This window comes from Ursus maritimus, unplaced genomic scaffold (assembly GCF_017311325.1).
Source record: "Ursus maritimus isolate PB19 unplaced genomic scaffold, ASM1731132v1 scaffold_7, whole genome shotgun sequence".
Classification (NCBI taxonomy): domain Eukaryota; kingdom Metazoa; phylum Chordata; class Mammalia; order Carnivora; family Ursidae; genus Ursus; species Ursus maritimus.
The window spans coordinates 61,401,219-61,473,307 of NW_024426885.1; the positions used below are offsets into that span (position 1 = coordinate 61,401,219).

The following is a 72,089-nucleotide window of genomic DNA, read 5'->3' on the forward strand; positions in this document are numbered from 1 at the left end:
CAACTCGGGCTCTATCTCATGACCCTGAGATCATGACCTGTGCTGAAACCAAGAGTTGGAAGCTTAACTGACTGATCTCCCCAGGCACCACTCCTCAACGTTTTTTAGTTCTATTTTGCCTTATCACTAGACTTCTGATTTTCAGGTAGCTGATAGGTCATCAATCCTCAAAAAAATCTCTAAAGTCTAAAATGGACTCTCTATTGAAGAAGATGGGGAGCAGATTTGCAGATAATAAAATCACAGCAGAATACATGTAGTTCTGGGGCTTAATGACAAAAGAAGACATTTAATTCTCTATTTCATTCCTTGTAAGATTTACCTCAAACTCTTTCTACTCTTCAAAACCCATCCTATTCATCCCAAATCACAGTGGGATCCTTCAGCATTTACTATCTAGACCTTCAGTTTACTGCTATCTAGCTACTATCTGGATCCTTCAACATTTACTATTTAGATCACTCAATGGGGGTTTCGTGATGAATGCCTTGTGTACCCACGTTATTGACTTGTATTATTACTATTATTTTTATTGTTATTATTGTCCTGAATTGCCTCTCAACTAGAGGCTAAGCTGATAGAAAGCAGGAGCCATATCTTAAACTCTTCCCAATTCCTTAGATTGAAGGTTGCCTATCAAAATATTTATAAAAATGGAACCAGACAAAATATGTTGTTATAGCTATGATAATTGGGTCATATAGCTGATTTTGTTGGGTAGTCATGTGGTCCAGAAAGGCCAGGGAGATATAAGTAGGTTCATTCTGGAAAAGCTTTTTTGTTTCCTTTTAAAATGGTCAGGGAGAAGAGAACTTGCTGGCTCACCCCTTCTCTTTTCTCTTGAACTGAATGTGGACATACAGTCTGGGTCCTGGAACAGCCATCATGTGACTATGAGGCACTAAGCATTAGATTGAAAAGACACCAGCCCAAAATGGCAGGGATGAAAAATCGAGAGAAAAATTCTGTGTCTTTGATGACGTCAACGAGCAGCCACACCAATACCAGCAATCACCTCCCTCTAGTCTTCTTATTAATGAGACACCACATGTTTGCATTGGTTAAGCCATTTCTAACTCCGACTACATATATTCAAAGTTTCCTACTGAAGTTGAACCACACATCTGTCTTTGAGCTTCCTAATAGACAACAACAACAAAAAAGAGATACTTGATCAATTATTATTTGTCATTGTCCTTAAGGAGAAAAATATCAGTTACTCAAGGTAACTTTTCATGGAACTTAGTTCTTCGAGAAATGTCTCAGGAACGGCACCAAAGAAAAGACGCTGAATTATGTAGAGGATGTATTCAGATTGTATCCCCACATTAAATGCAAAGTTATATTTCATGTGGTTATTTCTTGGGGCACTTTTTAATGTATATCAAGGACATAATACCAAACCCTCATTCAGTGAAAACAATTATATAAGAGATACAGGATTTTGCCATTTGTGACACTGTGGATGGACCTAGAGGGTATTATGGTAGACAGAGAGGCTGGGGGGGGGCGGTGAGAGGATGGGCAAAATGGGTGAAGGGGAGTGGGAGAGACAGGCTTCTAGTTATGGAATCAATAAATCATGGGAATAAAAAGCACAGCATAGGGAATATAGTCAGTGGTATTATAATAGTGATGTATGGTGACCACCCTTATAATGAGCAGAGTATAATGTAAAAACTTGTTGAATCATTATGTTTTACCCCCGAAACTAATGTAACATTATATGTAAACTATACTGAAAAAACAAACAAAAACAAACCTAAATAATAAGGAAAAAAAGAGACAGAGACATATAAGGCCAGATGGCCTTTCATAGTGTTTTGTTGGGCTTTGAAGTCATATAAATAATAAATAATATTTTTTATTTCTTCATCTAAGGAATTTTGATCCATGTAGGTTGCCATACGATTGACAGAAGACAAAACATTGTTCCCTATTATATAATTCAAAGTTTCATAAGACAAATTACTCTACCATGGAAACTTCCCAAAATATTGCTATGGAGGAAAGACGTTTTAGGATCTGATCGGCTTCCTTAGTCTTCTGTGACTTCATTAATTAAATCATTGCTTAACTGTCTTTTTCCTGGTTAGATGAAGTCTGAAGAAGGTCATTTAATTGGGTCTTAATCTATCAGACAAACCCAGCTGGCCCATTGCTGAATTAGGGAGAGAGGAAATACTGACTCAACCCATTTGAGCAGAGAGCAGCGTGGGCAGGGAGGGTCAACCTTACACATCTTTTATTGCAAAAGAGTTCCAAATCTCTTGAGACTGGATGAGTGGGAGAGAATGGATTATGCTTCTGAAGTAGAAACTATCTAGGAGGACAGGATAACAACCTTTGGGTATAAAAAAAGAATGAGAGCCTGCCTTCAACATAGGCCACCATTTGACCATTTTGGTATCTGTGCAACAATTGGAAGTTTCTAAGCCTTAAGAATCTGCAATCATTAATACAAAACTGGAACTAATCTTAGCCTTGGTATTTCGTCTTAAGAACAGAATTGGCCCCGTGATCCATAAGTGACTCACGGAGGAAATACTTGGGCATGCCGCACAATATGAGGGCAATATTTTAACAACAGACAAACATGTATTACATGGGGAAAAGTCATAAATGAAAGGAAAATAAATTAAGGAGTCAAGAACCAGAGGGAAGCTCACAGCAAGAGGCAGATACCATTACCCTGGAAGTGAAACGCCAGCACTTTGGAAACAAAACATATGTGCTGGAATCATCAATGAACTTGAAATGAGACTTAAGAAATAGCCACACCAGTTTGCCTTCCCTTCCTTTTGTGCTTGCTGCATGCCAAATAGTTGAATATAAAGTGTCCTAATGGATGTAAAAGCATTTTACAAATTAAGTGCTCTGAAAATATAAGCCATTATCATCATTATTGAGAAAGAGGAGACCACCATGTTACTCAGATGATGATGTCTAATAGCCAAATAGTTTCCCCAGAAGGAAGCTATGAAATTCTAAACAAAATTAAAACACACACACACACACACACACACAATTTTTCAGTGTTTGGTCTTGACCTGGGTCATAACTTCCTACCAATAAGAATCCCTTTTCAACATCCAGGGTGTTCAAATTGTGGTAATCAGGAGGGAGAATGTACTTTTCTGCACTGTCAGAAGAGCAGAAAGGAGCTGAGCCCTGGCCTGGAGTTCCTAGGCCAGCGCTGGCGAATAAGCAGAGTACTGCCCTTGTCCTCCCACACTGGTGGCACAGTGATACTCCATCAGGCACTCTGTTCATCTCATCAGCAGCCTTAGAATTCTTGTCCACGCAGTCTTACAGGAAGCTCCTCTCAACTAGTCAGTACACTGAGCTGAACACTGAATTGTCGTCTTGGCGCTAGGTGCACTGGAGTGCGATGGTAGCTCTCCACCCAGCCTGACTGGCGTGGTGGCCCCCACTCCGGATAGAGATACCCACTTAAGGAATAATAATTATGAGAGCAACAATAATGATAATAACAATACCTGCTATTTAGTTAGCCCATACCATGTTCCAGGGACAGGATGAAGGGCTTTCCATACTTTAATGACCTCCATTTTACAGATGAGAAAACTGAGCCTAAGTTAATTACTTGTCCAGACTCACAGATTTAAACCCAGTTCTCTGACTCCAGAGCCCACACTATTAACCACACAATGGATAGAACTTGAGGTAAAACCAGAGGCTTTATAACGTAGTTAATTATCTGCATCCATATCAGAGCCTCTACTAATTGGAGAAGGAATTCTGCCCTTCCTTTTTGGGGGAAAGCTGGTAGGTCTGTCTACCTCCTGAGAAGTGACACTTACTGAAGTCGGAGGTTACTCTAGGCAGCACAGAGAGAAACCCAGTCATCTCACACTTCAAAGTATTTATTTAAACTCAGCAAAGTTCTCACAGTTTACACAAAAAGATTTTTGTAGGAATCGAAGATGTCATCTCTCTACTTCCCATGTACAGTCATCCTCCCCCCACTGCCCCCTGCCCCGACCCCAACCCCAGGGCTTGGCCAATCATCGCAAAGACGGAGCATGTACTGATTTCAGGTCAAAACGTCTTCAAACACAGTGGGAAAACCAATCAGACTTTCTGGGCTTTCAAGAGCTATTTTTGTAAGTATTCTCTTAGAAAATGAGAATTTTATTCAGATCCTAGATAATAGTCCAGTCTTGATCACATCCGGGACAGGACTTGAGTCTTGTCTTTCCGGAAGTATCATTTATGGACACGGGAACACAGCCAGGGGAAAAAACACACAAAGGTTTACAGCTTTCCAAGTCTTGCTTGTGGTGAATAAAGGCAAAATTAAGGCAACCAACTTCAAAGTGATGATGCATCCCCTTTATCACTAAAACCCGACATCTTCAGATTTCCTGCTAGTCCGCAAAGATTGCCGAACGGGTGATAACCAGATAAAACACAGAGAATAATCAATTCTTGAATCGTTCTCTTATTTATGAGTCTTAGAAGGAGTAGGTCCCTTTCTTCTGATGGAGTGGGCGAAATTGTTTCTATTAACTTCTGTTTTTATTTGTGCTCTCCTTTCCCCCATCTCCATCCTGCAAACTTCAACTCCCCCATGTGTTCTTTCTACTCCTAATCCTTTTTGCTATCTCTGCTTTAAAGTTCCCATCAGAAGTTGTCTTTCTCAGGGCTCCTGGGTGGCACCGTTGGTTAAGCATCTGACTCTTAGTTTTGGCTCAGGTTGTGATCTCAGGGTCTTGAGATGCAGTCCCACGTGGGGCTCCATGCTCAGTGGGGAGTCTGCTGGAGAGTCTCTCTCCCTCTCCCTCTGCCCCTCTGGCTCGTGCTCTCTCTCTCAAATAAATAAATAAATCTTTTTTTTGTTTGTTTGTTTTAATTGTCTTCCCTGAGTCCCTTACCCTTTGGTCTTGCCCTTTGCTAAAAGATCAATAGATTAAGTTTGGCCAAAACATTAGTCCAGATTTAATAATCTTGCTATTTCTAGCAGCATGTCTGGGCTCATGGGAATATGAATTGAAATAGAAGGAAAGGGCTTTCTGACGCTCGCTTAAAAATCAAACTATTTAGGCACACAGCCCTCTGGTTATGAGTAGGGGCAGGACGCATGACAAGTTGAGATGGATTACGGTTTTCCAAGCTATCCCTTTCTGACACTGAATTTCATTAATGCGAGTGAGCAAAAGGGACAGCCCCCAACTTATATCCCTCACGTCCGACTGGAAATGATGCAGACAGCGAATAGGCTAGAAGCAAAGGTCCTACCAAACCCCTGCCAACCCCAAGGGAGAGGGCAGCTGCCGTGGGCCTGTGCTAGAGTGTGGAAAACAACAGTCCCTGTCATGCAGGGAACATCTGTCTGTGACTGTAGTGGCAGTTGAGCCATTGAGAGGAACAATTACAAGGCCCTGCTGACGTCAGTTCTTGGAAAAGAGCTTGGCCTGTTGTAAAAAGCTGCTGCACGTTGACTGTGTTAAGCCGCATTACTTGAAGTAATCAAGGTGATCTGTATGTGTCATAATAGCCACGGTGCTTGTCATTTCTGTCCTGCTTCACCAGGACACGAACGCAGTGAGCTAACCAGAGGTGCTCTACTCGGAAAAGTTACTGCTTTTTCTCTGCTCTTCTCCCTCCCTTCTTGTCGTTCCTGATCTTGACTCCTCGTTCTTGTCTTTGAGACCGAGTGTGCATATACTGACCTGCCTTCAAATTCCACTGTCGTCTCTTATTAAATGTGTGACTTCTTGTCAAGTTCCTTAATCATGCTCTTCCAAGAAATTTTTTTACACGCATGTGATACTGTTTCAGTTCTGCCTGCTTTTTGTTTCACAATTGATTATTCTTTTTATGAGTACTATTTCTTCATTTATATCAAACACTAAGCATATGTTCGTGCTCTGTTTTCTCTACTATCTAAATTAACATCCAATAAAATGGACTTTTTTGATGTAGGATTTTATGTATTTAGATACACACACAGAGTCATGTAACCTTCACTGGTACTCCATAAAGAACATCCAAGTAGAAATGTAAAATAATCTTGGACATCTACTCAGGAAGTGATCATTAGGCAACCGCAATGAGAAAGCAGTGGGGGGTGGGGTGAAGAGTAGAAGGAAGACTGTGTGTTGTTGTTTTTTTTTAATCAAACAGACCTAAATTCAATTTTCTTCCTCCATGTCTATAACCAAATATGAACCCTAAGGACTTGTGTTCTTCGTGGAAATCCTAACACACCAGCTACGGAGCGTGTGTGCAGAGTACGGTTTTAAACCCCTGACAGGGCAGGTGCTATTTTAGTTACCAGTGGAGAAACTAGGTCTCCAAGTGGTTCAGGATTGTTGTTTCTTCAGCTCTTACCACGTGCCAGGTCATATACTAAGCATTTTCTATAGACGTGATAAAACTTGATCAAGCAGGTCCTGCTATTAATCTCATTTTCCGGATGAGGTAACATCCCACACTGGAAGGCAGGGTGGAGCCAGGATTCACCAGCAGCATTTGGAGTTCTTGTCCAATGTTCTTAACCATGGACCATAGACACTTCATCGTGTGGTGCTCTGACCGCCCTTCCGAGTCCAGGTCAGCTGGCCTGCCTTCGAATCCCATGGTCGCTTATTAAATTGTGAATTTGTCAAGTTACTTACTCATTCTCTTCCAAAAAACTTTTTCACACCCATGTGATACCATTTCAGTTCTGCCTGCTGTTATGTTTCACAGTCTTATTCTTCTTTTTATGAGTATGATTTCTTCATCTATATCCAAAATGCGAAGTATAAAGTTTTGTTCTGTTTTTTTAATTAACATCCAATAAAACTGACTTCTTTGATGTACAGTTCTATGCATTTTAACACAAATATAGATTCATGTTAAACTTCTCCACAAACAGGTTACGGAAAAGCCCAATGTTGTCAGAATTCCCAGTGCTGCCCCCACTTTTAGCCACACCCTCCGCCTACCCCATTCCCCTGGCAACCATTGATCTTTTCTCCATCATCTTAGTTTTTGTCTTTTCTAGAGTGTCATTAATTGAAATCATACAAGATGCAGCCTCTTAAGACTCTCTTGACTCGGCGGAAATCTTTGATATTCACCCATGTTGTTGGATATATCATTAACTAGTTCTTTAAAAAAAAATTATTTGAAAGAGAGAGAGAGCATGGCAGGAAAGGGCAGAGGAAGAGGAAGACAGAGAATCCTAAGCAGACTCCCTGCTGAGCACGGAGCCCGACGACGACTTGGGGCTCATCTCATGACCCTGAGATCATGACCTGAGCTGAAACCAAGAGTCCAGCGCTCAACCGACTGAATCGCCCAAGCTCCCCTAACTTGCCCCTTTTTATTCCTGAGTGGTATTTCATCGTTTGGGGCAATTAAATTCATTCCCACCAGCAACATACAACAGTTCCAGGGGCTCTGAGTCCTCCTCGGCTCTCGGCATCGTCAATATACATATTTTTCTGATTATAACATTTCTTGATGATGGAATTATCCTGAGAAACAATCACAATAAAGAGTAATCTTTCAAATAGAATAATTCACTAAGTGAAACATTTCTTTGAAACATGGCATGCGAAAGAATGTCAAATATGTCAGTATGGAAGCCCTTGGATTTATATATAGACATCTCAGCAGTAATTCGCACAAGTTCTATTCCACATCACATTGTTATTGATGTGTGTGTGTGTGAGTATTTTTTATTTTAGTTATTCTAACAGGTGTGGTGGTATCTCATCATGCTTTTCATCCCCATTTCTCTAACTGTTCACGTGTTGAGCATCCACGTGTCCTTATGTGCCATCTGTATATCATCTTTGGTGAAGTATCCTTCAAGTCCTTTGCCCATTTTTTACTTGGGTAGTTTATTTTCTTACTGTTGAGTTTTGAGAATTCTTTCTATATTCTGGATATAAGTCCTTTGTCATATATATGACTTGTAAATATTTCTCCAAGTATATAGCTTGGCTTTCATTCTCTTAACAGTATCTTTCACAGAGCAAAAGTTTTTCATTTTGATGTAATCCAGTTATCCTTATTTTTTTCTTTTTATGGATCGTGCTTTTTCGTTAAATTTAAAAATGCTTTCCCTAACTCCAAGCCACAAAGACTTTTTTTTCTATGCTTGCTTTAAAAAGTTTTATAGTTGTACAATTTACACGTAAATGTGTCATCAATTTTGAACATTGGTATGGGCCGTGAGGTTATGTCAAGATTCATTATTTTGCTTAGGGATATCCCATTGTTTCATCACCATTTGTTGAAAAGACCGTATTTTCTTTACTGAATTGCATTTCCATCTTGGCCAAATGCCCGTTGGCCATATTTGTGTGCGTCTTTTTCTGAACTCTTGTTTTGTTCACTGACCTAATGTGTCTATCCCTTTGCCAGTGCTACACATTTTGATTACTGTAGTTTTATAGTAAGTCTTTAAAAAAGGAAGTTTCAGTCCTCCAACTTTGTTCTTCTTTTTTCAAAATTGTTTTGGCTAATCTAGTTCCTTTCCCTTTCTATATAAATGTTAGAATCAGTGTTTCTGTATTTACAAAAAAAATCAGCTGTGATTGCATTAAAATTATAGATCAGTTTGTGGAGAATTGACATCTTAACCCTTCTGGAGTCTTCCGATCCACTGAGAATAATCCAAGAGATTTAAAAGAACACAGTATGTCTCTCTCTTTTATTTGTGCCTTCTTTGATTTCTTTCATCAGCATTTTGTAGATCTAAGTCTATACATGATTTTTAGATTTATACCTAAATAGTTCATTTGGGGGGGGATCTACGGAAATTGATATTATTTTGTTTATTTCTGTTTCAGTTTCTGCATTGTTAGCATATATAAATATGATTGATTTTTGTATGTTGACTTTCTAGCCTGCAATCTTGCGAAACTCAGCTGTAGAAACTTTTATGTAGATTCCATGTCATTTTCTATATAGATAATTTTCTATATAGGCAATGTCATCTGTGAATAGGGAGGCTTTACTTCTTCCTTTCCGATCTTTATGTCTTTTACTTATTTTTCTTTCCTGTTTTGTGTTGCTTGGAACCTCCAGTATAATAACAAAGAGGACTGGCGAGAGTAGAATCCTTCCTTTGTTCCCAGTATGGAGAGCTAGGATTCAGTCTTTCACCAGTTAGGTATGATGTTAGCTTTAGGATCCTTGTACATGTCCTCTGTTTGGTTTAAAAAGTTTCCTTCTAGTCCTAGCTTGCTGATGGTTTTGATTATGAATGGATGTTGAGTTTCGTGAAGTGTTTAAGTGGGTTTTTCTGCATCAACTTAAATGATTACGTGGCTTTTTTCTTTTTTGGTTTATTAATATGGTGGCTTACATACAGTAATTGCTTTTATTTTATTCTATTAAAATTTTTTTAAATTGTGATAAAATACCTATAACACAAAATTTACTATCTGAGCCATTTTTAAGCATATAGCTCAGTGTCATTAAGTACCTGGTTGTGCAATCAATATCACCATTGATCTCAAGAATTTTTTTCATGTTCACGATGCATTTATTTTTATACTCCCACTTTACCAAACGTTCCCTCTCCCTCAGACCTCTGATATCATTTCCCTTCCATTGGATAATTTTCTTTAGCATTTCCTTTACAGCAGGTCTGCTTATGACACATTCTTTCAGTTTTTCTACATTGAGAAATGTTACTTCACTTTCATTCTTGACAGAACAGTCACTGGATAGGATATTTTCACTGGTTATTAATTTGGAGTTGACTGTTTTTTCTTTCAGCCCTTTAAAATGTATCACTTTTGTCTGGTGAAAAATCTGCCACCATTCATATCCTTGAGATACACTGGTTTCCTCTGACTGATTTCAGGATTACTCTTTGTCTTTTGCTTTCAATCATTTGATTATGCCGTGTTTGGAGATGGACTTATTTGAGTTTATTCTGTTTGGAATTTACTGAGCTTCTTGAATTTAAAAAAAAATGTGTCTTTTGTCAGATTTAGAATGTTTTCAGCCATTATTCCATCAAATAATTTTTCTACTCCATGCTCTTTCTTCTCATTTTCTGAGAGTCTGATGATACAACACTGATGTTAGAGCTTTTGGTATTTCCCACGGTTCCCTGAAGCTCTGTTCATTTTTAAAATCTTCTGTGCTATTAATATTGCATGATTTCCATTGATCTATTTTTCCTCTATCATTTCTGTTCTACTATTGAGCCCATCCAGTGAATTTTTCAGTTTGGACATTTTATTTTTCACTTTTATTGTATTTTTAAATTTTTTTTTATTATGATATATTAGTCATCATTAGTTTTTGATGTAGTGTTCCATGATTCATTGTTTGCATATAACACCCAGTGCTCCATGCAATACTTGCCCTCCTTAATACCCTTCACTATTTTTCACTTTTCAAAGTATCTATTTGGTTCTCCTTAGTATTCTATTTCCTCACCAAGATAGTCTACTTTCTGTTTGTTTCAAAAGCATTTACTCTTCTTTCTTACAGATAATCTGTCTCATCCCAGAGTTGACACTGTTCATTGTGTTTTCTTGAGAGTTAAGATTTCCCTGTGTTTTCTCTCTCTCTCTCTCTCTCTGCCCCTCTCTCCTAAATAACTCTGGATTGAGTCTTACACATTTAGAATGTTATGTTATGAGATTCCAAATCTTGTTTAAATCCTTAGGGAAATGACTTTTTTGTTTTAGTAGGCAATTGTCCAAGTTCCGTTCAAGCCACATGTTCTAACTTGCCTTCTATGGGTGATGTTTCCAGTATCAGTTCAATTTCAAAGTGTTTTCAATGTTATTCTGTCCCACATGTGTGTTTGGCAGCTGGGGTGTGGTCTAACCTGTCACCAGGTCTTCTAATCCTGTGGTATGCTCAGATCCATATATGTGCATATCAAATGTAGGCCCAGTATTCATATATAATGTTAGGGAATTACTCTTGATTTCCCTTCTCTCTGCAATCTCACCAAATTGTTTTAGCTCACTGGGACTTCCAGCCAGAAAACTGAATCTTAACTTTTTCTACTCTGTAGGGTACTTCCTATGACTAGCGCCAAGCAGGAGGACAGAGAAAAAAAGCAAAAACAAAAACAAAAATACTGCTACTCCTTTATTGCTTGGGGTTTGGAATAGGAGAAAATAGGGGCAAAACCTGGAGTGTTCTCCACTCTCTCTGTTCCATAGAATCTCCTTTTCCCTGCCGTTTGAAACAGAAATCTAGAGCTTCTCTTAAATCTCTTCCTGACAACAGCCAGGGGGCCTTTCAGATTTTGGGCTGCATTTGAGTCCAGGCTCTGTGATACTGGAGGGAAAAACTCGTAAATTCACCAGTTTGGGTTAAATTTCAAATTCAGGTCTTATTCCTCAATCTGCATCCTGCCATTTATTTATTTATTTTAAAGATTGATTTATTTATTTATCAGAGAGAGAGAGCACAAGCAGGGGGAGCGGCAGGCAGAGCGAGAAACAGGCTCCCATCTGAGTTCTATCCCAGGACCTTGAGATCATAAGATGATTAACCAGCTGAGCCACCTAGGCATCCCTGCCATTTATCTTTTAAAGGTTTCACATAGCTGTCTCATGCAGTTGAGGACTTTTAGTTGCATTCAGGAGAAGAGATGGGGTGCAGTGTGTTTAGTCCATCTTTCTTAGACCAGAACCCTAAGTCTTTTAAAGTTATCTTCAAATGTGCATTATTTTCATTTCATCTAGTGTGCTTTTATGCCCTAATTATTGATTTCATTGGCTGTCCTTCATTTTCTAATAGGCTGTAAATGAAAACAGTCTTGGTGTCAATTTTTCCACTTACTGTTGCATGACCTTAAGTAAATTACTTATTTAAACTCTGCATCAGTAGACTTATCTATAAGATAGGGACACAGGCCAGAAGAGGAGGAGGAGGAGGGGAAGGGGGAGGGGGAAGAAGGGGGAGGGGTGGGGGTTGGGGCAGGGGGAAGAGGAAGGAGTAATTAGTTAGAAGACTATTGCAGTAGTCTTGGAAAAAAAATAACAGTGGTTTGAGCCAGGGTATTGGTGGTGGTAACATGGAGAGCCTCTTTGGCTTTCCTCCATCCCGTATTCATAGTCTATTCATCCTAATGTTCAAGATGAATAAGAGGATGTGGTCCAAAAAAAAGGGGGGGAAAAAACCTAGTGTTTCAGTTCTTTTTTTCTGCTGCCTCAAAAACAACCTTGATTTATGTTAAATTTTAGTATGAGGAACTGGGCTTGTTTGCTCTAGAGAAAGCTCAAGGGTGGGGCAGAAGGGACTGGAAATATGCTAGTTGTCTTCAAAAGGCTAAGGAAACACTGTCTATGAGGAGAACCACTAGATGTGCAATAAGCAAGCTGGCAGGTGCAAACAGAACTACAGGAAAGCCATTATTAAGAGGCAGTTTAGCTTAATACCAGGATGAACTTTATAATTATTAAAGCTGTCTAAAACTGGAATAAGCAGTTGGGGGCACAGGAGTATATTGGTTGTAGGATGATAATGGTTTTGACAATATACAAATTTTGGCAGTTTTCCCACTTACACTAGCTTTGTCCTCTTCATTTTGTTCAAACAGAGGTGTGGAAACAGCTTGAGTCAGTGACAGCCATTTTGCATGAGAATTGATTCTACTCTGTCTTTCCATTCTCCTTTCTTTTTTTTTTTTTATTGATTTTTTAAATGTTTTTTTATTACATTATGTTAGTCACCATACAGTACATCCCCGGTTTCTGATACAAGGCTTGACGATTCATTAGTTGTGTATAACACCCAGTGCACCATGCAATACGTGCCCTCCTTACTACCCATCACCGGCCTATCCCATTCCCCCACTCCCCTCCCCTCTGAAGCCCTCAGTTTGTTTCTCAGAGTCCATAGTCTCCCATGCTTCACTCCCCTTTCTGATTACCCCCCTTTCTTTATCTCTTTCTTCCCCTACCGATCTTCCTAGTTCTTATGTTCCATAGATGAGAGAAATCATATGATAATTGTCTTTCTCGTTTCTTAAAGCATAATTTCTTAAGTGCTTACGAAAGTACCAGGCTCTGTGCTAAGTACTCTAGATGCATTATCTCATTATATTTTCACAATATTTTGAGAAACCTGTTATCATTACCATCATTCTGCACATGAAAAAAACAAGGCTTGGAGAGGTAATAATTCACTTGAGTTCACGTGACCATGTAGGCAGAATAATCGTCCCCCAAAGATATCCACGTCCCAACTCCTGGAAACGGTGACTGTGTTACCTTACACAACAAAGGGACTTTGCAGATGTACTGAAGTTAAAGATCTTGAGATGGGAAGATCACCCTGGATTATCCAGATGGGCCCAGTATAATCACATGAGCCCTTAAAATAGGAAGGTCAGGGTCAGAGAAAATGTAACTACAGAAGCAGAATCAGAGAGAGATTTAAAGAGACTACTTTCGGGTAGTAAGGAGGGCACATATTGCATGGTGCACTGGGTGTTATACGCAACTAATGAATCATCGAACTTTACATCGGAAACCGGGGATGTACTGTATGGTGACTAACATAATATAATAAAAAATCATTAAAAAAAATAAATAAATAAAAAATAAAGAGACTACTTTCCTGGCTTTGAAGATGGAGGAAGAGGCCATGACCCAAAGAATATAGGTGGTCTCCAGAAGTTGCAAAAGGCAAGAAAACAGATACTTCCTTAAAGTGTCCAGAAGGAACCAGACCTGCTAACAACTTTCTTTCACCCCAGTTAGACCCGTTTTGGAGCCGCGGTTTGAACTAAATGGAAGATATAAGCTCTCGAGCACGGGCATCATGGTGTTTGCTTTAATGCTGACCTCGATTTCAGGGTCCTGTACACACAGAGAGATCTAAACCTCACAGATTGCCCGCATATTACAGATGGTGTTCTTTCTGGAAATTTCATAATCCTGGAGGCCATGAGCAGGAGGAGGAATGCACTATTAACATTATATGCCATTCATGACTTAGATTCAGAATTAGAATTTAATGGGACCCTCACAGTGCTTTCGTCTCATCTCTGCTTCTGAGGCATGACCTCTCTCCGCAGCGTCCTTGTCATGTGGGTGTCCAGCGCGGCTTGCACACACCTCCAGTGACTGGAACTGCATGTCTCCTGCCGAAAGCCATGCCATCTTAAAGCAACTCTGTTAGAAATTTCCATTTCAGATTGACCAAAAACTCTTCCTTGCAACTGCCATCCATGGGTTCCAGTCCTATAACTTAATGGCACATGGAATTCATGTTTACTGGCTCTGTATTGGGAGGAATGTTAAAGTGCATGGCCTCTAAGCAGCCTTTTAGCTCTTAAGATTCAAGCCTGATCCTTATCCAGGACACGAATACCAGTCTTGTAGGGTTGCTGTGAGAATTAGAGCTAATGTTCATAAAATATAGAGCATGCCAAGGATCCTCATAAAAGGTGATGATGGTGATGATGACACAGTTTCACAAGAAGGCAGCTTTCTCATCTTTTGTAATTTTTTAAGCACCAGACTAAACTCTCCTCCCCAGATCCCAGTGCCTTCTAGTGCCCATGTATGTGAAATTCTGTCAAGTACTCCACTCTCCTGTCCTTTAAATATGCTCCAGTGTGACAGTATCCCTCAAAGTATGAGTCTAGACCTCATCGTGAAATATCTTCATTGTCTTGTGTGCTTTCTTAATACCTAGTTAGAGTAAGACCAGCCACAGTGGAGTGAGCAGACCGGAGGATATTGAATAGTCGAATAGGCCTGCATGGACTGTGGTCGGGGGACTCGTGGGGATCAGGGCTGCCTACAGCAAGGGGAAGGCAGTTGTGATTTGCATCAGGAGGGGACAGTAAATAAGAAGATCCAAATAGTGCAAAAGGTCCAGAATGAGTAAGTGGTGGGGATTCAAAGACAAGTTTCACTTGCTTCATAGTCTTGTCCTTGACATATAACTTAGGCGTATATGGACATTTCAACTGGAGGTATCAGAGCAACAAAGCTGTTACAAAATTTACTGGCAACAAAGAGGAGAGCTGAACCTTGCAAGGGGAACATCGACTTTCATAGGCTTCCCTCGTCTAAAACCGATTTAAAAGAACTTGGCTCACAACTTGAACTACCTATTACATATTGTTCTCATTGGTCTGGCCGCCCCTTCTTTTGATAACCAAGAAATCTTCCTTTTTCCCATTAGAACTCAATATGCACTTGAACAGTCATTGACTCCAATCACACTCCAATCATACTTCAGACAGTACATGACCGTCTCGAATATTCTTTAGCTAATCTTCCTATTAGGCATTATTAATCATGAAATACCATCTTTTACCACACTTAGTATGACCACTTGACAATGTTCAGTGAATCAAATCTTTTAGGTAAAGTCACAAATTGGATTTACTTTTGATTATGAACACTCTGCAATCATATTCATTGGAAGCACGCAAATTGTGACTGATGAGCTTGCATCAAGAAGTTAATAGTCATAAAATGGACTTGTACCCTAGACTCAATATCCTTGGTCAGACTTTCCTTTCCTTTGAATCAAGTGAAGAGAGAAAACTACCTAACCAGCTTTTTGTTCAGCTTGGTTCCTCACCCATTATACAGACTACAGAAATAATTTGTGATTAGCAAAATCAACAGCTACGGTGAAGATTATTTTAAAAACCCATTATGCTTATAACAATTCACAGATCTAGAAATATCGTTAAGTACCTCTACAAGAACATTCACAGCGAAATGAACTGAACAGACTAAACTGGACTGAAATGGGGTCAATAAGGTTTACTTGTGGTGGGAAAAAGGCATCTGAGGCCTCAGAGTGAAACGTTTTCAAGTCATTGGCCAAAAAAATTAAAAATTATTACAATGAGCCTGACAATTTGCCACATGTGATGCTCTTGATAGCTAAACAAGATATTCTAATCACCAATTATTCACCGGGAGAATAAAAGAATAAAATTAAACACTGGAGAAAGAGTTCTAAGAGTAATCAGGTTCTGTAATTTGAACAAGTAATGTTTTGATGTTATCAAAAACATTTCTGTGCAAAATAGATCCCATTGCAACTAAAATCCTAAATCTAAGACTTAGGCAATTTCTCAGCAGCTTTCACATTCTGCCCCAATTGTAAAGGGCAGGTAGAGCTTTCAAAAAAGAATGACTAAGTCTTCAATTTGTGCTAGGGCTTGTGCTAAATGCCATAGAGAATCCAAGAAATGCATATTTCAAGGAGGTTAGGACATCTAGTTGGCTGGATCAGTGATGAACCTTAATGTATCATTTGTGCTATATGAGTACAGGGATGAAACAAAACATTGGCCAAGGACAGGTCAAGGGCCACCAGATAGGTCAATCCAAGTCAAGGTGCGTCTAGGAAGTAATTCAGGGTAAACCGAGGGTATGAGTCAGGATAATGTCCATTAGTCCATTACTTTATATACCAAACGCTAATTGCTGGACTGAATTGTGTCCCCTCACCCCCAAATTCCTATGTGGAAGCCCTAACCCCTAATGTGATCATATTTAGAGATGGGGTCTTTGAGAGGTTATTAGGTTTAGATGAGGTCATGAGGGTGGGCCCACATGGTGGAATATAAGAAAAGATTACAGAGATTGCTCTTCCTTTTCCCCCAAGAGCACGTAAGGAGGAGTCACTTGAGCGCATAGAGGGAAGGCAGCTGCCTGCAAGCCCAGAGAAGAGGCTTCAGAATGAAACCTACCTTGCTGGCACATTGGTCTTGGACTTCCCAGCTCGCAGAACAGTGAGAAATAAGTGCGTTGTTTAAGTCACTCAATCTATGGTATTTTGCTATGGAAGCCCAAGCTGACTAAGACACTCATTAAATACCAACCATCTCCCAACTCTCCCAACACGTGCCCAACAGGGAAACAAAGATGAGTAGAACACGGTCTCTGTTCCCCAAGGGTGGGGAGGCTTAGAACAAGTAATGAGGGCCATGTGCTAACTGCCATAGCAGAGAGAACTCGAGAGGGGAGCTCATAACTGTCAAAGGAGGCCAGGGAAGCCTTCCCGAAAAGGGGGACATGGAAGTAGGATCCTGAAGGATGAGCGGGAAGTTCTTCTGATGCCCCAGGGGTTCTAATGAAGTACGAACATGAAGGGCAGAGGGAGTAACCTGTGTGAGAGTGCAGTGGGCAGAAAGGAAACAGCAGACTCTATTTCACAGCCGCTAGGCCACACAATTTTTCCTATTTCAGTATCTCAGAGTTGGCATATAGCTTACAATTGATGATAAGTTATAGTTACTTGGTGGTGTTTCCCCCTCCCCTTTCTTAGTGCAACATGAAATAGTGGTATGTGTTACAATCAATGGTGCATTAGATTTGGTGAAATAAGGCTGTTCATTTTAGCCCGAGAACAAAGACACGGCACAAAGGAGGAGATCAGAAGAGCAGCAGGGCTCATAACTAGAAGGGCTTTGCCCTTTGTCCCCTAAGAACTGGGGTTCCTTTGAGAGGTTGTAAGCAGATTTGGGTACCAGACCATGTCTGAGGCAGAGGGACAATTTAGAAGTTTAATGACATAAACTGGAAGAAGTAAGTGGCCTGATCTAAGGGAGAAGCGATGGCCTCAGAGAAGAGCTGTTTGAAGGCTAACTCAATAAGGACCCGTGGCTGACGCACCGCACTGGAGGGCATGTGCGGAAGGGATTTAGGCTCCCCCCAGGTTTCCGATCTGGAGAGCCTGGAGGACAGAGACGCTCATCAGGATGGGCGATCTGAAGAGAAGGACGTGGCCACGGGGAGGAAGAGGAAGCAGGTTGGCGTGGTGATGCCGTGAGAAATACAAAGGGGGGGTACAAAGTTGGTGTTAGAAACGGGGGTCAGATGTCAGAAGAGAATCAGTGCAACAGGTAGAGCCTGGGGGCCACTCATACGCTGTAGGAGCAGAAGCAGCCGTGGGCCTGGTGGGGCCTGTCCAGGAAGAGAACACCAGATGCAGTGGGCGAACAAGGAAGGGCTGCTGCTGAAATGTGGAGAAATCCAACATGAAAGAAGCAGATAAAGGAAAAGGTAGTTTACCCAAAACCCTCCATAGGCTCTATTTTGCATAAACAGAAAAATCTACAGACAAAACCAGTTCTGGGAAATTGCCTCAGAGGTCCCCCCGTTTACTTTACATCAGCTTGATTTTGCCTGCAGCCTCCCCATTTATGAACTACGGGTTCGGGGCCACAGCTCTAGAGGAGCGGACAGGTAAAAACCAGAGGGAGACAAAAGAAGGAAAGGTGCCCTTCAAGGCAATAGCAAAGAGTCAAGCAGGCAACAAAATTCGAAGGGCAAGAGCAGTTAAGAGGAAGACGCCAGCACAGGTAAGAAAGGAGGCAAGCTTCGTGAAGTCGGGGTGTCTGAAGAGAAGTCCTTTTAATCGGATTCCTCAACAGGACACCCCGAAGGTTGACAAGGATCCCCATTCACTTGTCTTTCCTCCAGCAGCCACACAGTTGAAAGAGTAAATAACTCGGCATTTTCGGTGTCCTTGTCACCGTGATCATGCTCATTCTTTTCAGTCTCCCAGGGCGTAGAATCTCCCGGAAACAATAAGGACTTTAGAGCCAGCAAGATGTGGGTTCAGATTTAGGCTGTGCTGCACATTCGCTGTGTGGTGGTGGAAAAATATGTAATCACTTCAAGTTTCCATGTTCCCACCAGTGAAACGGGGAGACCTACCTCCCTGGTTATTGTACCAAGTGAGTTACCTCATATTGAGAGAGTATTACCATCAATATTTGAACTCAACTCAAATCATCTTCAGAGCCACTGTTCCAGTCCCAGGAGCCTAGCTGCTCACCACCACTTCTCCACGTATCAACCCCATCCTGCGCCAATGGTGCTTTTAGGAAACTGCTGTTTTCTTCAGAGACTATTCTAAACCGTGGGAAATGAAACAACCATAAACCCCCAAACCTCCCCTCCGGGGATTTATAATCAATTAAAAGATAAAATACAGAACATTAAAAAAATAATTAACAAAACAATATTTACCTATGTATTCACAAGCACGTGAATGTTTAGAAAAATGGATGGAAAGACACATGTCAAACTGGTAACTGATTATTTCCGAGTAAACCGTGGATTGGGAGAGTTTATTGTACGGTCTGAATTTTACAGGATGACAATGGATTTAAGAGTTAAATAAAATGAGAGGGCCAGGAAAAAAAGATCATTAGTTATAAATGTAGCAGCATAAAGAAAAGAGAGGTTCCTTTGGCCAATGCCAAGGGCACCACTGGCTGGGACAGCAGCAGGACAGACGGCAGAGAGGTGGGACAGCGCAGATGAGTTTCGTAGACAAGCAAGACCGCAGTGTACCCTAAACAGACCATCTGAGTGGGTGCAGGGTGGGAGATAGGCTTGGGGTACTATGCCAGGTAATGAAGAGAGTTGAGTGTGAGGCTAAAATATTTGGACTTTTTAATGCCCAAACAAAGCACACTCCAGTACCGTCATAAAGCCTTCAGTCTCTCTCCCACTGTGTAATTAATCCTGAATTCCAGTCAGATCTTAGACAATTTCAGCTAAGCCATCAGGGGTCCTTGTAAGCAAGAAAAGCCCAGCCTCTGCATGGTGCCATTGTGAATCCATTGGCACTGGGGAGCCATTGAAAGTTCTTGAGCAGTGGAAAAAAATGTATTAAGAATATTTGCCTACAGAAACAAAGTGCTCTCATGGGGGCATTGTTATATGATAAATACAGCTTTGTTTAAAGTTTATCTTTCCCTCACACTTGCCACACCCTGAAGGAGGGTCTGTTTGTGGTGTTTTCTGGACTGACTCATCACCTGCTGTTCGTTCTGCCATGAGTATAGCAGAGTATAAGAATTGAGGTCAAAGCACATTCTAGAGTGAGCTCCAGATTCTGTGTGACCTGTACCAGCTAAGCCTGAGCCGCTTAATTTGCATTCAAGAGATGAGACAAGATTCTGTTTTTTGAAAGATGACAATAGGTAACCAAGTATCCTAGACTCAGTGTGAATAATCTATAAAAATGCACTTCCAACTCTTTGTGTCTGAAGTGCTTTGTGTATAAAATGCTTGTATGGAATATTCCTGTTATTACTTCTATAAATAAAACTATATTCCTACTGACTCAAATACTTTATATTACTCATAGTTCAAGTCTCTGAGTTTTCAGTTTGAAAACTCAATTCTCTTAGGAGTCCAGCACATTTTTTTCTGGGCCTGAATGCAAGCATCAGACAGCATCTGACAGGATCTCAGCTGGGGTTCACCACCAAATGGGACCAGAAACATTTAGTCACCGCAAGGGCACAGATGCTGTGGTTTGGTTTCCTATATTAGACGAAGGGTTAAATAGTGAGGGGAACGAACAAACAGCAAAACAAAAACACACAACGTGGACCGGCTCCAAGAAGGAAACTTAGATGAGACATATTCTGTTAGAGACTGACTCAGTTAAGTGCTAGATACTTCCCTCACACTCCCAGGACTTCTCTTCATTTTATGTTAATTGATTTGGTACTTACTATACGCCAGATGCTGTTCTAAGCATTTGATACCTACCTATCCATCCATCCATCTACAGATATATAAATACCTATATAATCTTACAGGGTAGGTACTATTCTTTTCCACATTTTGAAAATGGGGAAACTGAGACACAGAGGCTTGAGTAACATGTCCGAGGTCACACAGATGAGTTAGGGTCAAAGTTGTCATTGGAACCCTGGCAGTCTGACTCCAGGGTCCACGGCCTCGGCCACAATGTCACGGTACTGCTTAGATTTTACACAACGAGAAGGTGTATGTATTTGGGGGTTCCCTCCTCTCCACGCATAGCTATTTCTTTCAAGGTGAGAGTCTCCTCATTTGTTCTTAATCTGGTTCTGTCCAGCTCCTTCAGTTACCGCCTCACCTGCTTCCTCAGTCCCTCTTCACAGAAGCTCCTTCCCTGCACAGACGTTCAGTGGACCTCCCTTCTTCAAGAGCAAAACCATGTAGGTGAACGTGCTCGCTCACCCTCGCTCTTCCCTCGCTGCACCACCAGTCCTGGCGAGGCCATCACAATCACCCGTCGTGGGCGCCTGAGCAGTCGGGTTTCTGTTTCAGGGCTCTGTTGCGCCCACCTTCTCAGAAGCCACCTCCGGCCTTGCAGTCACCACCGTCTGGTGGCTTTCCCGCAGCTCCTTTCTGCCAGCGGCTGTGCTGCCCTTGACTCCGCGGACCACGCCGTCCTTCACAGTCCCAGCTCCCTCCAGGGCTGCGACGTGGCACTTCGCGCTCGTGCTCCCCTGCCTCCTGCTGCTCCTCACCTCCTCCTGTGCTAACCCGGAACTCCTGCACCCCTTGCCCTCTCCTCCTGTTCCTGCGCCCGCTTCCCTGGGCTGCATCCACCCCCACACCACGACTTCAACGATGACCTCCCTCTGCATCCCTGTTTCCAGTCCGGGCCCCCTGATGCCTCTCTCTGCATCTCCAACTCTGTTGGGGGCTCAAGTGGCAGAGTCAAGCCAGGCATCCGCCCAAAACGCTCATGTCACATGGTAGGGTTTCTCTAATTGTCCACTAAACACCTCCAGGATCAATGCAGGTGTCATCCTGCCTGCAAGAGCCATCAGTTAAAATAGTGACTCACTGCTCATAGCCCAGTGAATGTAAAAAAAAAAAAAAAAAAAAAGAATAGGGAATATAAAGTGCAAACGTGAATCAGATGGAGAAGGAAAGAACAGTTCATATTTTATGTCGACTGTATAATGACTAACCAGGACATCCTTTCATGTATTGCTGATGTCTTCATTCCTTTCCCTCTTGATGGTTTCGAAAAGAGCCACTGTCTTTTACCCTATTCTGTAATTTCCACCGTCTCCTCAGATGGTCCCTCAAGGTTCCACCAGGATTTCTGCAGATGAAAATTTCAGGGCTCTTTCCTTCCTTTTTTTTTTTTTTTTTTTTTTAAGATTTTATTTATTTATTTGACAGAGAGAGAGCCAGCGAGATAGGGAACACAAGCAGGGGGAGTGGGAGAGGAAGAAGCAGCCTCCCAGCGGAGGAGCCTGATGTGGGGCTCGATCCCAGAACGTCGGGATCATGCCCTGAGCCGAAGGCAGACGCTTAACGACTGAGCCACGCAGGCGCCCCGCTCCTTCCTTTCAAACAATATGTTTGAGACCGTTTTATCTTCTTTGATGACGATCATGTATGATGGGTCCGAACTTGTCCTCCTGCAACAAAATTAGAGTTTAGCAGCAAACCTAAAGACTGGGATCCATTAGGAATTGTCTGTTAGCACAAGCAAAAGCCACAGAGCAGAACTGAAGAGAGATCTGTAGGCAAAAGGAACTCATCCAAACCTAGAGTAGATCCTTCTTGTAAAGATCTCCAAGAATGGACTTTACACACCCTTCCTTGGTAACTCATTCCGTCAGTTAAACAACAACTGCAGACTCTCAGAACGCAAAGCAACAGGCTTAAATGGCCTGCAGAGATATTCCAGAGTGTTTTGGCCGCATGTCCGAGGGATCTATTTCAGAACTATGGAGCCAAGCTGGCGCTCTGGGTCCCCCCCTGGTTAAACAAAGAACGAATACGTTCTCGTGGGCGTGTTCTAAGGCCCTCTGACACCGAGGGCCAGGGAGGAAACCATGCTGAGGGCAGTGTGAATCCGAAGTCCTGGCATCTATGAGTCCGTGAAATAGGTGAGCGCACGAGCAAGTACACACGAGAGGAGCAGAGGAAGGGCAAAGGAGGAATTCAGATTATCCTGTGCTCTACTGAGGGCCGCGGGCACGACAGGGACACTGACGGGGTTCACAAGCGACTGGATGGGCCCTTGGAGGGTAAATGGAGACTCCCTTAAGTGGGCTGGCTCTAATTAACTGTTGGATATTTCCCCTCGTAGTGTCATTCTTTGTGGCACAAACCCTCAGAAACCTGTCCGCAGGCCTTCCTCCTCAGGGGAGAGAACCAGGCCAAGCAGAGCCCTTGCACGCATTTCCGCTTCCCAAATTTGCATGTGGCTTTTCTGACCATACTGCTCTTGCCATAGGGTGGAGCCTTTGCAGGGAAACCAGGAGAGGAGTCTGCACAGCACCTTGACCCAGACCTTTGGCCCATTTGGTCATCGATTGACTCAGTTCCTGACCACCCTCGCTTTTGTGTTTAAAAGTGCAAATCATTCCACTTCCCCTCCCCCTCTTTATATGTATTTAACTGTGTTTGTCCCACTTAACTGTAACTTCTTCCCCTGCCTCATAGATGGCCCCCTGCAAGCGCCTTGCCCATAGTGGGCATTTCACTGACACTTTTTGAATGAATAAGCGAATGTCCTAATAATACCCTCAGTTATGTCAACACCGCCTTCTACTTTCTGAGCCAGGGTCAAATCCATCCCTCCTCTCTTACAGGGAGGGCTTGTGTTCTAAATCTCTGTAGACATAATAGCGATTTTCCACCTCTTTCCTTCCCTCCCTTTTCTTTTCTCTTTCCAACTCGATATTCAGAAAACTCACTCTGGAAGATGATAGGCCCTTTCCTCAACTCTGTTCCCCTCCAGGGGTCATCACCTCCAGGGAACGGAGCCTCGCCCAGCCTCCGGAGGCCCAGAGTGTGTCTCTCTCTCCAAGAGGAGGTCAGGTCAGTTTGGTGTCTCAGTTCTTACTCTCCAGAGACCTGGCTTTTCCTCCTCATTGACACGTTCCTGTCTTCCTCAGCACATCACAGCCTAGAGCGTGGGGGAAGGTCACAAGAAGCTGGCAATTCGCGATGGAGTTTCCCGTGACCAACGGCCAGAAGTTGAAGGGCAGAGGATGGCAGAGATCAGTGGCCCTGAGGTCTGACCGCCGCCAAGGCTCCCACCAGACCTCAGCAGATGACCTAAACTCTGACCCTTCGTCTAACACCAACCAGCGGTGTGACCTTGGATAAAGAATTTAACCTCTCTGAGTCTATTTCTTCTTCTCTGAAATGGGCATAAATGTATTTTCCTACAGTGACACAGATGTTTATGTTTCCTCATCTACGTTTTCTGGGAAATCTAAAATGACACAGAATCAGAGCCTGGTGTGAATAAAGCCCCAGAAGTCTATAGAAGGAAAATGGTTTGCTCAGGTCTACACAACATTTTCCAGAGCCTTGTCCAACCTAAAGACCAGGCTTTTCAACTATTAAACTCGGAAGGCCCCCGACTCCCAGCAGTTCCCACTGCTCCAGACTACAGGTAAAAACACTTAGTAACTGGTAAGACACTAGGTCTGATGCGTTGTTATTATTATATTTATAATCAATATAAGGATTCTTGTGAGTTCTTGTCCTCTAACATTACAGCTGGTTTATATGCTCTTACCTTAGTTCTTTAAAAATAGAAATGACAAAATTTTATTGCTTAAAAAATCCCATATTTTTATGTTTCCTCTGGTTTACTTTTTTTTTTTTAAAGATTTTATTTATTTATTTGACAGAGATAGAGACAGCCAGCGAGAGAAGGAACACAGCAGGGGAGTGGGAGAGGAAGAAGCAGGCTCCCAGCAGAGGAGCCCGATGTGGGACTCGATCCCAGAACGCCGGGATCACGCCCTGAGCCGAAGGCAGACACTTAACGACTGCGCCACCCAGGCGCCCTCCTCTGGTTTACTTTTAATAGACAAAATGACCACAGAAACTTTTAGGTTGTGAAGCATGTTCCCATCCTACATAGCCCCACCTACGTGCAGATACTAGGCTTCCAAGAAGACTCATATCCACTTAAAGATAGAAATACTGCCGACCATCTTCCCCTACTCCCCAAATCCTTCACGGACTTTGGCCCAAGTCCACAGAAAGATGGGCAAAGAGCAAAGGTAGAATTTTTGGTGAGAGCTGTGCAGGGTGGTCCAAAGGGAGAAAAAATCTGCCAGCAGTCCTCCTGGGGCTTGCACAATTACTAAAATGAGAAAAAATAAGGTGGGGGGGGCACAAAACATCTGGGGATGATAAGGAGGAAATAAGCAAATTCGAGAATTAAAAAAACAACAAAAAAAATTTGTTGTCCAGAAAGGAGCACAGCACTTCAAAACAGATGGTTTGGCTTGAAATTTTCCGGAATGGAACAAATGAGAAGGGAGAAACAGCCCGAGAATCGGAGCACGGTGAGTGAGAACATCCTACAAGAGCCACTGGCCCTCAAAGAGTTAATGTGCATTTGGAACACCATCAGGCCCTCATCTTTCACTTTGAAACCCAATAAATAAGCAAAACGTGCTTATTTGTCTTACAACAGCTCCAAGTGCAAGGATTGGCGTGCATAGTAGCCAACTCCCCCCAAAAACACACCTATGGAAAACACTAGGCCAAGGGCAAAGCTCCTTGGACAGGAGAATGATTCTAGGTGGGGAGGAGGGAAGAGCAGAGTGGAACAGCCGTGCTCCCTGGAACACAACTGATGGTCCAAGTTAGAGATCCAATGGCAGGAAAAGTGATTGTTTCTTCCTGCTCCCTTCTGTTGTCTAACCTGGGAGTTAAGCATCTGAATTAGAGTGAACTTGATGAAAGTCACAGACCAAAGCGTCACTGAAGAGAAGCCAAAGAACGTGCCGGGCTTCCACATTAACCTACAGCTGAAGGAGACGTTGCCCGTTCTTGGCGTCCCGTGGATGTGCACACACTGCAGGATATTAAAAGTCCAGAACAGGGCGCCTGGGTGGCTCAGTCAGTGAAGCGTCTGCCTTTGGCTCAGGTCATGATCCCTGGGTCCTGAATCAAGCCCCGCATCGGGCTCCTTGCTCAGTGGGGAGCCTGCTTCTCCCTCTGCCTCTGCCTCTGTGATCTCTCTCATTCTCGCTCTCTCTCAAATAAATAAAATCTTTAAAAAAAAATAAAAGTTCAGAGCAGGACGAAACCATTCTAAATGATTTTTACACAGTCATGTCTACAATATAGTAGTATTTCTAGTCAAGCATCCTTTAGCACCAGGAGTGTTAGAAAACTTTATTGACCTGTCCATGTTTTCTTATATATATAAGGCAGTTCTTTCACTTCTAATAAACACATGATTCCATACCAGCGCTGTCCGAAAGATACATAATGAAAGCCCCGTGTGGAATTTAAAGCTTTATAGTAGCCACATTTTTAAAAGGTAAAAAGAAACAGATGAAGTTAATTTTAACAATGTGTTTAACGTGATATATCCAAAATTAACATTTCAATATGTAATCATGTAAAAAAAGTATTGATGGGATATTTCACAATTTTCTTTTGCACTAAACCTTCAAAGTTTGATGTGTATTGTTCACTTACAGCACATCTCAGTTTGGAATAACCACATTTTAAGACAATAGCCACATGTGACAAATGGCTACCAGATTGGACAGTATAGGTCTAAACTGTCACCGGGTTGACACAACTATTTTCCTTTGCCCCTTATTTTTGGAACACTGTACCTTAAATCGTGTTGTAAGAACTGCCGGCAATGTTTCATCTAACCTATCACAGAACATAATATGTATCCTCAGTTGAAGCAAAAATAAATTTTATGCAACAATGAAAATTTGGTGGCACTCCTATGAAGGAGACAATATGTCACTGTATCCTGACTTACCTGTTAGGAACCACTGGTATAGTAAGGGACACAGTGTCACCCTTTCTAAGCATGCCAGGATTTGACTTTTTTTTTTTTAAAGAATTTTATTTCTTTATTTGAGAGAGAGAGAGTGAGCGGGTGCGCAAGCATGGGCACATGAATGGAGGGGGGCAGAGGGAGAGGGTGGGAGAGAATCCCAAACCAACTCCCCACTGAGCATACAGCCTGGCTGGCTCAGGATTCGATCCCAGAACCCTGAGATCATGACCTGAGTGGAAACCAAGTCTGACGCTCAACTGACTGAGCCACCCAGGCAGGATCTGAGTTCTAATGGAACATTGAGGGTTTAGGGATCAGGAGAGTTAAAGGAGCAGGATATTACATATATGTATCATACATATAATATGTATGTATGATTATACACATTTTAATATTTATTTACATAGTATGAAAACTGGCTAGAGCATTAAATAACCTTCATCCCAAATCATTTTATATTTTCATCATTGAGATGCTTTAAGACTGTTGATTGTTAGTACATGTGCTGTGTAAATAATATTTACTTTAAAGTTTAGAAATGGCCCCATGCTGAAAAAAAGCAAGTAAATTAACTATGGGTATAGAGGTCAAAGGAAAGCGTTTTTGCCTTCGGGCAGAATAATTCACATTTTTGAACAATTGCCAAAACACTTAAAGAACATGCATTTGCATTTTGCATTTAATGTAACAAACAACAAAAAACACAATTTAGATATACTCGCCCTATTAATTTGCTTTTCTGAAGTCAGTTGTAAGTATGTTGATCCCCCCTCCCCGGCCCTGCTTTTGTTTTTCCCCGGGATGGTGCCTGACCACAATGAGGCCATAATTGGAGAACATAGAAGGATTGATTTGAAAATGTCACGAATGTTGTTAATAAACTTGCATTGACATAAAAGGTTCATTAATTCATTGTGCAAGCAATCAAGTTCACCACGTCTAGGGTATATTGTAGAGAATGAAGCTAAATGACTGAAAAGGCAGATAAAAGGCGTTTTTGAGTATTTTTTTAAAGTGAAATAGCAAAAGATGTAAATCTCAGGGTTAGCATTGCCCAAATGCATTAGGCCTTTATATATACAACATTTCAGCTAAACAGCTCGGGAAAGAATCTTTTGCCCACAGAAGAGTATTCTTTTCACTCCCTAGTAATCTCAATTCCCTGCTAAATCTTCAGTTATAATTTAATCGATGCAAATTACAGTGAATTTGTTCTGGTGATCAAAAAAAAAAAAAGGAAATAAACTGCATATTCCTTAAGTCGCTCAGTTCATTCTAAAAGATTCTTTTTATAATTGATGTTAAATCGACTTGATTTCACAGTTGCTTTCAATTAGATCAAATGGCTCTTTTGGGAATGTACAAAAAACAGAAAGGTATAAAAACAAACTCTTTTTAAAGTGGATAAAGTGCTACCCACAACTTCATTAGATGTATTTTTCTGTTGCATACCATTTATTAACATAGTGTGTCATTAGCCTTGATCATACATGGTCCAGAAGTCAAACTTGCACCGAGAATTTTTTTTATTTTGCCATGCAATGATTCCATTAGGATTTTGTTTGTCAACTGAGGGAAGGTGAGTGCCTCTATGAGATGTAGGCTAACCATGCATCGACCTCTGCATGAAACTTGTAGTCTGGCTAATGACGTCGTTACAGAATTATGGAACCTCTTCGTCATAAACTCCTTATTAAAAAAAAAAAAGACCAAATCTATCTGAGGACAAAAGAAATGAAAGATTCAAACATCTTTACACAGCTTGGAATTATTTGTCAGAAGGCACTACTTTGACTCTCAATATCTCAGTCAATCACCACTTAACTGGTAGTTATAGTTAATAGTAAACGCACATATGCCTTGAGTGAGTAGGTTTTTTGAGGAACTCAAAGAAAGGGAGCCACATTGTACATCTGGATAGTTTATTTTTGTATTTTTGTATTTTTGATTTAAATTCAATTAACGTATAATGTATTATTAGTTTCAGAGGTAGAGGTCAGTGATTCATCAGTCATATATACCACCCAGTGCTCATTACATCACGTGCCTCCTTAATGTCCATCACCCAGTTACCCCATCCCTCCAACCCACCATCCCTCTAGCAACCCTCAAGTTTGTTTTGTATGATTAAAGAGTCTTTTATGGTTTGTCTCCCTCTCTGATTTTGTCTTGTTTTATTTTTCCTTCCTTTCCTCTATGATCCTCTGTTTTGTTTCTTAAATTCCACATATGAGTGAGATCATATGATTAGTGTCTTTCTCTGATTGAGTTATTTTTCTCAACATAATACCCATAATACCCAAATGGCAAGATGTCATTTTTGACAGCTAAGTAATATTCCATTATATATCACATCTTCTTTATCCATTCATCTCTCAATGGACATCTGGTCTCTTTCCATAGTTTGGCTGGTATGGACATTGCTGCTATAAACACTGGGATGCAGGTGTCCCTTTGGATCGCTGCATTTCTATGTTTGGCATAGATCCCTAGTAGTGCAACTGCTGGGTCACAGGGTAGCTCTATTTTCAACTTTTTGAGGAACCTGCATACTGTTTTCCAGAGTGGCTGCACCAGCGTGGATTCCCACCAACGGTGTAAGAGGGTTCCCCTTTCTCCGCATCCTCCCCAACATCTGTCGTTTCCTGACTTGTTAATTTTAGCCATTCTGACCAGTGTGAGGTGGTATCTCATTGTGGTTTTGATTTGCATTTCCCTGATGCCGAGTGATGCTGAGCATTTTTTCATGTGTCTGTTGGCCGTGTATATGTCTTCTTTGAAGAAATGTCTGTTCATGTCTTCTGCCCATTTCTTGATTGGATTATTTGTTCTTTGGGTTTTGAGATTGATAAGTTCTTTATAGGTTTTAGATATTAGTCCTTTATCTGATAAGAATTTTGCAAACACCTCCCATTCTGTGGTTGTCTTTTGGTTTTGTCAGCTGTTTCCTTTGCTGTGCAAAAGCTTTTTCTCTTTACATCTGGATAGTTTAAAGCCTGATTTGGCTGACAGAAGGGAAACATGGAAGAAGCTGGAGTGGGATTCCATAGAAAGAGGAACTCAGAGACAGAAATGAGGATGGACTTGCAGCCCTGGGGAACATGCACAGACCTTGAGAGGCCTGTGGCTGGAGGGGCTCAAAGTGACTTCTGGAATGCAGAGTTCTCCTGAGAACCCCTGCCCACCTGAAGGTGACTGATCCTCAAGTCTAAGTGTGGCTGTGGCTGAAAAGGGAAGGCGTTCCATTTTTAGCTACAAGAAAACTCTCTCTAAACCTTATATTCCTGAAACAATACTGCATTCAATTTTTACCCAAGCAGCGCCCACCATGTAATAGGTGCCTGTTAAATGCAATTGACAAACCAACTGAGCAAAGCTAAGGGAGGTTGGTGCAATGATAGAGGTGAGACTGTGCTCACATGTAGGCCCAGACAAGAGCGGCTGAACACTAACTCAGCAAACATGGGCCAGTCAAAATCAGGAACACAAAGATCTTCACCTAGACAAGTCAGATCTGCACAAAGTGACTTGACTTGCTTTTCTTAGCCAACATACCTTGAAAGGTAATTTTTTTTTTTTAGCCAGCTCAGGTATTCATACATATCCCAATACATTGTACCTTCAATAGAAAATTAAATGACTCGAATCAGTAGTAACACGCAAATTACTGAAGAAGAAGTTAGATTCTTTTCTCAAGACCCCCAAGAACAATTTCCAAATAAACCAACCGCAAAATCCACCACTACTTTGTTGGTAATTGACTTCTGAAAATGGCATTTTTACCGGACTAGATATCATTAAGGAATCGTAATGGCAACTTGGTCTTATGACAACCTTGCCCTGTGGTTGCATTCTTGAATGGTCACCAATAGACAGTGACTTTCTCCTGTAACCAGAAGTACCCAATTTCACGTGCTTGTAACTTCTTAACCAATAATTCATCTTACAAAAAGTAAGCCATTGTCATCATCGGAGTTGAAATAAAAACTCAGTTTTTCATGTTACTATTTCAAGATAGGGCATTGTTAAAGATAGCTCAATAATTTGCTACCCAGTGCTATAACATATTCAGTATGCATAATTTTTGCAAGCTCTAACTTTTGAGGTAGGCAGTAAATCCAAAGATAGCTCACTGTTTAAGAAACCGGACAACAGTTTCATCCCCAACTCTCTACTTATACAAATGAAATAATCAGAAATGGGTAAAAGGTTCTATCTTTGTGGCAGCAAAGAAAAGCTGGGTTATTAACCTACCCACGGCATACAAATTATAGAGGGTTTTGGGGGTGGTTCTTCAAATTAAAAGATATATTTCACAACTATAATTCAAAATATGCTACAAAAAAATTAAATCCAGGAAGTCCAGGACTCGCCAATCATTGCTACATAATTAATATACAATGGGAAAATGAATGAAATAAGAACATCAAGGAGCTTGTCTTTNNACAATACAATCTCCCCCCCCCCTTCCCTCTCTCTCTCTCTTTCCCTTATTGAAGTTCATGGAATAATTCAAAGAAGGCTTTGGTGTCAAACAGACCTGGATTAGAATCTGTCACTTCTTAGTGATATGTATCTGGACAAGTTACCTAAGTCCCCAGAGCCTAATTTTTCTCACCTAGAAAATGAAGGTAATTATCATTAGAATAATATTAAAGGTATTTACTTCACAGGGTTGCAAGGATCAAATGAGATTACAGGTGAACATCTGTTACAAAAAGATACCCAGCAAGTGCTTATGAAACTTTCTTTCCTTCCTCCTTTAAAGACAAACTAGATTACAGCACATTCCTCACTGAATACTTTTTCTATGAATCACCCAGAGGAAAATGGGAGTATTATATCTTTTTAGGAAGACAAGACAAACACATTAACTTCACACATATTTACTTAATATATATGTAAACCCTGTATGGCTGTCCTCCCACGGGCAGACACTGTTGTCTCGTTCAAACTTGGAGGTCTAACTCAGCATAGACTTAGTCCCAAATAGCAAATGCACTCCATTAAGCATTGGCAAGCAATGCAGATTTTACTGAAGGTTTGTGAGCGACAGGGAAGAGGGTTAGAACTGCAGACCACATAGAAATCAGCCTCAATAAACTCCTCTTTGATCCTTTGTATTTTCTCCTACAGCCCTTTTTCAATACCAGTCACTAGACCTCTCTGTCCCCTTAGAGCCCATTCTCCAAATCTCTGCTACCGTCCCAAGCAATTCAAAGAGGTGTGAGCTACAAAATGAAGCATCAGCTGGTACAAGTAACCAAAGTTCTCTGGAAGTCAGTTAAGCAACTCTCTGTGGTCATCCCAACAGGCCCCTTGGGGGAAGGATGTCATCTCCAAACACGAATGGCTTATCTCATTATCCACTTATCAAAACCAAACATTTCTGGCTTAGGGGAGTGGGGAGAGAAATTCTTTGCTAAGAAAAAATAGGACTTTCTCCTGTCTTTGCTTTTACAATATACAAGGCACCATAGCAAGTGCTGTGGAAGATACAAGCTTGTATAAGACACGGTCTGTGGGAGATTTACTATTGATCCTCTCTGTGACAGGAGAGTAGGGGGCTCCTGTATATAGGGAACTTCCCATAGAACGTTGTTATGAGTAACTCACTTTTGGGAAAGAAGATGGAAAAATCAAGGTGACTGTTTTGGGTTGGAATATAACACATACATTATTGAATCTTTGATTCAACTTTGATTCAGATAATTTGAATTGAATCAAAGATTCAATATTATCTGACAGTTTTGTATTGGTCAATGAGACCTGGAAAGAAAAGTGCTCCAAATTACTAGTATTTGCCTTCCTAGGCAATTGTAAGCGATTGATCCAACAATCCAGGTCCAACAGACCAATGAGCTAGGTAGGCAGAATCTATCCTCTGATAACTAGGAGCAGAGAGTGCTAGAAAAAACTGAAGTGGCTACTTGCCACACAATATAAGGAATCGTGCTGTGGAAATCTTCCAGCTCTGGGTTGAGGGCTTCTAGTCTGTGGCCAGTGGGAAACCACTGTGATTCATGAAGAGGGAAGTGAAGTGGTATAATTGTTTTTTTGTGAAGATTGCTTTGAAAGCTCTACAAAATAGCTTAGATGTAGAGAGAAGGAAAGCAGGGAGGCCAAGTGTGAGGGTCTAGATTGGGTAGTGTGGTAAAAAGGAACGCACGCAAGTGTTGAGAATCAACCTCAGGAAACTCCTCCTTGAACCTTTCTGTCTTCCCCCACAGGCTTTCTTTTAGATACCTTTCCCATCAGAACTCATTCTCCAAATCTCTGAAAAACGATTTCAAGAAAATTGCTGACTGATCAGATGTAGAGGAAGAAGTGCAACAGGGAAGAGTCAAATACAACTCTGCTACGGATTTCAAGTTACTGAGATGACAGTAACGCCATTTATAGAAATGGGGAACTGGAGATGAGAGGCCAATCTGTGGTTAGGGGCAAAGCAAAATTAGTCAGGTGAGAAACATTTAATACATGTTAATCACTGGGCCAGGTGCCAGGGGTACAGGCACGTGATCCTTGGCCTCACGGAGCTCACAGACGAGGGGAAAGACCAACACTGCATCGTTACATATTGTTTACTACATAAGTGTAATAAATTCTGTAAGGCCGTCAAAGATTAAACAATATTTTGTGCTGTAGTTTCAGACTTAGAAATATTTAAGCCATCTTTTATTTTTAAATGACTACAGGGAGGAGAGAAAGGAGCAAGCAGCTCTCAGAGCTCAGAAATCATCCCATATTCACAGCAGTGTTATTTGCAAAAGCCAAAAAGTGTAGGCAACAGAGAGGTCCATCGACTGTCAAATGGGCAAATAAAATGTGGTATATCCATACAATAGAATATCATTCAGTCATCGAAAGGAGCGAAGTACTGATTCATGCCATCACGTGGAGGAACTCTGAAAACATATTGCTAAGTGAGACAAGCCGGTCACAAAGTATCCCACATTGTACGATTCCATTTATGTGAAATGTCCAGAATAGGCACATCCATCAAGACAGAAAGCTGATCAGTGGTGGCCTGGGGCTGGGGGTGGGGGGTGGCAGGAAAGATTGGGTAGTGACAGCTGAGAAATATAGGATTTCTTGACTGCAGTGACTGTTGCACAACTCTGAATATACTCAAATCCATTGAATTGTACACTTTAAATGGGTGAATTGTATGGTATATAAATTATATCATAAGAGATTTTTTAAATAATTTTTAATTTTTTTAAAGATTTGATGTATTTATTTAAGAGAGAGAGAGAGAGACATCACGAGCAGGGTTGGGAGGGGGCAGAGGGAGAGGGAGAAGCAGACTCCCCACTGAGAAGGGAGCCCGATGTGGGGCTCGATCCCAGGATCCTGGGATCATGACTTGAGCCAGAGGCAGATGCTTAATGGACTGAGCCACCCAGGCGCCCCAAGAGAGTTTTTTTTTTTTAATCACCTTATGGCAGAATAGAGGTGAGCTATATATTTTTTAAAAACCTAAGAGAGTTCATTTTAAGTTCAGTTATATCTAAAACAGTTAACAATCGATACAATTCATGAATAGTCTTCTACACCAGTCATGGTTTATGCTTTTCCACAATCATCTAAACATTCAGGTTTAAATGGCAGATGGGTAATGACAAGCTCTGTCTTAAAGCAGCATAACAACTTTGCATGCTAGCAAGCAGGGCATATCACATTTGATGATTCTTAGGACCTTTACTTAGTCACTGAGTCACCTAACCAAAGCTCTTGGTTCAGTTTTCTAAGTTGTAAATTCAGCTTCCCTGTAAGTATTTTACAACATGGTTTCTGAAAAACAAAATATTTTTAGTCCCAATTGATGTGCTTCATGATTTCCTTTTAATTGAAACTGACTTCCTTCTTAAAAGGGCACTAATTTCTATTTCTTTTTTTTTCTCAAGAGATATTTTAAATAATTCTTTTTTTCTGCCAGGTGCTAAGAGAGTCTACAACAGGGAGCCAATGTAATCTGAGTAGTCAGAGAATGCTTCCATAAAGAAGTGATATTTAAATTGTGATCCGCAAAGAAGGACTGTCAGAGAGAAGGAACAGCATATGCAAGGAGCCTAGGACAGAAGAGACCCTGTACATATTGAAGGTTGCTGGTATATGGCAGGTGATGAACTACCCAAATTTTATTTATTTATTTATTTATTTATTTATTTATTTATTTATTTATTTATTTTAACAATTTTATGTATTTATTTGACACAGAGAGAGAGCGCAAGCAGGCAGAGTGGCAAGCAGAGGGAGAAGCAGAGTCCCCACTGAGCAGGGAGTCCAATGTGGAGCTCGATCCCAGGACCCTGGGATCATGACCTGAGACAAAGTCAGACACTTAATCGGCTGAGCCACCCGGGCACCCCGATGGGTGGTTTTAGATAGTGGGTTGGAGATCAGGATAAAAGAGTCTTACCTTGTCATCAAAATGAAAGCGAGCACGGAGAAGGAAGAGAGAAGGAGTGAGTACTGACACAGGAGAGATACCTACAATGAAAGAGAAAGCTATGGAAGAGGAGCTGAGGCATGACGACTGGACAGGTCGAAGGGAAGTCCGGAAAGAGCAAAGTTACAGGGATAGAAGGAGAGAGAGCTTCAAGATGATCATGACTGAGGGAGAATGAAGATCAGAAAAGGCTTGGAATTTGTCAATGAAAGCTCAGGAGACTTTAGAGTTTTTAATAACTGTCTAAGTCTCCCCTCCTTAATAATTGACTGCTAACTCTTCCTCCCCACATGAAGAAATAGGGAAAGTAGGGGCACCTGGGTGGCTCAGTCAGTTAAGCTGATTTTAGCTCAGGTCGTGATCTCAGGGTTGTGAGATCGAGCTCCAGGTCAAGCTCCGCACTGGGCATAGAGCCTGCTTCAGATTATCTCCCCATCCCACCTCCCCCTGACCCTCCCCCTGGCCTCGCTTTCCTTCTCTTAAAAAAAAAAATGGGGAAAATAGCTAAGAATCAAAAACCCAACACTAGGTCTCAGGCTGTTCTGACGGGACCAGCAGGATCATTGTAATGACCTGATACGCTTCTCCCTACAAAGTGGGTTGTTGTAGGGACATACGCTCTCGTTGATACTGATGCAGGGGAAAATACCTAAAAAGAAAACATATCTTCTGCAGACATATCCAAAAAATGCTCAAAGAGTTGTTTCAGAGGACAAAATCAGGGTTTCCTTAAGCATATTTATTAGACTCAAATGAAAACAAAGGCTAATTTAAAATCCAGGGGTGGATTTCCCCATTTATTATTTCTTCCAATGAGATGTAGCACTAAAATTCACTTAACATTAAAACAGCAACAGTTGAGTTACATGTTGATTTTCAATGGCTTTTTTCTGTTTTCCTTCCCTCGTTTATTTACCCTCCATCGACAGTTACTTGAGCCTCACCCCATGTAAAGTGGAAGGCTTCACTTGCTTTTGGAAACATAGACCTTTCTGTTGAGCACAGTATTTCCACAAACACAAAGAGTCTTCTGATTTGGAGGACGTGACATGAGGATCTATATTTCAATAGTTCTTTTGCAGCGAACTAACAAGACTATAGGATGACACTATGAAATTAGTCTTCAAAACTGAAGTGGGGGTGAGGAGTGGGATGCCAACGACAAAACGAATGAAGCAGGAACCCTTTGGGTATTGGATTCCTTTCCTATCACTGCTGTTACAAATTACCACCAACTCAGCGGCTTACAAGAGCACAAATGTATTCTGTTACAGTTCTGGAGGTCACACATCCAAAATCAGATCACTGAGCTCAAGTCAGAGTGTGGGCAGGGATAGTTCCTTCTAGAGTCTCTAGGGGAGAATCTGTTTCCTTGCCTTTTCCAGCTTTTGGAGGATGCCTGCATTCCTTGGCTCGTGGCTCCTTCCTCCCATCACTTCAGCCTCTTGCTTCTGTTATCACTTCTCCTACTTCCTCCTTTGACTTTCTTGGCTCCATCATACAAGGACCCTTGTGATTACATTTAGGGCCCATCCAGATAATGCAAGATAATCTCGCCATCTCAAGATCCCTAACCTAATCACATCTGCAAGTCCCTCTCACTATACAAGGTAATATTCACAGTTTCTGAGAATCCGGACGTGGACGTCTCTTGGGGGTCATTACTCAGCCTCCCATGGGTGACTTTCTAGCCCTTGATTTCCCTTCTCTAAGAATTAACTTTCCAGGCACAACAGGGATGGAACCTTGCAGACATGTACTCTCCCCCTTGGCCAGAGCTGTTTGAACCGGGGCAGGGTGGGGGGGACACTCTCTCTCCAGCAGATTTACAATGAGTTCACAGATGCCAGCAGGCCTGCTGGAGTCACCCAACTGAGCTGCAGAGAGCCCCAAAACCCAGCTGGGATTTCGGCTTTGTCTCCGGGTGGATTTTGAATGCTGTGCTAACTTAAGTCGCCCACCGGTTACAGTAAGCCATGAACACGGAAAAGATAGAAGTCAGTTGAATCTGTATTTCAATCTCAGGGCTTATTTGTTTTGTTTGTAAAGTTTAAAGACATTTAGAAAAGTTTTGCCGACTATTAAAACTTGCCAATCATTCCTTCCTGTCGCTCATAATATCACAAATGGTTATAAAGCGAACCCAATGGGGAAATTCAAAGTCAAGATTAATGTCCCACTTATTGTATAAGTAAACTCAGGGGTTCATTTATCAGCTCCCACTAAGTTGCATTAACTGTCTCTCCAGATTATAAATCGTTCTTATTAAGCCAGAAGCATTTCAGTGGCAAGGTTGGGCACTATAGCCAGGAAGATAACTCACCCCAAGGGCTCTTAAGCCAGGGGTATCTGGTTTCAGAATCAAAGTCCGGATTCTTTCTTATTAGTCACATATTATTTCTCCTTCAACAAAAATATTTGATTTTCACATTGGGTGAAATCACCATAATGAAAATTACCAATTTCCTTATTTATTTTAAATTCTTCTTAAATGTTTTTTCCTTCCCCCACTACCTTCTACCCTTCACTAGCCAAGATTTAACCAAAGACAAAAATGCCCATTGCAGAACCATTCTTAGATCTTTTTTTTTTTTTTTTTTTTTTTAAGGTCGAGAGTTTCTTGGCTCACTGAGGCCATCCTGATGTGTGGTGCAAGACAAAAAGGTGCTATGCTTCCTACAAAGATCTTAACTGCAATGGCTAGGCCCTGGAACCACATTGTAAATCATCCATTGTCCTTTGTAGGCATCTGCTGGGCCCCATCGTGTCAGATAACCACAGCTAACATTCTGTGGGCAAACATGGTCCATTCATTCCATCAAGCAGTGAATAATTCATATAGCAAGTTTTACCCTGGGCAAAATACACTGACATCAGGAGGCATTAAACTGGAGTCATTCAAGGAACAAAATGGTTATTCATGCTTTCAATGTGAACCATTAAATCTTGCCAGTTAAGTTAAAGAATGAATTAACTCAATTCATCAGACATATCACACGAGTCCATAATACACAACTGCACGAGCAAGTTTTTTACTTGGAGTATTTCTACCTGAAAACGGAAATGCCAGTCATTGTGCGGAGCAAGTCTATACCGGCTTGGAGGTGGGCGGGGGGAGGCGCTGGGGAAACACAGCTTCTTTTGAGAGCCCCTTAAAAGAAAATGGTTTCCATTTATCATTTTTTGTTTCATCTTGTTCCGATCCCCCCTCTCTCTATTATTTTACCACCCACCTGAAGCCAAAGGAAGGGTTCAAGTGTTGCTGGCTTTTCTCTACAGCAACTAACATGATGGTGTATTAGGCATTTGTTGGCTATTGCTGCCTATGTGTCCACTATTTTGCTTTTTGAAAGAAGGACGAGAATGGTAGCTACATGTGCTTTTGGAGTTAATTTTCCAGAGCCAAAGACAAATATACTTGACTACTCGTAAAATGGTGCTTCCCTTTGCCCTCCAGTCTCTGCTCTGGCTCCAGGTGCCCACAGACACCTGACCTGGCCAAAATTCTTCCCACATGGGTCTCTGAGGAGAGGAAAAATTTCTGCAGAAGATGGAGCAAGAAAAGGGAGGTTTCCAAACTCTACGCACACCCATTTTCCAACGCACTTCCTCCTAGCACCTGACTCAGCCTGTCTCCTTAAGGAGGAAGGGAGAGCCTTGGCTCCACTCCCCCACATCTGCAATGGGACCCTTTATTGTGAGACTGTAGTATCATGTTCAAGGTTTCCAATCAGACTGAGGAATCCGGGGAAAAGGGTAAAGAGGATGGCAACCAAAGGTGCACCAGAGGGAAATAATAAAACTCCAGGCTGAAATGTCAAAACTGCCACTAAAATTGAGATATTTTACAGCATCATGACATTCTTATTCCAGAACTCCTCCCCCTGCACCCCAAGTTATGTGTCAGGTCCACAGCAAACCCTTGCGACTTGGTAGGAGACTCTCAGCATTCAGTATAGGAGAGTATTTGAGGATATGAGCGATGCAGAGGTGGGGAAATGGAAGACCAACCCAGCATATGGGAGCTCATCGAATCCCACCTCTGCGTCTGCATTATTAACATCTGCATTTTATAAATGAGGTTCAGAGAAGTCAGAGGAGATACTCAGCTAATAAATGACTGAAGTGAGATTTGGTCCCTAGGATTTCAAAGTCCGTGCTCTTTCAGCTGCCCTGTAGTGCTGGAAGATGATGATGTAATCTTTGTCTCTAGGGAAAAGAAGAAAGAATAAAATCCTAGGTGAAGAATTTAAGTGTTCAAGGCTTGTACCAAACCTACCTCTCTAAGCACATCTCCCACTCTTTTCTTGTATAAACCTCTAGCCAACTGGGTTTCTTACCATGCCTTGAAATTGCCAGATATAATTAAAAAATATTTGCAATCTAAGGAGATATATACCCACAGTGAAAATGAATAAAGGAATGAATGACTAAAATTTTTTTCAGAAAGTGCTAATTTTTATCATGAACCAAACAGTTTTCATCATTGTAAATCTCTATGGTTTTCAGTAAAGACAGATGAACACTGGGGTATTTGTTCTTGTGCAGGTCAATATAAGGCCAAGGTTTATCTCCGAACACTTTTCAAACAGTTGCACTCTGTCTCTTCCACCCCTGTAACCAGTACTAAAACAAGAGGAAATGGGAAATAGGATGTTCACCAGTGAGTTCATTTTAGGTGGATAAACGATTTCCACGTAACCTTGCCCACTATAAGAAGGTAGCAGAGATCGGGGGGAAATACTAGCTATAAATATCTTATTGGGAAAATTGATGAAATCTGATTATTGGTTGTGACTTACCTAATAGTGTTGTATCAATGTAAGTACCTAATTTTGATAAATGTGCTACGCATATATAAGAGAATGTCTTAATTCTTAGAAAATTAACCCTGGAGTATTTCAGGGTAAAGTGGCATGATGTCTCCAACTTACCCTCAAAGGGTTCAGAAAAAAAAAATGAGAGAGAGAACAATAAAGCAAATGGAGAAAATGTAAACAATGAACGAATCTGGGAAAAGAGTATATGCAAATTGCTTGTGTATCATTTTCACAACTTTTTGTAAGTTTCAAGTTAGATCAAGTAAAACGTTTGACATAAAATCATTCACAGAGTAAAGTTTCCGGAACTCGTGGGAAAAAATGACCGACTATTATGGTGAGAAACAACTTTCGAGATCTCCCTAGCAAGCCCCTTCAATTCGGGGATGGAGAGACTGAGGCTGAGAGGGGGTAAGAACCTGTCGGCCCTATCAAAGGCAGGGAACACGGGAGCATGGCACCAAGCCCACGGACTCCCAGTCAAATATCCTTCACCCAGGCTGCCCCTTTGTCCTCCCAGACTTCTTCCTGCCTAGTTTGTATCTCCTCTGATTACTTTCTCTGACTTTCTCAACTTCCCTCACATCATTTTTATACACTTCTCCAAAAGTGTATTTCATGCACAGCACACTAATTCTGCAGGATTTTAATAGATGTTATATAAAGAACTCTGTGCCCAAATAAGCGTGGGAAATATGCGGTCAAATAAGGTAAAACAGACATCTCAAGGCCTTTAAGATGATAATGTGCGCATTGTGGGAAAGCCAGGGGGGATAGCATGTGGCATTTTCCAGACGTATTTGGACAGGGAAGGCTCTTCCTTCCCACTCCCCCCCCCCCGCCTAACTAGTGCAGAGCAGCAAATGAATCATGACGAAATGCTGCATGACAGAAATGCCACGTGTCATTTCTCCCATTCAGCATGACGAAGCTCCTCCCTGTTTCCGGGACCGTCAGGACTACTTACACGGTGTCGCTGAAGGAGGGATGGAACAGAGGGCTGAGTCCTAGTTCCAGCTCTGAATTTACAAGCTACAACTTTGGACATATCAGCAAATCCCTTTGAGCCTGTTTCCTCATCTGTAAAAGAGAGATGTCATCTATATTGCAAAGCGCTCCGAGCGGGCTGGCAGATTTTGTCGACAAAAGTGCTTTGTCAGCAACAGAGCGCTCCTGAAACACGGCAGGTAGCCTACGGCTGTCGCTGGGAAGGTGATCTTTGAAAAATAAGCGGGAATAAAATCCTGCTGCAGCCTGGGGAAGAGTACCGGATGCTTGCCTACACGGTTCTTCTGCAGAAGAAGTAGTGTGTGTGCAGTGCCAGGCTTGCTAATGACGACCTTTCTAAGTCCCTTTGAAAAACAGAGAAATGGGGCCCGTCCCTGGCAGATGCTGGGAACTGTTGAAGATAGCACTAGGGGAATGCACGTTTTGCACTCTGCTTTGTCATTCTCGGGCCAGGAACCCTGCTGTGACACCTCCAGCATCATTTTGCCTGGTATTTTAACTAAAAGCTCTCAACTCCCTAAAAGGCAGCTCTTTATCTCTGGCAGAAGGAGTTTCCTTGCATTCAGCTCAGTCTGAGCGAGCAGCGAGCAGTGGTGACCGCCCATCGCCCTGCACTCGGTCTGGACGGTGGTGGACTCTTCGGACTCTGCTCGCCTCCCATCCGGCTGAAGCCACCGCATAAGGCTCATAGATCCCACTAGGGCCCCAAGATTTTGACCAACGCACCTCCCAACAGGTAAGCCAGTTGCACGGTGGCTTGAGTTACTGTTTTGACATCCCCTGGATGCAGAACATTTACAACCTGGAGAGTCTCTTAGAATAAATTATTTGATTGTATTCCTCTCCACCGTAGTTCTTTGCAGTGGGCTTGGCTGATGCGGTCAGCCCCATTGTAGAGATGAGGATAGCGAGGCCCAGGGAAGTAAGGACGTTCCCAAACCGAGGCCACAGTGCTGGGAGGAGACTCGGCTGATTCCGGGTCCTGCACACTGACACCAGGTCCAGGCTCCCCCCAAATCTTCAGTTCCAGCACATTGCCCGCAAGTCGGAGGCGGCAGCCGTCGCAAGGCTGGTCTCATCGTGGTGAAGAAAAAAAAAGTGAGTTGTCCAGTGTGGTAACCCTAAGGTGTCCCCCATACACTTCCCCGCCTGGGTACTTCAGTGCTAAAAACTGCACCACTAAGCAGTCGTCCTGCCCAGTTCCCTTCTTTGAGGCGCTGTTTTACCATCTCCCAGAGTCTCCCAGAAGGCCACACCACAAACAGACCCGAAGGAAGATGAGAGAAGAGAGCGCTTGACAATCGTCTCCTTGGGGGCTAAGAACAAACCAGAACCCTGGGCCTGGAAGGAGGGAGAGCTGTGCTGACAGGGGAGGCAAGGGGCGGCTTGGACCGGTTGCCCCTGCTTCCCACCAGCCCAGAAGGCGAAGGTGTGGCATTGAAAAGGCTCCCAAGTGCCGGAGCATTTGGCCCAAAGCACCGCTCTAAGGTGCGGTGCCTCCAGGGTCCAGGGGGTGTCTGCTTGCATATGTGAATTCCAGAGGGGACAGGGGACGGGAGGCTTTTATTAAAATTCAGGATCCTACAGAACCCAAAAGGCCACAAGCCAAGGAAAGGAAGTGGTGGAAACAATTAAGAAATCTAAGCAGAAACGGTTGCCGGAGAGAGGGCCGCAACTGTTCTTTAGACCACATCCGATATTTGCTTCAAATTGTTATGCAGGACAGTAATTGTCTCCTGGGAGGGCAAGAGGCAAATGGGGCCGGGCTGGCCTCTAATAGGTTTCAACAGCAAAGCACCCTCATAAATAGTGCATATTGTGAAACCAGAGTTTTCTCCTTTTCCAGTAGACCCCTCCCAACCCTCCTCCTTTAATTAAAGAAACGTGGCTTACCAAGAAACAAATACCTCTTTTCATAAGGCATTAAGTATGGATTAAGGAGGGAAAAAAAGAAAGAGAATTCTACATGGAAGAGGGGAACGTTCAATAAGCCATTCATGCAGAGGCTGTGACATACAGATAATTCCACGGCTGTGACCGACAGCGCCACCTGAAGATTCCCCAGCGTCACCTGTCTGGCATGCGACAACAGCATGGCCCCTGAGGCCCCTGGCGAGACTGAAATTTGAAAGCATGAGGACTCAGTCTGGAATGACTTTGTTCTCTTTAGTTTGGTTTCTCACCGACCCCAATTTGTTACCTGCACCAACCCCTCCAGTTTTGTTCACACTGTATTTCCTTGTGCCATCTGGTGGATTTCAAGTGAATTTGCAGAATTAAAAAACAGAAAAACCAACCAAAAAAACAGAAAAACCCAACCCAGTTCCACTTAAATGCTGACTAGTTTCATTTCCGGACTCACCTCAGAGAATCGTGATGACACCTCGAAAGCCACAATTTTCTTGATCTTTTCTAATCCGTTGGCCTGTGCTCTTCACACAACGAGTTTGACTTTAAGTCACTTACGGTTTTAAATCAGCAAATCGAGCCCGTGGTATAAAATTCAACAGGTGCACATGGTGAAAAAAGTCTCTCCCTCTGGCTGCCCAGTTCCTGTTCTAAGAGGTGACCACCCATTACCTTATTCCAGGAATGTACAGCACACATGTCTATCTTTAGCAAACTTGCGTGTGTTTTATACACCGATCTGTTCTGCTTTTTCCACGGACTGTATCTTAGAGAGCTTTGCGTGTCGGTGTATGTGACTGCCTCGCTGTTTTGGACAGCTCTCCCACGGTCCTTCGCGCGCTGTGATGGAAACAGTGCTTAACCCCTTTTCCATACATATTTAAGCAGCTTTAAATTTCTCGATATTCAACACAATACCACAGTGAATACTCTTGGACACCTGTTACTTCACTCCAAGAAGGTACGTCTCCAGGGAAATCCTAAAAGTGATGTTTCCAGATTGAAGGACATTAGAGGCATTTTGACTGTGGACAGTCATTTTCAGGTTACTCTTCCGAGACAGCAGCGGTGGACCCCTCCCTTAGCAACGCAGGAGCGTGCCCGTTTCCTGGAATCTGGCCCACGGCATGTTTTTTTTTTTTTTTATCTTTGCCCACGTGATAGGTGACAAACGATATCACGCTGCGGTTTTTTAACAAATTCTAAGTGAGCCCGAGCAGCATTTCACATGCTTAAAATCTATCTGTATTTTCTTTTGTTCACTCCTTTTCTTGTCCCATTTTTCCATTGAGTTGTCAACTTGCTTACTTACTTGCAGGAGGTCTTTGTATATTAACAAAATCAGTTATATCCGTTGGTAATTTTGTTCCCAATTTGTCATTTACCTTTTCTCTTCATTTATGATGTGATTTTCCATGAGGACATTTCTTCTTATCGTACTGTCAAATTTATCAATCTTTCCACTGGACGTTAGAATCGGTCTAATTTAAATAACCTTACAAACTATCGGTGTCTTTCTTGGGATTGCGTTATATTTCCAAATTAATTAATGGAGAACTATCATCTGTGTAATGTGGTCTTCCTCTCCTAGGCTATGGTACTTCTTCTATTTGTTCAAGTGTTCTTTTGTGTCTCTCAATGCTGCCGTCCAGTTGTTCTCGTGTTAAGTTCACACTCATTTGCATATGGGTTTTTCCCAGACTCCACCTGCTTCTCACCTCCTTCATTCTTACTGCCCTCATCTAAACTCCATCGTCTCTCCCCTAGTTCACTGCTATGAGTCTTCCCAGCTGGTCACCCTTCATCCACCCTTGGCCATTGGACAGTCTCTTCTCAATGCAGCAGCTAGTTACACGCAAGCAGGTCCTTGAAACACGAGCAGATCCTATCAGCTCCTCTGCTCAAAGTCCTGCAGAAGTCAGTGTTCACTCAGAGTCAAAGCCGAAGAACACAGAAGGGCCTGTAGGGTCCTTCTTAATCTGCCTACCCATCCCCCACCTTTCTGGCCCATTACCTTTCTGACTTCAGACTTCACCTCCTGCTCACCTCACTCCCTGCTCACTCCTCTCCAGCCTCTGGCCCCTCGCTGCACCGGGAACATGCTGTTCATGCTTCCTTCTAGGGCGTTCTAACTGGCTAGTCTCTCTACCTAGAACAGCTTTTGCTCAAAACATAGCAGGCAGATTCTCTTACCTCCTCCAAGTCTGCCCAAATCTTATCTTCTCAATAAAGGCTACTCTGATGCCCTTATTTACACCGGCACCCTATCCACCCACCTTTCCCTAGAACTTCCAATGCCCCTTACTCTGCTCTATTTTTCCTGTAGTACTTATCACATTGTATTACACTATGTCATTCAATTGTTTCTTGTTTATTATTTCTTATCTGTCTCTCCCAACTGAAATGTAAGCGCCACAGAATGAGGATCAGTACCTATGTGTTCACTGATTTAAATACTTAAAACAGTGCTTGGCACATAATAGGTACCTAATAAGTATTTGTTGAATGAATGAATGAATCAATCAATCAATCAATCAGTTGATCAATCAGTCAATCGATGGCAGGCTCTTCTTCATGGCTTATTTTGTCCATGGGAAATACTCATGCATTCTTGACTCTGGTCCAGGCCATTCCCAGCACAGCCTCTCTCCTTGTTGGACCCTTGGAACACTGGGCCCCAAGCACGTCCTCTGAACCCCTGACTCAGGTTCCACCTCATGCCGGCCCACAGTATTCAACAAACCACTTGGAGACCATCAACCTCCGAGGGGTCCCAGGAAAGCCCCTCTCATCTGACTTACGAAAGAACTGTGCATCTCACCTTCCTCAAAATGATAGAATGGGGGAATAGTGATAGGATCATTAGGCCAAAGCTGGATACTTATCCCAAAGCAAATCTTTCTCTAATCCCCATTATCTCTCTTGACCTCTCCATCCTTTTTTAAAGATTGAAGTTGTGATCAATCACCAGAAAGCTGGGCTTTATTTTAAAATGTGGGGCCACTTCTGCTTTTTGACTTGGGGTTCCGGTTTTAAACTGAAACAGAAAGAAACTTACTTTAATATCTTCTTACATATGATTTTATAAACAATATAGAATATTGCTTTGTGTGTTTAAAACTTACAATGAATGGGTTCATAGTGTATGCCTCACTCTGTAGGTTGATTTTCTCAAACAACTTTATGACTCAAGAGCTGTCATGTTGATACATAACAATCTAGTTCATTCATTTTAATGGCTCTCTAGTATTCTATTATATATATAATTTTGATTTAATTTAAATGTTTTATACATATATAACTTAATATCATTTTAATTGCTGTCTAGTATTCCTTTACATACATAATTTACTGCCCATTCTTCCATTCATGGATATTCGAGTTGTTTTCAATTTTTGATATTACCAGTTGCTATAACATCCTTGTATATGTCCCCTTGGGCACATGCAAAATAATACATCCAGATATACACCTACAAGTAAATGTGTTGAGTATGCACACTTTCAATTTTAAGAGTTATTGCAAAATTGTTCTTCAAATTACACTCCCACCAGCAAAATACTAGAATTCCCTTTTCTCTAAATAGTCACTTCCTTGCCAACCCTGGTTATAGTCACAATTCTTAATTTTTACCAATTTTATGTGTGTAAAATAGCATCTTGTTTAAAAATTGAATTTCTTTGATTACCAGTGAATCTTTTTATATTTGTATTTATATGGAAAAATTTTATTGCAATGACTGTAGATTCATTTGCTGTTGTAAGAAATAATGTGAAGGGATTCCTTGTACATTTTACCACTTTCCACGTGGTAACATTTTGCAGAGCTATAATGTAACATCACATCCAGGATACTGACATCGATACATCACCGATTTTATTCAGAGTTTCCCAGTTTTATCTGTACTCATTTACATTTACGTGTATGCCATTTTCTTTTTTATCTTGGCTATTCAAATTTACTCTTCTGAGAATTGACTATTTGTATCCTTGATGATTTTCTTTTAGGGTTTTTTTTTTGTGGTCTTTTTCTTATTAAATGTAATATAAGTCCTCCTAGATGACACTCTTTTGTCTGTCATATGCATTAAAATACAGTACTTTTGTTCCTTCTACTTTGTCACTTATATTTTTACTTTACTGTGACTTTAAAAAGCATTGAGTAGACAAATTTAATATTTTTTTTCTGTTTCCATTTAAGCTTTTGCTATTTTGCCTAGAGAAATCACTCCTTATCCTGAGATCCTAAAATATTCTCTAATATCTTCTTCTAATACTTTTTAAGTTTTTCTTCATATTATGGCTTTTTAATCCACTGGGGGATGTGAGGCGGTGATCTAATTTTATTTTTTCTATATGAGAACCAATTTTTCATAGGAAGGGTTATTTACTAGTGCATCCTCTCTCTCTGATTTATCTCATTTTTCCTCCTCTTCTGTTATAAAACCAGGGCCCATATATGCTTGGTTTTATTCCTAGGCTCACTATTTTGTTCTGATAATCTGTTTTTCTATCCATGTACCAATACCACCTTACCTTACCTTAATTACTGTAGCTTTATAACTCATCTGGACATGACGTAGCAAAGGTCTCCATTTTCTGTTCTTATTTGAGAATAGTTTTAGCTATTGTCTATTGTTTTATTATTTTCTGACTTCCTTATAAAAATACAACTTTTAAAGTTTCCTGAACGTTTTATTGACATAAAATTGACAACAAATTTTCTACTGAGGACTGCATTTAGCTTCATTTTAAAATGTAATACTATTGTTTTAACTCAGTACTAAATAGTTTTTAATTTCCATACTTGTCCTCGTTAACACTTAAGTTTTTTAGAAGTATGTTTACCCCCTAAAGGTATGACAGCTGCTGTTGTTTATAACGGTCTTTTTATTGTTTTTTTTTTTCTAATTTAATTATTTCTTTGTGGTTAGATAACATAGACCATATGAATATATTCTTTGGAATTTGTTGAGACTATTCTCATGACCTAGTATGTGATTAATTTTTATAAACCTTCAATGGATGCTTTAAAAGAATGCATTCTTAGTCTATTATGTACAAGGCTCTGGATCTACCGGTAGATCGAGCTTTTAAGTTATGTTGTGCAAATCTTTTACAAGTTTACTAGTTTTCCTTTGTCCACTTGATCTACCGAGTTCTGAGGGAAATACATTAGAATCTCCTGCCACGATTCTGGAATAGCCTCTCTTCGCGGGTCTCTTAAATTTTGTTTTATGTAGTTTGAGCCTGGCTCATTAGGAGTCCGTAGGCTCATGATTTATCTATCTTCCCGGTCGCTTGCTAAACTACGCCCTCACTTTCAAAGGTCCGCAGTCCCCAGAAAGCATTTGTTTGTTCCTGAATCGCATAAATCACAAAATATTTCAAATTGCTGGTGTCAGTGTGCGGTTGATTTTTCTTCTCTTTTGGGTCACGCCGTGCAGCCCCCTCCGAGTGGAGCCGCGGTAGCCGTGGATTTATCTGCCCATGCAAAACGGTACCGTATGGAGAAGAGAAACGTTTTGAGATTTTTATTGACTATTATAACCCTTAAACGTTGGCACAACTCCAAATTTATTTTTATTGTTTGTTTGAAACGCTATTTAGTGATACCAACGATTCTTCTGAAACATGCCAGGGAATACAGCTAATTTAAAACGACATGTTTTCTTTCACCCTCCCCAGGCCACTTTGGTCTCATCGGCCTAAACTCGCTATCCTCCAAATGGCTAGTGCTTCCTAAAATGTTTGTCCTCCTCCTGCATAATGAGGCAAACTCTACCCATCTGTCAAGCCTTGGTTCGGGCCCCATTCGGTGTCCCAGAGTGCTCTATGCAAGAAAGCTCTGCAGACAAATTGGTTCAGAATCAAATTCAAGCTTCACACGTAATTGCTATGGGACTATAGAGAGGTTAAGAAATAGGACTGTATCCTCTCTGTGCCTGTTTTTACATCGATTAAATGGGGTAATGCCCGTCTCAGAGATTTGCTTGGAGGGTTAAGGATGGTTATTTTAAAGACAATGTGGGCTCCTAGACCTTAGTTATTTCCTCCTTTTCCTTCCTTCGAAATTTCACCTGGAGAACCCGGTGCATCGTGCTGCTTTCCATCTCTGCGCGCATATCAGTAAGAACCACTACGTTTGTAAACAGTTGGTTTCTATCTTTGCAGACCAGTGAGTTCTGTCTCTTTCAGAAGTCTGAGAAAACGCCATGAAGGCAGGGAATGTTCCTTGTGTTTCTTTATACCCCCGACAGAGCTCAGAAGAACACTGAGTCCACAGTAGGAGACATAGAAAATATTTGTTGATAAAGGGAATAAACTAAAATGTACCTAATTAATTCTTCTTCGCTTGCTCAACTTTTGGTGGAGATTATAACTAACAGAGGAAACCACCTAACTAGAAAAATGGGGAGAGAACGAGAACTAACAAGAAGAAAAATAAACAAATAGGAAGGAAAAAAAATCGAATATTTGCCCAGATTTTCTAGGAAAACAGTTAAATTTCTTATTCACTAAGCTTCAGTTTACAGGTGAGAGTTTGAATGATTTCTTTCCTTTGGAGAGTTCCTATGCCAGCAAGCATAGGCTCCTAAGTACAAAGAGAGGCAATGTGGGCATGTGGCACTGTGAGCCTCTTTGTATCACCTCTCTACCCATAGAGATTAGCGGATGGCCTGAAACACAGGAAGATTCCAGGGGATGTTGCCAATGAATAAAGTAGTGATGCCTGAACCACTATGTAAGCCTAGAGCCAATGTCTACCCCCAGGCAGGTTCTGAGATCCACGCTCAGTGCAGCCTAATTCAGCAACACAAATTATAGGCAGTGGCCTAGCCCCAGGGGAGCTCCAGCAAAGAAAACAGTTGCTCTGAGATACACTTAACTTCTGGGGTGCCTGCAACCTCTATAGCTGGGGTCCCTTGGAAGTCTGAACTAGACCAGCGTGGCCATGGCAAAAATGTGAACAGCAAAGAATCACATTCCTAGTATTCTGCCCCCTTCTCTTTCCATGATTCTGGGTCCTTCCTCCACTTCCCACCTCTGGCCTCTAGAGCACTAAGCCCTACACCCATCTAAGAAATAGCATTGTACCCCCACCCCTTATAAAAGAAAAGAGAGGGGATAATGTTCCTGCATTAAAGGCAGGGAGATAGGACGGGCGGTCGGGAAAGGGCTGAAAGAGAACAGGGAAGAACAGAGGATATCAACATCTATTTTATTCAGACAATGTAGGAAACGATGTGCTGGGAACTGTTAATCCATTATCTCATTTAATCCCCCCAATTATGCTATGGGATCATTTTATCTGCCCAGAGAGGCTAAGTAAACGCAGAAGCTAATACATCTAGGAACAGGACACAGACCTCAAATTCAGGTGTGTCTGATTCCAAAGCCAAAGTCTCCATGACGTTATGCCAAATAAATTGCTTGATTAATTTTCCAAATGCTGTTAGAGAGCTGTGTAGTATTAGCTTAAAATAGAAAGGAGCCATAAAATCTGGTGACAGAGATAAATCATTTTTTTAAAAGACTGAACCAAATTGGCTACTTCTTTCTGGGACATGTTAAAGAAACAAGTTTATTCAGTGCAAATCAGAAACACAAATAAGGCAACAGATCACATGCACATGTACAGGGATTGATGGAAACACTGCATTCACGAATCTCATTTCTTGTAATTCTGTACATTGCGTTGAGATATATATTTTTAACAAGGAACAACGCAATGAGTACATTATGCAAAATCATTGGACATATCATGTCTTTTTATGACAATTATCCATTTATCTTGTATAATTACCTATGTTTCCAGACTTTTTGCCCATTCTGAATAATCCAGAAATCAAAGGGTAACCTGAGCCCAAAGGAATAATTGCATAATGATTTTTAGACAGTGTGAGAGAGAAGTAGGATAGATATTTTTGGAGTAGCAAGGACTCCTAAAATCACACTGCATAAGAGATTTTTCTGTTCTTCCCCCATGCAGGATAGGATTAATTCCGGGCCCACTTTTCACCTGATGCAAATGGTCTGACTCTCCTGCCACTTCATGCTGAATCTTCAAACTTATCTGCAGGAAAAGGACCTTAGAAATCAGTGACTGCAGGGGCGCCTGGGTAGCGCAGTCATTAAAGCGTCTGCCTTCGGCTCAGGGCGTGGTCCCGGCGTGCCGGGATCGAGTCCCACATCGGGCTCCTCCGCTATGAGCCTGCTTCTTCCTCTCCCACTCCCCCTGCTGTGTTCCCTCTCTCGCTGGCTGTCTCTCTGTCACATAAATAAATAAAATCTTAAAAAAAAAATAAAATAAAATAAAGAAATCAGTGACTGCATTAGCAAAAGTCCTGGGATCCCAGCCTATGGGAGAATGGCCATCCCTGTCCTCTCGTTATTGGTCGGTCTGGAATCATCTAGGGTGCTGTGTTCAGAACACCTCCCCCACCCCCCACCACGCCTCCCCTTGAGCGCCCTATCCAGGAAACAATGGCAGAGGCTGGTGAAAATCAGAATGAAGGAGTTAATTAAGCTGTGGCCCTCAGCACAAGTCTATAACATCGATCTTATGGAATCTCAATAAATGCTTACAACTCATCACTACTAAGAATCTAATTAGACATTTATTGCTTATGTAATTCTGAATTAATGGCACAGCAACAAGATTTATATCTCACACATTTGTTACACCTCAGCACTCTCCACTTTAATAATCAATTGATATTTAGTTAACATACATTAACTATCCTATTAAAACTAAATTAAATGCTATTCTGATTTGATTTTATTAAATAAATGCTGGTAACACTAATGAGGTGCAGGCAATTTAAATCATGAGAGAACAGCCAAATCCAGCCCCTCTGTTAAAGGAAGTAATTTCTGAGTGAAAAAAAATGAGCAGATGTGTTCCTCAATTTGACAATTTCATAAATATTGCACAACTCTGTCATGCTGGATTCCTGACCAGTATCTTGAAAGAGATGGGAAAAAAACTTCCATTATATGCTTCTTTTCTAACAAGGCTGTGCTAACTATGCCTGAGGGGAAAAAGCACTTCCCCTTTGACCTCTGTCATAGGGTCACTGATTTTGAGAAGAGCAAGAATGTTACCTCATGAGATGAGTTCGATTTAGCCCCCAACTTCTCTGGTAAGAGTGCTTTTGAAACAAACTAACCTGGACTTCCTGAAGCAATTGATTATTTCCCTTTGGGCTGGAAACTAGATTTTGTTCTACCCAAGGAACGGCACTGAAGAAATAAATTACACACTAAATATTCATTCATTTAACAGTAATTGAGCACCTGCGATGTCCCAAACTAAATAGAATATGGTCCTATCTTATAGAATCAGATATTCTGAAGTTTCTTCTACTCACTGCGCCTGAGTCTATGAAAAAGACAAAGCGCGAGGACCGGGCTGTGCCCTCAAGAAATCTGCATCATTAGGCAGAAAAGTCACAGCTGTGTGAAAGTTACCTGAAACTCATGCATCGGAAGTCCAGACCCACTCGGCTTTGGCTCAAATGTCTCGTAAAGTGCCCAGCATGAAAAACATACTTAATAAATACTTGTTGAACAAACAGAAGTTTCTCTGACACGATGAACACGTGATTTGCTTGATCTAAGGTCTCACGCAAACGCATGCCAGCTGAGGTTCATTCTTCCCAAACTGCAGAATCCTAGTCATAAAAACCAAAAGCAAAGTGGGGAGAGTTGACAGTGGGACCCAGGTGTCAGCAGCCACCGTAGTCAAAAAAGTGGACTCGGCCATGTGTCTTGGCCAACCGTGGTGCTGGCAACCCTTCAGTTACGTGCTGCCATATGACTGATGCATAGAGCTTATTTTTCCACAACTGAGAATTCATACTGTTCTGGCAAAGTCTGTACCTGGGCACCTGAGCTGAGCAGGAAGCCCAGGGAGGGAATCATACGCCTGGTTTGCACAGGACGCTCTCTGTGTTTACCTGTTTTCCTGATGTCATTATTAATAGCACCAACTTTCTCTCTCAAGAGTGTGCTGATCCACACGATAAATCGTATAATCACCACGAGTACCCGCTAAAGCCTGAGGGCGGGGCTTCTGGTTAAGGAGGTAGATGGCACACACTTTGACCTCACTTCCGTCAGCTATGTTCTTTTCATGCGGTTAAGGTTTTTCGTACTTCTATTTTATAGGCTATAACTATAATTATCTCCTGTGCTTTGTCTACTTGCTGACTCTAAAATTAAGGGTACTTGTGGTAAGTAATATTACCAATTATTAAATATTCTCATTTTCCTCTCTGTGGGAGGAACATATACCCCTGTCTATCGAAGTCAGAAGTAAGTCATATTACTCATTTTGGCCAATGTGAGTGGAAGTCATAGGTGCCATTTCCAGGCAGAAGTTTAGAGTAGTAACACATGTATCACTGTCTCTTCTCCTTCTTCCTGAGATCATGAATGTTCTCGCTAGTGGCTGCTCCATCAGCCTTGGCCTGGAGTGAAAGTGACATAAAGAAGAGTGACAGCCACCCCACAATGGACATGTAATGAAAACAAGAAAGAGACCTTTGTTGTTATAAGCCATGATATTTTGGAGCCATTTGTTACTTCAGTATAACCTCGCCCATCCTGACTGATAGAAAAGTTATTAATGGACACGAGGCGTTGTTGTAAACACGGCAGCAACAACAAAAACTAAAATAAGTTGCATTGACTCTAGGGGTCATTAGTGGAAAACAAGGAAATTGCTATTGGAGGTAAAAGGATGAAGAACCATATCCTTAATAAACTTGTAGCTTTAGAAGAAGATGTGAGCAAACAATATTTTAGAAGCTTTAGTTGGTTGTTATTAGATGCATTTGACAAAAAAGAGATGAGTTCAAAACCAATCAGTCAGTCTGGAAAGAGGAAAAAAAGAGAGAGAGCATCCAGAAACTTGGGGATCTTTATAGTTTGGAAGATACAACTGATTCTCATTTTCACTCAATAAAGCATAGAAAAAGAATATCCTTGAATGAAAAATTCCTACTAAAACGTAGCCTTATGTCAAGGACCAAGTTAAAAGATTGCTGTATGTCATTTGCTGAAACTTTTTAACTTATTAGGATGGCATCTGGTAAATCCTTTTAATCAGACAAAATGACTCAAGAAGAGATTAACAATGTGCATCTTCTAGAGAAATCAGATAGAGACAAGGTACAAGCAATTAAACATCTACAGACACATATTTCAAAATATAATAGGCACTCTTTGACAAGAGTCAAATAGTTGAAAAGCCTTGTGCCACCAAGAGAACCACTAGTCTAGATTGAAAGAGATTGTTCAGGACTTACAATAATCCTTGCCTTTCCCCATCCTTCCTGCTTGAGCTTGAGGCAGGAAACTAATGCTCTTCAGCCTCCATAAGACCATGTTCTACAATTCTCTGTGAGACACAGCCAAAGGGAACAGTGGAAAGAAAAGACTTCCCAAATGATAGGGCCAAGGACTAAGGAGAAAAATGTCTAGGAACTATTCCCAGGAAGTGGAGTCAAGGTCTAATCAAGGACTACTTCCCTCTCCCAGACAACATATGTCCAAGGGGATTTTAGAATTTGTAATGACTGATGACATCTGTGTGTCTCCAGTTCTTCACCTTTCCAAATGGGAGTGTGTATTATGGTTTCCCTGTTCCAATTTCCACGGTTGTGTATTGGTTATATGAGAGACAAATGGCTTCTCCCTTTGTTCCTGCAGTTTGGGATCAAAAAGAGCTACATCCAGACCTGATACAGAGACTACTTCATATCACCTGGAGATACTGGTCTTTACCTTAGAAGTACAGGTAAAGACTAAGTTCCTGTTTGGGACTTCTGGTTGTCTCTCTTGGAGATGGGGTGAATATGTTCAGCATGTGGAAAAAGGAGGTTACTGAATAACTGAATACTAGAAAGGTGGACTATAGGCATTTGTATTTCTGTCCACCAAATATTTTTCTTTCATCCTTGTGGTGCCTCTCCCTGTGAAAAGATTATACACACCCCTTATGTTAAACTAAGGAGTAATTTTGGCCAATAAGATGTGGATTAAAGTGATGAATTCCTAGGCAGAGTGTCAAGAAACATGGATCACAAATCTCTTTTCTCTCTGCCATGAGACTGACAATATTCCAGACATACCAAAATGGAGATAACATACATCTGAGCCTCAGTTGACCTGCGATGGACATTTCAGGTGAGCAAGAAATAAACTTTTATTGTTGGAAGCAACTGAGACTTGGGGGTCATTGGCAGCATAAGCTTACTTATTCTGTCATGCCCATAAGCCATGTTAACAATATTAAGATTAACTAAAGATTTTTCACCATAATCCCAAGTAATGTGATTGGACATATGAAGAAGAACATATAATTCCACATACCTAAGAGAGAAAGCTCCAAGTATTCAGTGACACACAATCTTGCTACATTTGTTTGTTTCATGTTTGAACTATGACTTTCTTATACAGCATTTAGTTTTTCCTGGACTTTCTAGTTGCCTTTATTTTTTGCCCTGGAAAATTTGGGGATCTTTGTTTTATCCTTGGTGTTCTGAAATTTCATCAGGGTGGGTTTAAATGTGGATCTCTTTTCATTTATTCTGCCTGACAGTCTTTCTGACTAGTTTCCTTCTCTCTACTACCTCATCTCAAAAACCTACCACAGGCTTGCATTCATTATTTAGCACTCCACCCCATGATCCCACTTGCAGTTTTCTTGGAATCACATTAGGATCTGTATCTTCCATTAGACTATGAGACACCCGAGTACAAGCACTGAGTCTTGCTTCATTTTCTATGCCTCATGTAGCATAGTAACTAGGGCAGAGAATAAACTTAATTGCAAGATGCTGCATTTTTTTACTTCTTATATGCTTCTGACGACAAAAATACTTAATCACAAAATGGTAAACTAGATTTTAAGAGACAACTGTCTTCAGTTTTCAGCAATGAATGATGAACATTGTCCACTAATACCAGCAAAGCAGGATAGGAAACATAAATAGATTCCAATGTATAGATTCTCTAATAGCGTGAAGCAGTATATTGTGTTTCTCTGCTTTCTAAAATCCAAACCAGGTGGAAACAGTATTCATCAGTTATACCAGGGCTGCCTCAACTATAGAAATAATTTATGAACTATCTGACTTAGACATTCCAGCCTTTCTCCAGAGTTTCCATGGAGGAGGAATTAGAGAAGTCTGTATTTGGACTTTCTAGCCCAAGATCTTAGTTAATCGTATTGGCCTCTTTGACATCTGTCAGAACAATATCTTTCTCTAGATCTAACTTTAGTTAGGGTTTGATGGAGTGAGTGAAAAGTGTATGGTGGAATTTCAAAGCTTCAAGAAAACTTCTCATCCCTCCAAAATACCTATCCAATTGTTAGCTGGTCCCCCAAATTAAGTCTTTAATCTTTAGCATAGAAGTTTAAAAAAAACAACTTTTCTAATGCCTGGAAGAAAATGTGACATAAACGTCCAATTGTGGCATACCTTGCCTCTCAAACCAGACTCTGTGGAAACTGTGGAATTTAGATAGGGAACATGGTTTGAAAACCACTGCAAAGCTCAAGGCGATATCTACCTAGAGATATTTGCATAAAACTAAAATGGGTCACCAGTCAGTGATACTTCAAAGGTAGAGGAATTTGAGGTCCTTTCCTAAGAGAAGAGTTTTCTCTTGAGTGAAGAGAAGGTGCAATAGATACTGGTCTTTGGAGCACAGGAACTCTTTCCTCACCCTGCAGAAAATACACAGGGGGCAGGCAACCAAATGTTCTTCCATGTGTCTCTTTACAACTACTCAGAGGGCAAACCCTGATCTTGGCTACCTCTTCATAGTATCCTAATACCCCTCAGATGCAGGAACTTCAATAAGATTCATGTGAGTTTTAAGAGGGGCTCCATAAATACAAATTGAATAGAAGTTTTAGGCAGCCAAGAATCTGCTAGCTTTCTGGAAGATTCCAGTCCAGCCCCCACACTACCCAGCTGCCTGCACCTGATTGGCCTTTTGGATAATTGATCACAGCTGGTGGTTTAATTGGGCCTGTCACAGGAAGACCAGCTCCTTTTAGACACAAGGTTCCATCGTGCACAGTGCCCTCGGGGCCAGTGAACTCACTGGGAGGAAATGTGACTCCCACTTCTCCAGTTAAAGAACTTGGGGCATTTCCTAGATGGAGCTCCATGCCAGGAATCTGGTCTCAGCTTGGTGGGCTTGAGAGAAGAATGCAAGGTCCCTCTTTTCTACTCTGAGTCTTCTAGGGTCTCTCTAGTTTTGTATGATTTGCTTTTTAAGGTTGCATGAGGTGAAAGTGGTTTTCTTTAATATCAGTTCATGACAGGGGAGTCTGAATTAGTGGAAGTTCCAATGATACGCCATTCTAAGTTTCCGTTTATTGGATCCAAGTCATCCCAAGCATGGCCTCTGGCCCCAAACCCATTTGATTGACCTCTTTGTGAAGAGGTAAGAGAAGATAGCAAACTTTTAGCCCTTTATGACTGAGACAGGGAAAAGGAGTTGGCCATGGAGCAAGACCACATCTTGCCAGAGTGGCCCTGAGGGCTTCAGGAAGGGAAGAGGGCCAGTGGTGGAACTCTGTGCTGATGTGCATTCTCATCAGGATATAGACTAACAGGCATTGTCTGAAGGGACACTGTTTACTCGAGGATGAGAAAGCAGATAAGGAGGGCTGACAATGGAAATAGCTAATAAAAAAGCTGGTTAAGTTGGCAGGGCAGGATCCAAAGAAAGTCAGGGTGACAAGGCCAGGTGAACCAGTGCCATGGCGTTATGAACTCTATAGGACAGACCTGTGTCCTCTTCCTCCTTGATGGTTTTGTCAATTTAGGGGGAAATATGTTCCATTTTGAACTTGTCTGAGATTCCCAAAGGACAGACAAATAAAGACTTTCATGAAGAAGTTGAATACATTCCACCCCAGTCTCCTCCCCTCTCCCCCCACCACACACACACACACACACACACACACACACACACACACGTACACACACCACAAATAGTATAATTTTCCATGACAAATTAACTGAGTCTGTGGAAACACATTAAGGCAAAAAAACCTCTTATGTGAATAACTAAATAAACAAACTGAAATTTCAACAACTCCATCAAGAAATTGAAAGGCAAACTAATTACGGTAGAGACATTTGTTGCCAACATACCACCCCTTTTCCAGGCTAACAGAACCTTAATTTTGTGAACTCTGGTCCAAGTGGTCATGTCCTTCAAGAAAAAAGGGCTCCAACCCATGATCATGGGATTCTCATTCTACACCACAATGATTGGTTAAGCAGGTACACATGATATAATTCTGGCCAATGAGACATGAGAAAACTTCTGGTGACTTCTAGAGAAGTTTTTTGCTTGTTCTTTAAAAGGGATATGTGGTGGGGAAGGGGTACTCCCTTGTCTGACTCTCTAAATTTTGTCGTGTCTGTGTGTGACTCCTTTAACAGTGATATACATTTTGTGACCCTGAGGAGACAAGACTGAGGACAAAAGTCAACATGCTCCTCCCTCAAATGTTAGTGTTCCAAAGATCCAACGGACCTTGATTTTTTGATGCTGTCAGTGAGCCACTGAATTACCAACCTCCCTCAGGACTTCCCGTTACAAGATGTGATAAATGTCCTTATTTTGTAAGCTTATTTTTGCTTGGTTTTCTGCTACTCGTAGACAAAAAGCATCCTAAAGGATGCACTACTAAATGCATACTGGGACAATTGATGAGTCACTTAATAATAAATCCAACACTTACCGTTCTTACTATTTGTCAGGCAAGGTTCTAAGAATTTTAGCCAATTTAATCCTGTAACAACTATAAGAAAGAAATACTATTGTTTTCATTTCCCAAATGAAGAACTTTGTTACAGTGAGGTTAAATCACTTGTTCAATGTCACACACCTAACTAGTGGTAGAACTAATATTACAAAGATAGGCACAGTTTGTCCCCCAAATCTCAGCTCCGATAACCAGGAAGTTAGAATGCCTCTCAGATTAACCAATAGGAGTTGGGTTACTCCTATTCAAAGCCCATTACTGGGAATCATTATGAATAGCAAAGGAGAAGTCAGACCAACACAGTTTTCACTTCCTCTTTAGTGAAATGCTTTCCACTCTCTCTCCACAGCATCACCAGGCTCCTCACTATCTCCTGGCTCTGCCCCTCAAGCAAAATCTTCACTCAGGTCCTCTTTCATCCTAATGGTATAAATGACTAAATAACAGGAGTGTTTAGATATTAACCACAAACAGAGCCTTCAACCCAGCTTGAATTTAATGTATCAGCTTGCCTGAATTTAGCTGGCAAACAGTTCATTAAAATCAGATTTACTGAGAGCTGAGATTACACAGAAGGAAGCAATATCCCTTCCCCCAAGGGCCAATGGTCAGTGAGAGGAAACAGGAAACGAAACTAGGAATGATCATGAAACCAAGGATGTAAGTTACAGATAAGGGTGGTTGCCTCTTGGAAAGGCACTTGGGGAAGGAAGGGTGGAGTGCTGTAGGGAAGCAGCTGAGGAGGACTGGTTCTACTCTAAGTCTGTTTTATGCTGTTCTGCACTCTTTCAATTTTTTCCCATATGCATGTACTACCTATTAAAAATAATTGGAAAAGTTTAAAACTCCATAAAATGTGACAAATCTATGTAGAGGTATAAGCAAAGTGCTTTGAGAGCACAAAGAAGTAAAAAAGAGAGGCACGAGGTATTAGTTTGCTACGGCTGCTGTAACAAAGGACTGGGGGGCTTAAACGACAGAAATTTCTTGTCTCACAATTCTGGAGGCCAGCAGTCCAAGATCAATATGTCCAGAGGTCTATGCTCACTCTGAAAAAGCTAGGGAAGGAGCTATTCTAGGCCTCTCTCCTAGCTTCTGGTGGTCTCAGGCATTCCTTGGCTCATACACAGACATCTTCTCTCTGTGCATGTCTGTCTGTGTCCAAATTCCCCCGTCTTATAAGAACACCAGTCATACTGGATTTACGCCCACTCTTATGATCTCATTTTAACTTGATTACTGCTATAAAGACCCTGTCTCCCAAGAAGGTCTCATCCTGAAGTCCTGGGGGTGAGGACTTCAACATGGGAATTTGTGGGGGGGGGGGGTCGTGGAGCACAATTCAACCCCTCATGGAATGTACAGGAATGCTTTCTGGAGAAGATCTATTCCTTCAATACAGTACAGACAGGAGACCATTTTGAGGCTTCTTGTCTTAGAACACTACATTTTCTCAAGTCCTGATAAGAAGCAATCCCTTGACATTTTGATACAGTGGGATAAGACCACATGGACTCGGCTTTGAGGGGCACAGCTTGGGAAAGTGGTAAGTGTAATACGTGACAGGCACATATTGAATCAGGGAGCCTGGTATCTAAGCAACAGGCGGCTTACAATGCTGTGCGCCCCAGTTCTGGCTCACTTCCCCCATGTAGCTACGAAATCAGAAAAGGCATATTGTGGAAGCTCGAACACTTACGGGCAATTTCCATTCTGATGCTACCGATATTGCAGTTGTGGAAACATAAGGAGTCCCTGGTGGCTGATTCAACATGTACCAATTTCTAGAATTTTATTTTATAATCAAATAACGCATCCCACTGAAGAGAGTGTTGCCTTGTGCAGAGACAAGATAATTTCAAAATCATATTCAAGTTACGTTTATAATAAAAATTCAAGATAAAGTAATGTTTTCTTTTGGTTGACATTAAGAGTGTGACTTAAAGGTTGGAATGCTAAAGAATGCAAGAAGTTAGAGAATAATCATGAAGACTGTTGAGCATCCATGCCAGAATATAGGCAAGGGTGGGTAAACAAGGGGTAGCCAGGATATTGCAATAGTGAGCCATATGGTCAGAAATTAATATGAATAAAGGAAATTTGAATTTTTAAAGTTAAGTATTATGAGTAACATTAAAATTAATAAGTGAATTAAAATTAATTATACATATTAAAATTAACATATATTATATACATTAAAATTAATAAGTATTCTGAACATGGATACCAGTAAAAATAAGAAAATACAAATCAATCAAAAATCCATTAATGTGTTTTTCAATAAATTGATCTGTCACATAAGAACTTAGTAAAGTGGAATTTCAAATCAGCACGGGAAAAATAGGTTATCTATTTGATCCCTACCTTAGTATATGTTAACATAATATAGAAACATAAAATGTTTAAAAGTTAAAGAAATTATACATGAAAATATGAGTCCATTAAGGAAATTGAGCTATGGATGAACGTATACAAACATTTAAAACTTTCCACATTAATGAATTATAAAAATTAAAATCCGTGGAACGAACTAGGAAAAATATTTACAACACGTAAGAAAATAGCACATTTTAAAAGGTGAACACTCTAACAGAAAAAATGGTCAAAGTAAAATGAAGGGCAATGTACAAAAAAAAACTAATTATACTAATTAGTAAATGAAAAAAATTTAACTGCAACACTGATCAAGAAAATGCAAACAAGGTAACTTTTTATACATAACGACCTAAGCATGGCGGGCCCAACATTGGTTGTAGCACAGAAGGTACATATAAATTGTACAACATTTCCGTGGGCCAATTTGGCAAGGATATCTTAAGATATCCTAAGTTTATCCAGAAGGAAGAGATCACGGATATCTGCTGTAGCAGATGTTGTCAGGGCCCATCCATACCCCTTCTGTGCACACAAGCTGGTTTCCAGAGGCCAGCACTGGCCATACTTTCCCTGGGATCTTTTCTGGGTAAGGAAGTGTGCCAGATCACACCAGAGGCTGGCGAGAAGTTCCAAGGAGTTAACACCCCTGGAAGCAGTCCTCAACTAATGATACACGGAAGTTAAGGATTCCTCAGCCTCCGTGGGGACAACTGTGAGGCGAGTTCAATACAGACCCGCAAAGGTCATGGTGGAAATGAGTCTCGGCTACCCATGGTGGTAACCTGCTCATTAACAGCCCGTATTGACTTTCTTCCCTTCCCTTCTCACTCCCCTTACTGATGTTGCCATCCTTCCTGGATCACTCCCAGATAAGCTACTGATGCTCAAATCCTATGTCCAGGTCACCAAAGATCTATGCAAACATTTATTGAAATGGCTATTCATCACAGTGTCATTTACACTCCTGGAAACTGGAAGCATCAGATAATAATAATAAGGATAATATTCTATATTATGATAACGGTATATACCCAGTAAAATATGATAGAAGGGGGGTGGGAAGGGGCAAATAGGCAGAGCGCAGAGGATTTTTAGGATAGTGAAAATACTCTTCATGATACCATAATGACGGATAACATCATTATACGTTTGTCCAAACCCATGGAACGTGCAACACCAAGAGTGAACCCTAAGGTCAACTATGAACGCTGAGTGATGATGATGTGCCAATGTGGGGTCATCAAGTGTAACAAACGTACCACTCTAGGGGAGGATGTGAATAATTGGGGGGCAGCAAGTACATGGGAAATCTCTGTAACTTCCCCTCAATTTTGCTATGAATTTTAAATTGTTCTAAAAAAGTACAGTGTTGATAAAAACATATGATATAAGAAAATTTACTGTCTGGAGAAGGAAAGCTGTACCGTGTAATGTTAAATCGCAGGTTCTGGAATGAGACATCACTTCATGTTCTGATTCCAACAACTACTTGCTTCATGACTTCAAGCAGCACTTAGCCCCCTTCAGTGTCTGTTCCCTCACATGTAAAATGAGTGACACTAGTATCTCCTAGGGTTACTATGAAGACGACGTCTTAGCCCTGTGCCTGGCACATAGTAATAATAATCATCATCATCACTATTGGTACTAAAATATATTAACATATTATAAAGTTTAAAATACGGGGGTGCCTGGGTGGCTCAGTCAGTTGAGTGTCTGATTCTTGATTTCAGCTCAGGTCATGATCTCAGGGTCCTGAGACTGAGCCCGGTGTCACACTCTGCGCTCAGTGGAGAGTTGGCTTGTCCCTCTCCCTCCTCTTTGCCCCTCTCCCTGCTCATGGGTACTCTCTCTAAAGTCAATCGATTGATCTTCAAAAGTTTAAAATACGAGTCTATAAAGCAATATGGTCCATCATTTTAACACACAGGCACACACATACATATACACATGAAACATACATAGGAAAAATCTTCACACTCATCTATCTTTATAGACATAGGAAAAATGGGAAATATATCCAAAAAAATATTGGCTGTGCAAGTCTGTTTTGTGCTAAGATGATGGATTTTTTCTATGTGCTTTTCTATATGTTTCTTATTTTATGATTATTACTTTTGTATTCAAATGGCAAAAGTTACAATGAATTTTATGAATAATTTTAAAGTCAAGAAGGTAAGTTCGCCAACTTTCATCACATAAAAACATAGTTTTTAGCTTACGGTTAGTCAATCCTTAGTGATGAGATCAGGGAGAATACCACTATTTGGCGAACTCAATCTTTTTGAGAACTGACATGCATTCAGTCAGGGACCATTGCGGTTCTGATACCAGGTTTATATTGTGGATGATGGGTCTCCGTGTCCACAAAATGAAGGGTACTGTCACGGAGCCATGCAAACACAGACATTGCCCCAAGACTGAACATGAATACTGCAGAAACTGAGTGACACTGCTAGGACAGATACTTGATCATTCTGGAATGCTCCGTGTTGAAGCATTGAAACCAAGCAAAGAAGCTTACAGCATGATTCATAGAACCAAAAGGAGTGAATTGCTTCCGAAAGAGTGATTTCATTTTCTCAAATAGTTCTGCACTTCTTCAGAATTTCTGATCCCATGAAGTTCAGCCTGGGTCACAGTGGAAAATAAGTCCATCTTCTCTTTGAGGCCTAATAGATTGATTCTCTCAGGATGTTCATGAATTCCCAGAAGTCTTAGATCAGAGTTTTGTAAATACCTTCAACAACTTTCTGCTACTCAGTCATCTAACCGGTTAAAATAATCAAACCTTCATGGTCAACTTCCACTCCTTCCAAATAACTCATAAATTGTCAAAGGTCAAAGAAAATCCATTATTTTGATTACTTTTTGCATTGACTCATGCAATGAATTAATTTGCAAGTGTTACCGTCTAAATTCTGATGAATCATAAAAGAAAAGAAGAAAACAAGGAACTTCTCATTGTATTTAGAAAATAAAAGGTAAAAACATATTTCCTTTTTCATTATAGGTACCCTACCTGTGGCCAATGAATTCCACTTTTTTTTTTTAGATTTAAAGCAAATTTCTTAGATTATTTTACTTACAGTAAATGGTTACTATATGCTCAATTTAATAAAGAATATTTTTTTCTTGTGAAAAACCTCAGCCAGGCCAGACCTCTGTCATTTTGCCACTTGGGTAACATACCGAATGCCTCGGGCTGGGTGGGCAAGAGCTTGAGAAAAGGTTAAAGATTAAGAAAGTAAAATAGAGAATATACTGAATACGAGAAGGAAGCTAGAGTTACAGACCAAGAAGCAGAAGACTGACACTGTGCTGAACATGTCACCAAATAGATGATGTGACCTGACAATTAACAACCACTCTTCCGACTTCAGCTGTCAGGTCTCTAACAGGAGGGGCCATAAGGTAGTGATCCCACTCCTCGCCAGCTCTAAAATTATGGTTCGTCAGCAGGATATGACCAATTTGGAGTGCGCAGAAGAAAGCAGAAAAAAATGAATGCATCTGTCAAACACCAGCGAAACAGAGGAGGGAGAGAGAGCTAAAATGAACCGATTTCACTGCTTCTAAGTGCAGACTCTGCTGGAGACATTATCGCAAGTTCGTGTCACCAACCCCAGGAGACAGACCGACATCCATTCACTCAGCAACTGTTTCTTGACCAGCTGCTGTGAGTTAGGCTGTGTACCAGGCGCTTGGGCTGCCACCGTAAGCCAGAGAAACACCTCTTACCCCCAGGGCATTGATATTCCAGCAATGGAGACAGATGACACACGAAGTGACTTCATTATGATCCTCTTACGTGTTGTGAAGAAGCAGGACTGAGTGCTTCGAGTGGGAGATCATGTAATGAGGCCTTATAGGATCTGGGGATCATGTCAGGAAAGTTTTTTTTAAAACAATCATATTTGCAATGAGACATTCAGCATGAGTAAGAATTGCCTAGGCAGGCAGATGAAATGATATGTGTAAGGAGCCAAAGCAGAAAGAATACAGTAAGTCCAAAGGACATTGGAATCCTTATCGAACAGGAGAGGCCCAGACGTCTATTTGTCTCTGCAGCCACTTGTCTCATGGCTAGCAGCTGGGGGTGAGATTTCATATTAGGGCTATTTGAGTCCAGAGACTTGTCTTAAATGATAAAGTGTGCCTGGTTTCTCTTTGAAGACTCCATCTACCTCTTGGTGGAGTCAGGGTTTCGAAGTGGCCCCAAAATGCACACAGTTTGAGTCCCCACTTGTTGGAAGAGCAGCTGTTGGGAGTAGACCATCCCAATGCATCCTGGAGAAGTTCATCCAGGCTCAGCAAGGTCGTCGGCCGGGAATCCCACAGCGGGAAGAATTGGTACAGAGCTAGACAAAGGGCTTTATCTTCCTTTACCTACAAAGGTAGATTGTGAAAGCACACCTGCATTTTGCAAAGCCGGAAGGAACACCAGGCATTATGTTTACATGGTGCGAAAGATCTCCGTTCTGACTTATTTACCATCTTGGAAATTTCTAGTTACCGCCTAACGATACTTCTACCCAACTCTCAACGTGCCAAGTTGATTATAGTTATTATTAAGCTGAAGGTTAGGAAATTGCTCGTAAGAAACCTGCATCCTGTCATGAACCAAAGCCGCGTGTATTTGTCCCAGTTCTTTCTCCGAGTGCAGATAAACATTTCCCCGTGTCAGGGGGCTGTTCAACATTTCAATGGCCTAGTGGGGTGCTCTTTTGAGCCCAGAGGGCAATTACTAAAACTCAAGGTAAGTAGGGAAGCAAACAGAAGACGTGATTGCCAGTCCAAACAAGTGAGGTCCAGGGGACGCTTAAGTTGTGCGTTAAGTATAATCTTCCAGCTTTGACAAGAAGGTGAGGTGACCAGTAATTAGCCATTCAAGGCGAACCCTAAGCAGCGTGACTCGGGTGGGAAGTAGGCGGCTGCCCGGCCCACGGTTTCTGGCATTCGAGAGCTTCGCAGGCAGGAACTCATCTTGAGCCTAATAAAATGAATTGCTGGAGTGAAGTTGTTTGTTGATTTGTTTTTGAATACGTGCATTTTTACCCCCCACCCCCCAAATATCGGCAGAAATGGAAAAGGGTACCAGCTCTAGTGAAACCATCTACAACAAGGCCTTGGAAAGACAGAGACTGGTGTCTCATCTTTTATGGCCTCCTGCAATCCTCCCCAAGCTGGCAGAGACAGATCTCTGGTAGCTGTCAGGGAATCCTTCCCATCAGCAAGGCATTCAACAAAGACTTAAAATAGGTGTAAATCTCAGTCTATAAATTCCTGTGTTCAAGAAACAGGAATATTTTAGATTTCCTTACATCAAATTAAATTTGGATTCTGAGTAACCAGCCCACCAAGTTGGCAGGAAATTTCCCCCAGCCATGCTGGGACTGCTCCCACACCCCACACACCAAGATTCTACAAAAGTCTGGTCTTACGCAGAGTGGAAGCATTGGGAAGACTCCTCCAGTATTTGTCATCTGTCTACACTGGCTAGTGTTGTGATCACAATTGTCCCCAGTGTACGTGGCCCAGCCAGGTTCCACCTCTGCTGCTTCCAGGCCACATGTAGGGCGAAGTTCTCTGGGGAAGTGAGGATACCTGCTCCAGGGGTCGAGCCCACTTCTGGGCATCCACAACCCTCCCCTCTGAGCGGTGCTGTATAACTACACGGCGTCCGCAGAGCCCCACAGCTCACTGTAGCCACGAGGCTGTCCTACCTCCCAGGCCTTCTTAACTCATCTTTTCAAAAGCAGGCTTTCTCCTTTCTTGCCTTAAGCAAGAAATAACAAGCCTGACTACATGTTTGAAATGAAGAGAAAGTGAAAAACATAAGGAAAGCAAACACAATTGAATTTACCAGTCAGCTCTGCGTGTGTGTGTGTGTGTGTGTGTGTGTGTGTGTGTGTGTAGGTAGGTGGCTGGGCAGGTGTGGGTGTCCTGTGGGGGTGTGTGTAGGAGGGGAGGTGGGGGCTGTGACGGCTACCTGGCTCACAGATTCAAAATCCCCTTTTTATATTGATTGGCGGTCCAACCCTGTACAAAATATCCCCATGCACACTGGAGTTCGAGAATCACTGACTTAAAGTGAAAGAAGTATTAGGTAGAAGCCAGACATGAGCAGGGGGAGGAATACCCGGAGGCAGAGTCCCGTGTCCTTGAAGAGGAATGATAGAGACATGAGCTGGACGCAAGGACTGGATAAAGACGCTACACGGTAAAAGCCCAGGGGCACAACACCCTGACCTTGTGCCTTTCTAGACTTTGGGGTTGACAGATCAAGAGCCACAGGTGCAGCGTGTGTGCTCTCCTCTTCCACCTCTGCCCCAGGATAACCCTTAGACCCATTACAATGTATTTGTACTGCAGGTATAGCCACCCCGCCTCCATGGAGAAAGGCAGCCATGATGGTTCTGGTACAAATCTTGTAGGGGCCAAAACTCTCCCTCCTAACCTGTGAGAGGAGTTCCCCAAATGACTGGAAGCAGCCTCCATTAGAGACCACCCCACAATACGGTCACAGCTCCTCCTAGCCCAGAGAGTCTCAATAACATCCAGTCCCAAAACAACCATGGAGCTGTTTCCACCTCTGGGAAACCCGCCAGCTCTCCCACCTGGAGATTGTAGAGAGATTGTGCCTTTGCTTTAATAAACTGGTTTGAGCTTGCTACTTTCCTTCTGGCTGTCTTTATTTGAGCACGGATCCCTCATACATCTTCTCATGGGGAATCCAAGGACCAGGACCGAGACTTCCAGTCACACACACAGACTCTCCCACCAACCAGTAACAGAAGGAACAAGAAGAAAGTCTATTTTCAAATGTCTAACTAAAATCCTTAGTAGTTAAAAGAAGATGGTGGAGAATACTAAAAAAAAGTATTCAAAATGCAAGACTTACACCATTACGAATTAATATAGCCTTAATACATGTTGGCTGGTTTGCTTATTAAAGGAGAGAATTTAGATATTTTTTGCAGGGATTAAATTCTAATTTAATTTTTTGTAAGTTGTTCCCCTTTTCTTTTGTGTTCTGTTGTTTTACTGTGTATGGGTTTATTATTTTCTCCTAATCCTATTAAAGAGTACTTGTAGAGACCATTCAATCCCAGGATTGCCTTTCTCCAACTCTGGAAGATTTTAGTCAGCTGTTAATTTAATCAGGACTGATGTGACTTTATTTCAAAAAGTTATCCTTATTGAGTGGCTACTGAGGCATAGTATTTACTGGAATGGGATAGCATAGGTGTGGATGAGTCTTTGCATGCCAAAGGGGAAGATCTCTGAGAGGAACTGTGGTATAATAAGAAATATATTTTGTCTTTTTTCCTGGTGCCTGGCACAGAGTTCCTAAAAGCCTTGGGATTTCCTAAGAGATATGTCTTTTGTTATTCATATAAGCCTTTTCAGCACACCTGAGTTTATGCTAATGAGGTGATCCAAGGTGGGGCCCCTGGATAGCCTGAAGATGAGGCTGGTCACCAGAAAGACCAAATGACTCGAGGGCTGGAAATTAAACTACAACAACTCTTGAACAGGATCTGATGAGCTTCCAGGTTGGTGAATATGCAGAGGGGCTGGAAGGGTTAGCATATCTGGAGAGGGCCTGGAAGCTCCATGTCCCTCACCCCATATCTTCTGCTATGCATCTCTTCCATCTTGCTATACCTTTTAGAATAAACCAGTAAACATATGTAATGTTTCCCTCAATTATAACAAATTATCAAACTCCCCTAAGGAGGGGGTCACAGGAACCCTGATTTATAGCTGGTCTGTCAGTACAGGTGACAACCTGCGCTTGAGATTATCATCTGAGGTGAGGGCAGTCTTGTGGGACTGAGCTCTTCATCTATAGGTCAGAATTGAGTTAAATCTGTAAGCAACTCAGTCTCTGACAAGAATTAGAGAATTGTTTGGTGTGGGGAAAAATGCCTATATAGATGGTGACCAGGAGTGAAGGGTTCTGAGTTGAGCGTTGTGAAAAGCAGAAGAGTTTTCCCTCACAGGGACATTGGAAGGAAGCCCAAGGCAGGGCATCTCAGCCAAGTCCTCTGAAGAGATGGAGGCAGTTTGCTCATCTGCATTGTAAAAATATTCAAAGGTCTTCTTTCTTCAGACAAGATCTTACTCAGGAGTCTGACATGTGAAACAGTGGCATTCCTCTTTCTCCTCTGCCTGTGGCAGCCCTCAGGTTCCAGAAACATCCCTGGAGCAGTGATGGACTGTGGCCCGTGATAGAATGCCCTGTGGAGGCTCATGAAACTGACTTTTAAAGAATCTGATCTTCCATGGTGCAAAAGTATATTTGCCTTTGAGGCCTACTTCTATCATAGTTCTGGAGCGTCAATTCTAGAAGAATCTGTTAGTTATGCAGAAGCGATTGTGGCGTTGGAGGAAAGCTCGGGTCTCTCTTTGGGGTGGAGGAGGTAGTTGGGTCTAAACTTAGAGGCACAGGGAGACCTTTGGATGACAGAGAAGATTTGCAGGCAGTGACTAGAGTTGTTTGACTTTGAATTTTTAATATGAAATAGAAAGACTTTTGGTGGGCATACCCTCAGTCCAACACGAGTTCTACCATTCCCAACTGCCTTACACATGGCTGCATTCACATATTTATGGTACCTGCCTGGTCTGTTTGACATCTGAGTTCGTGGACCCCGGGCCTGCATGGAAAGAAGCACTCCCTCTGGATTTACCTAAATCAATGAGGCAAAGAATCCTCCTTTGACCAGTATTCTCTAATTCATGCTCCTTTCTCCAACCCCCACCATCAGAAGTAATCTCTATTATCCTATCAGCCTTACTTATACCTCTCTTCGAGCATAATACAGTCCGTACCATATTACCAATTTGTATATATGTACCTATTACTCATTAAACCCTATCTCCAAGACAGACACTTGGACAACGTCATGTCTTCATTAAGTGCCCAATAATTATTCTTTGACTTGTTCTCAGTTTGAATCAGCTCTACCCACCAGGGTGTCTAGAACAGAACCATTGTCATAGCTTCTAACGCCATTACCACCTACCTCTATGAATATGGTCTCTCCCAGGGGCTTTTTTGGTATAGGGAAGAGAACAAGACCAGGGGCAGATCACTCATGTGAGGTGATATTTGCTTAAAAGGAACATAATGTAAAAAAAGAAAGGTGCAGAATATGATGGATTCTCATTTTTAAAAGAGAAATGGGCTTCCTCCCTGTTGCTGACAGATTGAGAGGAAGAGAACAGGAGAATGAGAGCTTACATCGGGAAACCAATTGCTTGGTCCACCGCTCCAGTCTTGTGTGGACTCTGATGGGTTGCTGGTTATTACAACATCACAGGCCAATCCCTCTACCCAGACCATCACTCTACCTCCATCCCAGACCATTCTGGAACACGAGGCAAGGTTCAATAGTGCTTCTCCAGCTATGGAGCAGGAAGGAGGGTATCACCATCATGAATGGAGTTAGTGTGTAGAATGAATAGATCATAGCAAAACCACAAGCAGTGCTATGCTACGTTCATTTAAATAAAGGGCGCCGACATATTTTCCCAGGCTGGAAACAGAAATTGCGTTAATGTGCTGTTAATTACCATCAGGACTATATCACATTGACTTTTTATTCAGTTCAAATTTTCGTTATCTCATATTAAAAATTATATACTTCTTTGCATTTCCCTAAAGATTTTAATTGGTATATTTTAGTCTGGATGTGTGTACATTCTCTGTTACCTCCCATCTGGGTGTAATTTTCCATAGTCTCCCCTGACGATCTGCATTTTCTCCTTCAAGTCCCTCCTCTAAACCCACTTCTGTGGATCTTGCCTTCACATTATGCCATTAAAAGCTCCAGCTGGAAGGAAGTGCCTCTGAATGGAGTCCAAGAGAAGAAACAAAGAAAATGGAAACCAGATGCCATTTAAGTCATCCCCGTGTGAGTCACCATTCTCTCCTGGAAAGTGTCTATCTGTATCATGAGCATCTCTTCAATCTGAAGCCCACCAGACAGAAACCCTTCCTCTTCCCCTCCGTGTGTTTTAGCCACCCTCAGTAGACCTCGATATTCTGAATATTACTGGCATTCAGTAAATGTATACATAGTCCTAGTAATAGATATTGGCTGGATTTTAGATCCAACATAAGACAGTTATTTCCTTCCTGGGTCATTTACCCACCTAATTCGAGGCTCCTTGCAACCCTTCCTCACAAAGTACCCTCAAGAACTTGAAGTGAAAGTTCTAGTTTGATAAGGCATGGCTTAGAATTATTCAGGATTAAAAACAAGCAAGCAGGCAAACAAACAATAACGACAACCCTTTAACCTTCAGAGGTTAGAATCAATTGATTTTCATGTGTACCTTTTCCTGCTTTTCAATGCCAACTCAATCCGATTTCTGTGTAATAGATCATATCATCCCTGAAGTTGAAATCTAAATCATTTATTCATTTGGGTAGCAAAACAAGCAAGCCAAAACCCTGTTGATTTTATTTAAAAGAAAAAAAAAAGCAGCAAACGGAAGTGTCCATTTTCCCAGGGTGACTCTGACAAACAACTTTTGAGACTCTTCTAGAACAGTATCTGAACAAGCCAGAGGCAAAATTGGCAAGATCCAATTTTGTTTTAAAAATTCTGTCCATCTACAATATTATCTGTGTGTGTGTGTGTGTGTGTGTGTGTGTGTGTGTGTGTGTTCAAGACTGAGCACATGCATTTATCTATACTCTCAAAATTCTGCTGAAGAGTCAGCAAGGGAACAAATTGATAACCATGCTGGAGATAAAAAGAGGACAGTCAGCTGAGATTTGAAAATTTTCTGTAAGATGGAAAGGAAGTGAACCGTACTGATGGACAAAGCAGAACAGAGGAAGGAGCATCCCAGATTTACTCAGCAGAAGGCTGTAGAAAGGACACAGATATTATTTCCAAAGAAGTCTTAGGGCATCTCCACATTGGGCATTAACACATTCAGAGCTCTGAATTGGAAAAGGAGCCCAAAAGTTTGTTCAGAGAGCAGCTGCACCATCTGGCCTTTCTCATCCTTCTTTGCCTTTCCATGCACGCAAATAGGCCAGCAAGAGAAGATGTGGAAACTTCACCGGCTCTCTGGGATCTCCCCTATGAAGAAAATAAGATTGCTGCCTGGACAGAACTAAGGCTCTTTGTATGGGATTTGGTTTTCTGTGGGGGAAGCCTCTG

General features: G+C 41.6%; 1 long non-coding RNA gene across 1 annotated transcript; it reads left to right on the forward strand.

Annotated features, from left to right (window-relative positions):
- Positions 1-8,572: 8,572 nt before the first annotated feature.
- Positions 8,573-24,067, forward strand: LOC103667749. The gene is made up of 3 exons (XR_569847.2): positions 8,573-8,659; positions 23,491-23,570; positions 23,648-24,067. It is a non-coding gene; the product is annotated as an uncharacterized LOC103667749 (long non-coding RNA).
- Positions 24,068-72,089: the final 48,022 nt, after the last annotated feature.